The sequence below is a fragment of the Vidua chalybeata genome, chromosome 23 (assembly GCF_026979565.1).
Source record: "Vidua chalybeata isolate OUT-0048 chromosome 23, bVidCha1 merged haplotype, whole genome shotgun sequence".
NCBI lineage: Eukaryota > Metazoa > Chordata > Aves > Passeriformes > Viduidae > Vidua > Vidua chalybeata.
The window spans coordinates 5552563-5612728 of record NC_071552.1 but is presented as its reverse complement, the minus strand read 5'-3'; the positions used below and the strand labels follow the sequence as shown (position 1 = coordinate 5612728).

At 53.2% G+C, this 60166-nt stretch overlaps 4 protein-coding genes across 13 annotated transcripts in view; 2 read left to right on the top strand and 2 right to left on the bottom strand.

Moving 5' to 3' along the window:
• The first annotated feature begins 2110 nt into the window (after positions 1-2110).
• Positions 2111-7194, top strand: NRGN (neurogranin). Its single transcript, XM_053963316.1, has 3 exons — positions 2111-2297; positions 4609-4815; positions 6995-7194. Exons 1-2 carry the CDS (start codon positions 2283-2285, stop codon positions 4813-4815), a joined length of 222 nt encoding a protein of 73 aa, XP_053819291.1. The 5' UTR covers positions 2111-2282; the 3' UTR covers positions 6995-7194.
• A 1342-nt stretch (positions 7195-8536) lies between these two features.
• On the bottom strand, positions 8537-17503 carry LOC128799157 (endothelial cell-selective adhesion molecule-like). The gene is made up of 7 exons (XM_053963311.1): positions 17452-17503; positions 11927-12081; positions 10439-10652; positions 10207-10362; positions 9889-10011; positions 9653-9791; positions 8537-9274 (listed from the first exon to the last, which is right to left on the bottom strand). The coding sequence occupies exons 1-7, from the start codon at positions 17495-17497 to the stop codon at positions 8923-8925; spliced, it is 1185 nt and encodes a 394-aa protein (XP_053819286.1). The 5' UTR covers positions 17498-17503; the 3' UTR covers positions 8537-8922.
• A 1322-nt stretch (positions 17504-18825) lies between these two features.
• Positions 18826-41246, bottom strand: MSANTD2 (Myb/SANT DNA binding domain containing 2). Of its 10 annotated transcripts, none has more exons than XM_053963298.1 (7): positions 31421-31604; positions 31016-31051; positions 29997-30079; positions 29316-29361; positions 28477-28735; positions 26768-26828; positions 18826-20737 (listed from the first exon to the last, which is right to left on the bottom strand). In XM_053963298.1, the coding sequence occupies exons 4-7, from the start codon at positions 29325-29327 to the stop codon at positions 19885-19887; spliced, it is 1185 nt and encodes a 394-aa protein (XP_053819273.1). In that variant the 5' UTR covers positions 29328-29361; positions 29997-30079; positions 31016-31051; positions 31421-31604; the 3' UTR covers positions 18826-19884. The 10 variants fall into 10 exon arrangements, 9 of the variants coding, with proteins under 9 accessions (XP_053819273.1, XP_053819274.1, XP_053819271.1 ...); XM_053963299.1 differs by lacking the exon at positions 31016-31051 and having other exon boundaries at positions 31421-31467; positions 31540-31599; XM_053963296.1 differs by having other exon boundaries at positions 31016-31604.
• Positions 41247-48727: 7481 nt separating this feature from the next.
• ROBO3 (roundabout guidance receptor 3) overlaps positions 48728-60166 on the top strand; it is a 13502-nt gene continuing 2063 nt past the window's right edge. Inside the window, exons 1-22 of the mRNA XM_053963456.1 lie at positions 48728-49378; positions 52944-53270; positions 53972-54129; positions 54668-54788; positions 54863-55001; positions 55559-55686; positions 55767-55891; positions 56266-56437; positions 56528-56739; positions 56959-57040; positions 57125-57290; positions 57377-57543; positions 57784-57908; positions 57989-58208; positions 58289-58401; positions 58512-58683; positions 58807-58992; positions 59072-59198; positions 59279-59382; positions 59460-59669; positions 59759-59915; positions 59984-60151. Coding sequence (XP_053819431.1) covers positions 49231-49378; positions 52944-53270; positions 53972-54129; positions 54668-54788; positions 54863-55001; positions 55559-55686; positions 55767-55891; positions 56266-56437; positions 56528-56739; positions 56959-57040; positions 57125-57290; positions 57377-57543; positions 57784-57908; positions 57989-58208; positions 58289-58401; positions 58512-58683; positions 58807-58992; positions 59072-59198; positions 59279-59382; positions 59460-59669; positions 59759-59915; positions 59984-60151 — 3527 coding nt within the window. The 5' untranslated portion in view covers positions 48728-49230. The remainder of the gene's footprint in view (positions 49379-52943; positions 53271-53971; positions 54130-54667; positions 54789-54862; positions 55002-55558; positions 55687-55766; positions 55892-56265; positions 56438-56527; positions 56740-56958; positions 57041-57124; positions 57291-57376; positions 57544-57783; positions 57909-57988; positions 58209-58288; positions 58402-58511; positions 58684-58806; positions 58993-59071; positions 59199-59278; positions 59383-59459; positions 59670-59758; positions 59916-59983; positions 60152-60166) is intronic.

Sequence of the window (60166 nt, the reverse complement as noted above, 5' to 3'; positions counted from 1 at the left end):
TGCAGAGCCTGGAACAGGCTCAAAACCCACCATTAATGATTAGAAATGTTCTGGCATTTCGCATCCCTCCTCCGCAGCCACAGCCTGCGGGAGACGGCGGCGCTCGGCGGCTCTGCCAGGACCCGGCTGCCACGGATGGAGCAGATTTTGGGGGCTAATTGAGGGACTAATCCTAATTTTGGGGCTAACTTCTCAGACCCATGACAGATGAATCACCCCAAAAACCCTTCCCACTTAACTCGCCCAAAACACCTGGTCTCCTCTCATTGGAGCAGGCAGTGTTGGATCTGGAGGGTCTAAAATCCAGGGAAAAGGATCTCTTCCCATCAAAAATCTCAGCAGAGCTGCCAAGCTTCTCCTGGAAGCTGCAGCGGGGCTTTCTGGAGCAGAGCTATTCCCACCCCCCACCCCCCCACCCTGGTGTGCTGGTGGGAAGAAGTGACGATGGGAAAGTGGCTCCGGTTGGGAGAGCTGAATGCCAGTGGCTCACAGGGGAATTGGAGGGATGCTTGGGAGCATTTTCCAAGGGGGAATTTGGGTGCCTGGCATGTGCTGGGGCAGGGGTGACCCCCATCGACCTCCAAGTGTGGGTGAAGCAGTTGAGGGAGGTGGCAGTGGTGGGATGTGCCAGGGATGGGGTGGAGTGTGATGGGGAGCAGGGTGTCCTGGGGAGCTGGGGTGTCAGGGGACAAGAGGTGCCACCACCTGCACCCAGCAGGAGTGGCCTTGGAGAAAAGAGATGGAGATGGGATGGAATGGGAACAAGGATGGTGATACAGCAGGGGACAGGGCCAGGGATGAGGGTGATGATGGAGATGGGGATGGGGAGAGGGACAGAGATGATGGGGTTGAAGCTGGGAATGGGGGTGGGAATTGGCATTGTGAAGAGGATGGGGACAAGAAGGGATGGGGATCATGACAGGGATGGTGACAGAGATGGGAACAGGGACAATGGTAGGGATGGAGAAGGTGGTGGAGGTGATGGGGGTGAGGTATGGGATGGGGACAAGGCTGGTGGCAGTGCCTGTTCCAGCACCTGTTCCAGTAGCAGAAACAATGATGTCAGTGGGACAGGGATGCTAACAGAGATGATGATGATGATGATGATGGTGGCAAAGATGAAGGTCAGTGCCACCAGGCCCCCAAGCAGGATGATCCCTGTGAGCAAACTTGGCCAGGGAGCGCCAGCGGGGCCCGACTGTGCGGGTGGCTCGGGGGTGCTGGTGCCCGCCTTGGGGGGGCCAGGCTGTGTTTTGGGGGCTGGCTGGAGCAGCATCGGCGCGGAGCCCGCGGGCGACTTATGCAGTTGCTTAGCAACTCCCAAACCCGGATTAGAGGCGAGCGAGGCAGGCGATGGGGGGGCTGTGGGCTGCAGCCCCCCGCATTGCCCTGGGGGTGCCTCCTGTTTCCCGGGGTACCCCAGCTCACCCTGCCAGTCCCAGCCCCTCGACGTGGTCTCGGGTGGCAGCTGGGTCTGCAGGGAGCACCGAGGGCTGTGAAAATGGCTGGGACTGCAGGTCTGGTTGGAGAACACCCCAAATGTGGGGGGGTCAGATGCTCCTGTGAGCGGGAAAGGGACCCCCAGACCCCAGAAGTGGAGCCCACTCCTCTGCTTGGAGCCTGCAGCTGGGCACATCACCCCTGGGGTTCTGCGGGTGCTCGGTGGGATGCTGTGTCCCACCATGCCCACCCTTCCTCACCATCTTCATCCGTGCCATCCTCATCCTCACCCTCCTTCAGGACCAAGTCCTAAGTAGGTCAGGAAGGCTTTTTCACCCTGTGCAAACCAACCCGGGGGGCAAAACCTGCCTCCAGCATCACTGTGGGTCATGTACTCCCCAAAAAATGAACCCATTTCCCCCATTTGCTATAGTTTTGTCCCCCAAAAAACCCTCCACGCCAAAGGCAAGGCTCATCACATCTTGGCTCGCATCCTCTGCATGTGATGTTGTGTTCCACGAAACTCCAAGGCGAGCTGCTGGCTCCTTTAAGTGTTAGGAGGGAGTTGGAGGCTGCAAAATAAAATTGGAGGAGGGAAAATAGAAAAAAAAAATTAAAAAAAAAAAAAAAAGAGGAGAAAGGGAGGAAAAAAAATAAGGCACCCCTCCTTCCCCCCCAAAAGCCTGGCAGGGGTGTCGGGCTGATAGGCTCGCCCGGAGGAGAGCGCATTACGTAGGCAAGCGGCTCCGCTCAACTTGCCACCTGCGCCGGGAGAGCTGCCGGGGAAGCGAGATCCTGCCGGAGCCCCTCGCCCGCCGCTGGCCGCCCACCCGCCCTCCGCCATGGACTGCTGCAATGTAGGTCCCCTTCCCCCGGTCCCCCCTGCACCCGCTCCTAACTTTGGTCCGTTAGCACTGCTCTGGGCTGGGGGCGGCCGGGGGGTTTGGGGTGGTGGGGGCGGGGGGTGCGATGGGTGCTGCACCCGCCAAGAGTCATCCAACTCCGCGACCCCCAGCGCTGCTGCAGCCCCCCCAGCCCCTTCTTCCCCCCAGCCCTCCCCAAATCCCCACTCCTGCCTCACACCAGTTCGGAATCCATCCCACCGGAGCTACAGCACGGCCAGCATCCTGCACCCCACAGCCCACTGAGGAAACCCCCCCGTCCTCGAATCCAGCTTTTATTTAGCTTTTTCTTCCCCCCGCCCCACAATTGCTCTACAGGTGGGATCGGGGGCTCTGTATGGATAAAGGGCTTAATTGGGGTTGCACCCCTCTCTCCTCACCCGAGGGTGAGCTCTCCTCCCTCCTGGCCACCAGCCGGCTTGGGGAGAAAACCACATCGTTTTCCTCTTTCTCCCTGATCCCCTGACTTTTCCTGCCCCTTTCCCCCTTTTCCTGCCCTTTTCCTTTTTTCCCCCCCCCCCCCCCTTTTCCCACTTTCCCCCCCTGTTTTCCCCCCGCCTGCTAAGACAGCAGCACAGGGAAAAGCCCCCATCTCTCCTCCTGGGCACCTCCAGAGAGGCAAAGCCCACCCTGGATATAGGATTTATCCTGCCTGGATATAGGATTTCTCCCTTATGTATAGGACTTTTTCCCTCATATGTAGGATTTCTCCTTCTGAATATTGGATTTCTCCCCTAGATACAAGTTTTCATCAGCTGCATAGAGGTTTTCACCCCATGGATATGGTGTTTTTCCACTGGATATGAGGTTTTTCTTGTGAATATAGGATATAGGATATGGCCCCCTGTTTATGGGTTTTCTTCCTTGAATATAGGATATCTCCCCCGGATATAGGATTTTTTCTCTTGAATAGGTTTTTCGTAGTTATAGACAAGATTTCTCAACTTGGATACAGGTTTCTGCCACCTGTATGTATGATTTCTTCCCTGAATATAGGATTTCTCCCCTGGATATAGGAAATACCCCTGCATATATAGATTTCCTCCACCTGTATATGGTATTTCTCCCCTGGATATAGGATTTCCTCTCTCCTAATATAGGATTTCTCTCTTGGATATAGGATTTCTCTCCTGGATATAGGATATGCCCCTCCATGTATAGATTTTCTCCCTTGACTATACGATTCCCTTCTCCAGATATAATATTTCTCCCCTGGATATAGGTTTCTCTCACCTGTATATAGGATTTCTCCCCTGGATATAGGTTGTTCTCCTCCACCTCTGCATATATAGGATATCTTTCCTGACTATAGGCTTTCTTTCCTAGATATAGGATTTCCTTCCCCTGGCTATAGGATTTCTCCCCTGGCTATAGGATTTCTAGCCCTGGCTATAACATTTCCACCCTGGACATATCATTTCCACCTTGGACCTCTCCTCACCTTTCACAATGGTAAAACAACACGAGCAACTTTGTGGAGCCATGGCAGTCTCCAACGGGGTGATCTTCCTCCCCCTGGAATCTACAGCTTCCAAATAAGCCCCCCAAAACTCCTTTAAGTCCTTTCAAGTGCTCGTGGGGCAACACAAAGGCTTCACCCCCACTGGATCATCCAATGCCAGCTCATTTCCACCTCATTTCATTTTCCCATGTTTTTCTTTTTTTCCTGTTGAACTTGGTGCTGAGTCCAACTGCTCTGGTGGGATGTGGCAGGAGGGCAATGGGTTACAGTGATTTGTCCTTGGCAGGGCTTTTCCTCTCTTCTGGTGTCACTGCTTTCCCAAATTTCCTGGTGTTTTCAACCAAAGCCCTGAAGAGGGATGCGGGAGGATGCAACAGGCTATGAGGAAAGGGGAAACTGAGGCATGACCAGCTCATTTTGTGCAGGGTGGCCATCAGCCCCCTGCCAAAAATACCCGCCAGAACCCATCTTCTGCTCCCATGAATTCTCTTCTCACTGCATCATAACCCTGGCTGGAGTCTGGCTTCCTGCAGCTGTGTGGTCCAGGGTGGGATTTAGGGATGAGTGGGAGGTGAAGCATCTTCCCCCGCCTGCAGCTTTGGTTGCCATTTCCCCGAGAACCTGCAAGGGACCCTCATTTTTAGCAAAACCCCTCATTTTTAGCAAAGGAGCCTATTTTTTAATAAGTAAACCTAATTTTTAGAACAGGGGCTCATTTAAGACCTTCTTGAATGGATTCAATTGGGGAGGGGGCTGCGCTGTTTGAGGTCCCACCAGCTGTAACCCTGCCATTGCCACCATCAGGAGGGAGCCTGCACAAAGCTGGACGAGGACATCCTGGACATCCCTTTGGACGATCCTGATGCCAACGCGGCAGCTGCCAAGATCCAGGCTAGTTTCCGTGGCCATATGACCCGCAAGAAGATCAAAGGGGGTGAGATCGATCGGAAAACCAAGGACGCCGAGTGCGCCAACAGCACCCGCGGCGGCGACCTCCGCAACGGCGACTAGGTACACCCCAAATCCCGCTTCTTCCCCCCAAAACTGGGTCATTTCTACAAGGAAGCTCCTCTGAGTGTCCTTTGCTCTGTTGATTTGGGATGGAGCATCCTTCCCTGCAGAGATTTGGGATGGAGCATTCTGCTCTGCGCAGATATGGGATGGAGCGTTCTTCCCTGCGCAGATTTGGGATGGAGCAACCTTCCCCGCACTGGTTCAGGGTGGAGAAGGGGTTTTTCCTCCCAGGAGATGGAAACACAGCCCCTGCCTTGCCCTAAATTTGGGTGCACGCCGTAGTAGTTGGGAAGGATGGGAAGTAGGATGGGAAGGCGCAGCCCTAGATTTGGATTGAATCTCTCCCTTAGCAACACCACCCCGAGCGCCTCGCCTCAGCACATGCTATTTTTAAAAGCCTGTGTCACAGTCTCCTGGCAGGAAAAGGTAAATTTAAAAAGCGCCCACGGTGCCGAGGCCGCGTGGCATTGGAGCCCGGGTGGTGGCTGCGCCGTGCCCTGCGCCGTGCCCTGCGCCGTGCCGGTGCCGGTGCCGTGAGCGCGGGATGGCCCCGGATACCGGCGGGGCTGGTCCGGGGTTAGCGGCGCGGAGGGCGTGCTGCCGGCTCGGCCACGTGAGTGTGGCGGGGCTGGTGGAGATGCGGCTGGGATGAGACTGGGGTGCAGCTGGGATGGAGCTGGGATGCAGTGAGGATGGAGTAGGAATGCGGTGGGGATTTAGCGCAGATAGAGTGGGGAGGAAGTGAAGATGCAGCGGGAATGCAGCGGGGAGGAAGAGAAGGATGCAGTGAGGATGCAGTGAAGATTGAACAAGGCTGCAGTGGGAAGGAACTGAGGATGCAGTGGGGATGGAACTGGAGCTCAGCTGGGACACAGTGGGTATGAACAGAGGGTACAGTGGGAACAGAACTGAGACGTGGTGGGGAAGCAATGGGGATGCAGTGAGAATGCACTGGAGATTCAGTGAAAATGCAGTGAGCATGCACTGAGGATGGAGAGGGAATTGAGTGAGGCTGGGATGAGAATGAACTGAGGATGCCGTGGGGATTTTGTGAAGATCCAGTAGGCACAATGTGGAAACACAGTGGAGCTGCAAAGGGGATGCAGTAAGGATGTGTGGGGATGAACTGGGGATGCAGTGGGGAAGAAACAGAGATTCAGTGAGGATGCAGTTGGGAACGAATTGAAGATGCAGTGGGGATTCAATGGGGCTGCAGTGAGGATTGAGCAAGCATGCACTGGGGCTGCACTGGGGCTGCAGTGAGGATGTCACAGGACTGCAGTGGGGAGGCAACTGCCAAGTGCAGGTGCAGTGCAGCTTCTTAGGGCCCAGAGGTTCCTTTGGGATGCCTTGTTAGGGGGGCTGAGCAGGTTGGCAGCAGGGGAGCCAGGTTCCTCTCCTTCCGCCACCGTGCTCTGCCTAGGGGGGTGCAGGCAGAGGTCCCCCCAGGTTCCTGGGCTGGGTGAGGGCAGAGTGGGCAGCAGTGGAGGCAGGGCAAGGGTGCAGGCAGGGTGTGGGCGGGCTGCAAGTGGAGCACGGGCAGGGTGTGGGCAGGGGGAGGGCATGGAGAGGGTGCAGGCTGCAGGAGCAGCACGTGAGCAGGGTGCAGGCAGGGTGCGGGCAGGGCACAGGTACAGGCAGGGTGAAGGGTGCAGAGAGCACTAAAGGTGCAGAAAGGGCACGGGGTACAAATAAGGCTCAGGGTTTGGGGTACAGGCAGGGTGCAGGGTGCAGGCAGGGTGCAGGGTTCGGGGTGCAGGCAGGCACAGGGTGCAGAGAGCATTAAAGGTGCAGAAAGGGCACAGGGTACAAATAAGGCTCTGGGTTCGGGGTACAGGCAGGGTGCAGGGTGCAGGCAGGCACAGGGTGCAGGGTGCAGGCAGGGTGCAGGCAGGGTGCAGGGTGCAGGCAGGCACAGGGTGCAGAGAGCACTAAAGGTGCAGAAAGGGCACAGGGTACAAATAAGGCTCTGGGTTCGGGGTACAGGCAGGGTGCAGGGTGCAGGCAGACACAGGGTGCAGAGTGCAGGCAGGGTGCAGGGTGCAGGGTGCAGGCAGGCACAGGGTGCAAAGAGCACTAAGGGTGCAGGCAGGGCACAGGGTACAGGCAAGGCTCAGGGTGCAGGGTACAGGCAGGGCCAGCCCAGGCTGACCACTCGCTCTCTCCTTGCTTGCAGGGGCCACCAGCTGCTCATCGGAAACCCCTCGCCACCAACTCCCTCCCACCGCCGCCCGCCGAGGCCCAGGAGCCCCTGCTTCACCCCCTGCCCCCCGCATGCATCCCCCGGGGTCCCCCCACAGCCAGGCCCTGCCCCTGTCCCTGGCTGCCCGCCCCGACCCCAGACACCCCCCGGCCCAATAAACGCCCCTGCCAGAGCCCCGGCCTGTCCTCGGTGCCTTTTGATGTCACCGGCAGAGCGGTGAGGTCACAGCGGGCAGGGGTGGGAGGGGTGTGGGCCAGGTGGTGCCCAGCAGGGATCTCCCATGTGTACGTGCGGCATCGTACTGGCACCTGTGACATCACTGCCACGTGTGTGACAGCTGGCGTGACATCACACTGGTGCTCCGGGTGTGGTGTGACATCACTCATGGGTGGGACATGACTTGTGAGGTGCTGGCATGAGATGGATGGTGATGTCACTACTGGACAAGTGACAGCTGCTGTGACACCATGCAGGTGTGTATGACATCACTGCTGGATGTGTGACGCCATACAGGTGTGTGTGACATCACTGCTGGATGTGTGACACCAGGCAGGTGTGTGTGACATCACTGCTGGATGTGTGACACCAGGCAGGTGTGTGTGACATCACTGCTGGATGTGTGACACCAGGCAGGTGTGTGTGACATCACTGCTGGATGTGTGACACCAGGCAGGTGTGTGTGACATCACTGCTGGATGTGTGACATCATACAGGTGTGTGTGACATAACTGCTGGATGTGTGACATCATACAGGTGTGTGTGACATCACTGCTGGATGTGTGACATCATACAGGTGTGTGTGACATCACTGCTGGATGTGTGACACCAGGCAGGTGTGTGTGACATCACTGCTGGATGTGTGACATCATACAGGTGTGTGTGACATCACTGCTGGATGTGTGACACCATACAAGTGTGTGTGATGGCTGGAGTGACATCATTCCACTGTGTGTGACATCACTGCTGGATGTGTGACACCATACAGGTGTGTGTGACATCACTGCTGGATGTGTGACACCAGGCAGGTGTGTGTGATGGCTGGAGTGACATCATTCCACTGTGTGTGACATCACTGCTGGATGTGTGACACCAGGCAGGTGTGTGTGATGGCTGGAGTGACATCATTCCACTGTGTGTGACGTCACTACTAGGCATGACTGTGGGTGTGACATCATACAGGCACGTGTCACATCACCGCTGCTGCGTGATGGTAAGTGTGACATCATGCAGGCACACATGACATCCCTGACGGACATGTGACATGCCTGTATGGCATCACGCAGGCATCAGTCCGATGCTGTGATGTCACACACTCATTGCAGCATCACACCTCCTGACACAGGGAGTGACATCATGGTCACAGGGTATGACAACACATGCATCATGATGTCACCTCACCCTGAGGACCTTAGCTGGTGCACTGTGACATCACCCTGCCCTATGACATCACCCAGAAGGTCGTGGGACATCCCTCCCCACCTTGAAATCCACACAAACTCACCCAAAGCACCGGTGCTGGGCAGCGCTGCAGCTTTTAATCAGAAAACCCCTAAAAAAGTGTGTGTGTGTATGTCCCTGTCACCACCCCCCCCCCACTTAAAATGCTCTTTTATGAAAAATCCCTCATTTCACCCGGTATATAGATATAGAAAAAAAAAATAATAAGAAGGGGACCCCCCTGAGGCAGGGCTGGGGCTGGTTTGGGGGTGATATTCATGGGGAGACTCGGTCCCTCCAAACCCAGAGAGCCCCTGCACCCATTAAACACCCCCACGATGAGTCCAGCTGCTCGAGGCATCTGTTAAAAAGAAAAAGAAACCCAAAAAGGGACAAAAACCACCCCAGGAAACAGGGAGTGGGATGGGCTGGCTATGGGCACCCCTGTTTTGTTGGGGGGGTGCTCACACCAAGGAGCCAGCTCGGCTCTGCGCTGGCACCATGACTGGAACGGCACCTGCTCGTGCCAGGCTGGAGGGGGGCAACGGCCCCACGGGAGCGGCGGCTGGATCCTGGCGGCGCCGGGAGGTCCCGTTAACGGCGGGGGGTGAGAGGCTGGGGGGCCGCCCCCCTCCCCGGGGCGGGGGTCCCCGGTAGCTGCCGGTGGTGGTGAGGATGGAGGCGGTGTCGGAGGGGGCTCTGGCCCCGTAGGCTTGCCGGGTGCCGGCGATGGAGGACAGGGTGCTGGTTTTGGACATGGTGTCTGAAGCCGGCCTCCTTGCCCACGACGGGGTTTTGGGTGCCACGGCGTCTTCCCTGCCAGGAGGGGAGAGCGTCAGAGAGATCAGCTCTGGGAACCCTCCCATGCCCCTCCACAGCATACCCTCCCTGAGCAATGAGGTTGTGCAGACATCCTGGACCCCCAAACAGAGGGACAAAAGGGAAAGGGGAAAACAGAGATGGAAAATGCCCTCGTTAACTCTGAAAACCCATGACAACTGCCCAGAGGTGGAAACTTTCTTCCTGATTGTTACCTCTGGAGCATACTGATGACTGGCCAGAGATGAAGAACTCCTCCCCACTATTAACTCTGAACCTGAGAAATGACGGGCCAGAGGTGGAAACGCCCTCCTCACCCGTTAACCCTGAAACCCAATGATGATTTGAACCCCCTCCACAGGAAGAGAGACTCACTTGATCTCATTGGCTCCCTCCTCCTGGCTGTCACGTTTTTTCCTCCTGTAGCCAACAAGCTTCTGGGCAAAGAAGATGATGGTGGCAAGGGCACCCAGGGAGCCCAGCACGGCGCCGGCAATCACAGCTTTGGTGCTTGCTGCCAGAGAGAGACAGAGATTCCCTTATTGCCTTATTCCCACAGGGACCTCGTCGGGACTGTGTCCCCCTCCCTGACCCTGTGGACACATACTCACTTGAGTGTACCTCCAGGACAATGCTGCAGTTCTTAGAACCTGCTTGGTTTTCAGCCCTGCAGACGTAGACCCCCGACATTTCCAGGGAGAGGTTGGTCAGCTTGAGGGTGCCCTTGGCCCGGTCTGCAGGTGAGAAATTTGGGTGCTGCCTCACAGCCACTCCTACACTCTCCAACTCCTCATGCAGGAGGAGTTGAGTGGTTAAGTTGAGGAGTGGTTAAGGGGATGAAGCCAAAGAATCCCTCAGCTGAACCTTCCCAGGATATTCCAGCCCTACCACCCACCCCACTCCCCAGCCCCACACCAGTGCCACCTTACCCTGGGCAGGGGGAAAGAAGACCTGCAGGGTGGGCGGCTGGCGCTGCCACTGGTACATGGGCGAGGGTTTCCCCTTCTTGGAGGAGCAGCTCAAGGTCACGTTGGCCCCCACGACGGCGGTGCCGTGCAGTTGGCAGGTGGGGGCGGCCGGTGGCACTGTGGGCACAGATGTGAGTGCTGAGGGGCACCATGGGGAGGCCCAAGGGAGCCGGGGTGACTGGTGGAGCCTTACCCAGGACGGTGAGGTTGATGAGGCCGATGTTCTTGTGCAACTTGATGGAGTCATCCACCACGTTGACGGTGCACATGTACTGACCCGAGTCTTGCTCCCGGGTGGCATTGATGAACACCGAGATGTTGTGGGTGAAGATGGGGTGCAGGAACCCCACGCGGGACTTCAGATCTGTCTCTTCCACCTTCACCACCCCGCCTATGTATGACAGGATCTGCACAGGGAAAAAACACATGCTTTTGCTTCCAGATCGTGCTGCTGGAGAGAAAAACCCCCCAAATCTCAAATTTTGTAGAGCAGTGGTTGCTGCGTAAGCCCCCTCCTGCCTTACCACCCCTAAGCATCCTGGACATGGGAACTGCAGGCAGCTCCCCACCACAGCCACAAATACCCCTGTCATGGGCACTATGAGCAACTGTCCCATCATGAGCATCTCCCCATCAGCAGCAGCACAAGTGGTGCCCCCATTGTGGACATTTTCCCATTGTAGGCACCATGGGCATTTTCCAAGGACATCTCCTCACCGTGGGTATCTCCCCATCGTGAGCACAACAAGCACCTTCCTATTGCAGGCACGCTGGGCGTGACCCCAGTGTGGGCATCTCCCCTCATGGGCACAATGAGCATCTCCCCACTGTAGGCACCTCCTGACCATGAGGACCACACTCATTTCCCCACTGTAAGCATTTCCCACCGTGGACACCACAAACACTTCCCCATCTTGGGTCTCCCCATCTCGGCTCTCTCCCCATCTTGTGTCTTTGCCCTCCGTGGGCACCACAAGCACCTTCCTGCTGCAGGCACTGTGGACATGACCTCATCATGGGCATCTACACATCGCCATGAGCACCCCCATCAAGGACACCTCCCCATGGTGGGCACCATGAGATTCCCCATGGTGGACACCACCCCATCACGGGCACTACAAGCAGCTCCCCATGGGTATGGGGATGGCACCACGGGTATGTCCTCATCATGGGCACCATGATCATATCCCCCATGGTGGTCACCTGCCCATGGTGGGCGGCATGATCTTCACCCCATCATGGGCCAACTGTCCACCGTGGGCACCACAAGCCTGCCCCCACTGTGGGAACCACACGCATCTCCCCATGGGCACGTCCCCACCATGAGCATCTCCCCTTTGTGGGCATCTCCCCATCATGGGCACCACATCCTTACCATCGACACGCATTGCGGGCCACCATGAACTCCCCCCCATCATGGGCACTTACCCATTGTGGGCATCTTCCCTGCATGGGCACCATGAGCGTCATCCCATCATGAGCATCACATGGTGGGCACCATGAGCTTCCCTCCATCATGGCCACCTCATCATCATGGGCACCCTTCCACCACAGGCACTGTGGCCACTACCTCATGGTGGGCACCATAATCTTCCCCCCACCATGGGCACCACCCCCTCCATGGTCACCTCCCAGCTTGGCCCCTCCATCTCCAGTCCTGCAGCCCCTGCCCTCTGCTCACCTGGAAGGGACCAGGATTCTTGTTCAGCATCCAGGTGATGTAGGGCTCGTTCTGGGAGTGGCTGGTGTACCAGGCAGGCAGCACCGCCTGCTGCCCCTCCACGGACAGCACCAGGCTCGTCCCCACGTGCACCTCCAGCACAGCCAAGGAGACACCTGCCCGTGGGAGAGGGAAGAAACCAGGAAATGACTCAACCCCAGGTGCTACTACTCTCCACAAAACCTCACTGACTGTGGGAAAAAACCCCATTCCCAAGACAAAAACAACAATCCCAGGTTATCACCAGGAAGCTGAGCCAAGAGAACATTTTGCCTCCTTCCCTGCCACAGGAAGGGCTTTCCGCCTGCTCCGGAGGATGCAGGACATAGCTGCTCCCTCCCCTCCCAGCTTCCACCCCACACTCAGCTTGGGAATTCCTAAGGCCCAAGTCACCCTTCCCAGGAGACAGCCAACTCCAGCAGGCAGACACCCCCCTTAGCTCAGTATTGGGGTACACACAGCCTCCCAAGATCCCATGGGATTTATTTGTAGGGCTCCCCCCATATGCACCCCACAAGCCTTTCCCAGCATCCCAGTATCCCCCATTTTTGCTGCCAGCACTAAATTGGGATTATCCATGAGTGGCTTCCTCTGGTGCCCCATCTCATTTGACCCCAAATATCCCATCCCATGTCCCCTGCATCCCAGCATCCCCCCCAAGTCCCACTGGGAGGAGGCGATGGGGCAAGAGTGGTACCACGGACCGGAGAGGGATGCTCAGCTCCTGGGGGAAGATCATTCCCCAGCTTTGCCCATAAGGCTCAGCCAGAAAATTAATTGGCTCAGGCAAGGCTGGGTTTGTGCTGGGGCTGTTTTTCCCAGGGGAACATCACCGAGGCCCTGCATCCCAGCAGCTCCATCCCTGCATCCACCCATCGATCCGTGACCCCGGCTGGCCCTGCTCCTGCCAGCGCCCCAGGGATGCCTCACATCGGGATGCAGGGGGGAAAGGATGATGCTACCCCGTCATCCCAAATCCTCACTTTGCAGGGAAAAACCCCTGGGTTTGAAGGATTTCAGGAGCTTTCAATAACCTCGCACTTTTCCCTAAGAGCTCAGAGGTTTTAATTGGATTTTTTCAGGGTGGGAAGAGGAAAACAAGGCACTGGGGGGTATTTTTAGCCTCCTCCCTCATCCGTTCATTCCCCCTCCTGGCAAGGCATTGGTGCCATTTCCGGATGGAGCCTTCCAGCTCCAGGCAGGAAACTCTGCTCCGGCTGATAAGTCTTCTCAGGAATTAAAAAAAAAATAATTACATTTCCTTTCTCTGGTGAAAAACTGGGAGAAATAAGGCCCAGTCTGGTGAGGATGCGTAAAAATAGCTCACCCGGGCTAAGAACATAAACCTTTAAATCCTGGAGGGTTTGCCGGGGGGAGATGCTGGAGGCGCCTGCAGGTCCCAAATCATTGATAATATTATTTATTAATTATACACAGCTGTGGTATCACATCCAATAGAGAGTATGGAAAAATAATGGCAATTATAGTGTATTTATATGTAATTATACAGATAATTGTATTAAATTTAGAGAAAGTGGAAAGAAATATGGGATGACGACTCATTAAATTGGAATTTCCAGAACAAAATAGATAATTGAGAACATATAATTTATAATAGTTATAAATATAGGTATATATTTGTAAGAATAGGGATAATAGTGGGGATGTGAGAGTGATAATAGTGCTCAGAATAATGAGAGTAATGATCAAAGTGAGAACAATAATTATAAAAGTGGGAATAATAGTGATAAAAGTGATATTAATAATGATAATAATAATGGAAATCGTGATTATAATAATTATAACAATTATTCCAATAGAAGAATGATTACAGTCATAATAATTATAATACTGATAATAATAAAAATAGAAATAATAATAATAATAACAACAATAATAATAATAATATTCATTAGTTATGCAGATGGCACAGCCCCTAAACCTCCCTACATTCCCAAAAACTGGGAAAATCCAGGTGTTTTCAGCCCAGATCCTCCATCATTATAAAAGTGTGTTAAATTGGGATAATCTTGAAGAAAATAAATTCTATTCAATAATTGTATTGTAACTTATATTAGAAATATTAGAGATAACAGGTAATAGACCTTGTTGAAGAATTATAATTGTAACTTAATAAAAATAATTGTAACAGTTATAATAGTTATAATAACAAATAAAACAGTGATTATAATGATAATAGTAATAAAAGAGTGATAATAAGTATAATGATGATAACGATTATAATAATAAAATATTATTAATAATATAGTTCATTAATGATTCCGATGGCATCGATAAATGACTCCACAGCTTCTACACCCCTGTGCATTCCCAACAGCTGGGAAAATTCAGGTTTTTCATCCTGCCTCCTCCATCAGCATAATTTTTTTGGGCACAAAAAGGTGCTGGGCCAAAGGCTGCTGGGGATTCCTGGGGAAAGCCAGGCTCCAGAGAGGGAAAAGATGTTCTGGCACCAGCCAGAGGATTCCCATCACACCCCAAGGCATTAAAACAGCCCCGTGTGCCTCAAAGCTGCTCCAGGCGCTGCAAACTGGGGTGTGTTAACCCTGAAACCTAATGATGAGCACGTTAATTATGTTAATTGTGCTCTGGGGCTGCAGCTTTGCTCTGTCATCCTTAAAACGCCTGCGGCAACGGGAGATCCCAGCTCCATCATCTCCCCTCCAGTGTATCGGGGAGAGGGAGATGGATCCAGATCTGAAGGCTGCTCGCTCCCCAGAATCGCCTTCTTCTTGCAGAATTCACCCCAATTCCTCATCTCAGACAGATGTGACCCAAAAAAGGCCGGTGGGGCTGGGTTTGGAGCTGCAGGCACGGGACCGAACCCCCTGGCACAGCTCTGGCTTTGGCCACCTCGACGCTCCAAATCCTCTAATGCTTTAACCAGATCGAAAAAATTAAGCTGCTCGTGGTGCTCATACACATCCAGAGGGGCCTGGGGCCCTCAGCCCCTCCCGCCTGCTCTTTGGGCTCAAAACCTGGATTTTTATCCAGCTGCCCTGAGCTAAACACCTGCCCGGGTGTTTTCCCCCCGCCCCAGCCCATCTGCTGGGATTATTTTGAATATGGAAAAACAGAATAGACTTAAATTTACCTTTAAAAATAGCTATAATTTTCCCCCCTATGGAATAAATACCTTACAAAAGCATTCTAAAATACTTTAAATTTTCCCGTGACAAAAAATTTTAAAATGGCTTTAAATTTCCCTTTGAATTTATTCCCTATGGAAAAAAAAAAAAAAATCACCTTTAAATCCCTGCAATCTTAACATTAATCCCTGAGCTGATATCAATCACCCTATCCTCATCTAAAATTGCATCCTTTCACCCTCCAAAAAAAGCTGTGTCCTGGCTCTGGCACACCCTGAACCCCCAAAAAAGCAAAGGCCCCCTCCAGCCCCCTCCCCGAGTCTCTAAACCATTAATGTATGGGGAATTAAATCCCGGAGGCAGTTGGGGTTTGATGACCCCGGCTGATAGGATTAAGGCGCTGGAGTCATGTGAAACCCAGACCCAAATTAAATCCCAAAAGACCAAGCTTGGGATTTAAAATACACAGCGGGAATCTGGCCGGAAAAGGGACCCTTGAAAAAGCTTGGAAAAAGGTCAAGGAGCATCTCAGCACTGCAACGCAGGCAGTCGCCTTCCCTTTTTTAAAATTATTTTTGGGGAATTTTTTCCTTTTCTTCCCTTAACTTTGACTATTTATAAACGGGCAGATAGGAGATGCCGGGCTGCGGAGCAGTGTCCGTTGGGAAAATCCACAGCGGCATTTCTCACGACCCCGGGGGCGGGGGGGGCAGAAAGTGCCCTATCCTCCAGAGAGACCAAATTTGGGGAAAAAAAATTAAATAATGCAAGAATCATATGTGACTTTGCTATAGATGGAAACGAGCTTCACCCCTGGTGTGGGAGGGAGAGGCGGAGATGGGATGGGATGGGCAGGGGATGAGATTGGGATGGGATTGAGGAAGGGATTGGGGTTGGGATTGGGGATGGGACAGGATAGGGACTGGGAAGAAAACAAGGATGGCAAATATCCCTCATTTTGCTTTTCCTCATCACAATCCCATGAGGATCCCACGGGATGAGGAAGGATTGCTTGAAAGCAAAACTAAAGGAAAAAAACCACATATTTGGGGTTCAAAAGGGTCTTTTTGCTGCATTTTTGAGCTGTCAGTGCCTGTGATGTCACATCCCAGGGCTCAAGCTTTTGGGCTTTTGTCACATCCCAGGGCTCAAGCTGATTTTTTTTGTGGGAATCTATCATGATTCCATGCAAAAAACACCATCGGGATGCGACAAAGGAGCGCCCTGGTGGGATTTGAGGGCTGAGTGACCCCCATGCCTCATACAAACATGTTTTAATTAACTTTTATCAAGGAAGAAAACCTTCAAGGAGGAACAAATGGCGTCTCCAGGACCCCCACCCAGTGTTCTGATGGAAGGAAATGCTGCTGCCATTGTTTTTGGGGCCGTTTCCTTTCCCCAAAGGCCTCTCCTTCGCTGGGAACGCCAAAGGATGTTTCCTTTTGGAGCAATTGTGGCAGTTCCAAAAAAATTCAAGTAAGGTGGGAAATTAGGGGTGGAAGAAGGGAAAAACCCATGGACAGAGAAGCATTGAGATCCTTAACCTCAAAAGCAGCTGGGATGGCTGTGCAGCACCAGTAAACAAGGGAAAACAAGTGGATTTTTTCCTGCCCAGTGCCACACAGGGAGGTGAACTGTGCACCCTCACTTCGGAGTCCCTGGTGTGTCCCCATATGGGGGTACATCGGGTTTGGGGGTGCTGGAAGTGACTGCTTGGCAGCTCCAAGTTACAAATGGCTTTTCCTGGCAAGACTCAGATTTTCTCCACTCCGAGCACTCCTAAAGGGGGTGGGGGGTGAATCTCTTTCTCCCCCCCTTCCCCCGCCAACCTGCCTGCTGGGGTAGGGGACTGGGGGCACAGAGAGAGGTGGGTGCTGTAACCCCCGCCCCTGGTACCCCATGGTCCTTCCCGGTGCCACCCTAGAGCTTCCCAGGTCCTGCCTGGCGGTGCCGGGCTCCCGGGTGTCTTGCCCGGTGCCTCCAGCTGCTCCCACACCCTGCCCGGTGACCCCTCGGAATCTCCGGGTCCTGCCCGATGCCCTCCCAAAAAGCTCTCGCTCGTCCTACCCGGTTCATCCCGCTTTTCCCGAGTCCCGCCGGGCGCACCCCCGGTACCACCGCGTCCTGCCCCGTCCCCGCCGCGCTACCTCGCGTCCTGAGCGGTTCCCCCGATCCCCCCGCGCCTCCCCGGGTGCAGCCGCCAGCACCGCCGGACCTTGCCGGCTGCACCCCGAAAGCTCTCCCGCGTCCTGCCCGGCATCCCCCGGTCCCCCGCATCTCATCGGGTGCCCTCCCGGTACCCCCGGGTCCCGCTCGGTGCCCTCCCTCGGTCCCCCGCGCCGTCCCCCCGGAGCCCCCCGGGTGCCCGGGGCTCACCCAGCAGCGCCGCCAGCGCCAGCGCCGCCCGCCGCAGCGCGCCCATGGCCGGAGCCGCCGCCGCAGCAGGTGCCGGGGGGGCCGGGGCAGCGGGGGCGGGCCCGCGCAGGTGGGGGCGGGCCCCAGCCCACCACACCCCGCGGGGGTGTCCCGCCCCCGGCACCGAGCCCCCCCCAGGGGCCCAGCCCAGCCCTCCCCCCCGAGCGCGCGGTTATTAATTAGTTAGATGGGTATTATTACTTGTGTTAGGGTTACGGGTGGGTTCAGTGTGGCATCGCAATGTCAAATGTCACCCCCCCCCCCCCCCACGGGGAGCACAGGGACCCCAAATCCTCCCCATTTTCATCCTTCCCACGCCGGCAGGGTGGAACATCCTGTTCTGCATCCCTCACCCTCATCCAACACCCCCCACCCCGCTTCAGATAAATGCATCGATCCTGAAAAATAAACAATAGCCAAAAAAAGGGCAATTTTGACTACCTGGTTTTCAGGAGCCTCGGGTGGTTCCTCCCTGGCTCAGCCAGGGTTATCCCGGTCCTCGATCAGAGCAGGGTCAGACCTCGAAGCCCCAGCAGAGATTAGACACTGAAGGAGGGGGAGGAGGAGGCGGTGGGGGCAGAACTAATCCCTTCTCGCCCTCGCCACCCTCCCGTAAATCCAGCCTGGCCTCCAGGACTGCAGGATCCCGGGAGCAAGGAGGCTTTGGGGGATCGACCTGGCTTGATCCCACCAGGACCCCACCTCTCCCTGAGAGCATCCTCACCCTCTGCTACACCCGATGCTTCCAAGTCAGCAGCAGCTCTTTGGGGCAACTCACCTTGCTCTCCCTCTGCTCTGAAGGCTGGGAGCAGGGAGGGTGGGTTGGTGACGCATTGGTGACCTGCTCCCCTTCCTCACTCCACCATCTCAGCTGCATCCAAAGGCGATGCCAACTTCCAGATGGGCAGTGATCCTCACTTCTTTGGGATTCTGGAAACCTCTGCAGGGAAAGCAACCGGCTCCGGCAGTGCTCACCCCACATACAAAACATCAGCAACTCCTCCAACAACGACCCCGATGGGAATATCCACAGGGAAGAGCTCGGCACCTCCCCAAACTCCCCCAGAGAAGGAGAAGGATGTGTGGAAGCCTCTGTACGTGTTTGTTTGATTTTATTAGGACCGACACATTCATCGTATGTCACAACGTCACCGATGGATGAGCTCCAGGAAATAAAACCCACCGGCCCCGGCGGCTGCGCGCGGGGCTGGACCAGGAACACGCTGAAAAGGCATAAATGCGTCCTCCCCCACCCCCTCCCACTCCCTCCCCCTCCCCACCTTCCCCTTCTCACAGCTTTGATTGTATCCATAAGCAATGGGGTCGACAACAAAACAAATAAAAATAATCATTGTTTTTTCCCAGCTGCCAGGTTGTTCTCACAGAGTTTTGGAACTCCATAAAAAGAAAAAAAAAACAAAAACAAAAACAAAAACAAAAACAAAAAAACCAAAAAAAAAAAACCAAAAAAACCCAAAAAAAACCACCCGAAAAAAGGAAACCGAACAGAGAAGAAGAAAAGACAAAAAAAGGGTAAAAAGTGAAAATAGAAATAATAAAAAACCAAAATTAATAGAATCAAAAGAAAAAAAAAACAAAGGGAAATGATAAAGAAGTTTAAAAAAACAAACAAAAAAGACAAGATAGAAAGAAGATTAAAAAAAAAAGAAAAAACAGGAATAGAGAAAAAATAAAAAGAAGAGAAAAATTAGAGAAATAAGAGAAGAAAATGATTTTAAAAAGACAGTAAAGAGAAAAATAGGGAAAAATTAATGAGGAAAACAAATAAAGAAAAAATAAAAAAGCCAGGAATTACTTTAATGTTAAAAAATAAAATAAAATAAAATAAAAGCAGATATGGCAACACTACTAAGGATGTGGAATACATCACAGAACCCAAAGTCTTTGCAGGCAACACTGTTTGGAGAGAGGAGAACACTCGATGGTGAAAAAAGTGAAGTTCTAAATTATATACAAGATATCTAAGGGTGGCTTTGAAAAACAGTCCCCGGGCCGGGAGCTGGGGTTTCCCTCGCCGTTATCTATTGCTTATTGAGTCAGATCCCGAGTAACACTTAGAGACGGATGCATCCAAACGAGACACCGTGGAATAAAGGAAAGACCAAACCCTCAGTTCTGGTATGAAAACGCCGTGTGTACGAGCTTGTCCCATGTGGAATGTACCGACAGTCGTCTCGTGGGCCGGGCGCTCCTCCTGGCCACGCCGCTCCGGCCGGAGCCGGGCCCGGCGCGTGGGGAGCGCCCCGCCAGCCTCGGCGCGCCCCGAAACGCGCTTCCAGGCGGAAAAGTCCCGTGTGCCCGGATGTGAACGGACAGGATCCGAGTGAGATGGAAAATGGGGCGGAAAGCCCTGATCCTTATGAAGGATGAGACTCAGTTGTTAAATTTTAAGGGGTATCCGATGGCTTTTTCCAGGCACTCTACCAAAGAGCCAGCAGACAGAAAATCCCTCTCCACTTCCACAAATTTGATGTAGATGGATTTGGGTGAGACGCCGGGCTCTACGACGCAGTTCTGAGATAAAAAGGCGTTGATCCCGACCCAATCTTTGCTGAAGGTTTTGGTGTTTGCCTGGAAGTGTAAAAACAGGCACTGCTGGAGAGTCCGGACCTCGGCAATGCCGAGGTAACAGTAGATAATCCGGGCAGATTCCATATCCACCCGAAGGGAGGCCTGTGGCGAGGGGACCTCGAGCTCCCCTGGAGTCTCATTGCCGGGGTCGGGTGCCTGGTGCTCGGCCAGAGGGGAGGGGAGCTTCTCGTGGCACTCCTCATATCCAATGGCGTACAGGCCAGGGCTTTTTGGGATCCCTCCTGGTAATAAATACTGCACCACGTTCCCTCCAGTGGGTTTGGAGTGAGCGATGGGAATCCAGTCGATCTCCATGTGCAGCTCCAAGCATCTGGCTTCGCTGATGGTGATCTCCAGGAATTTGTAATAAACGTTTTTCCAGTTCATTTTCTGTACTCGGGTCATGATCACCCGACCCTCCGGTTTTTCCGAGTTGAAATATTCCCGGAGCCGCTTGCCCAGGGGCACCTGGGAGCTGATCTCTGCGTAGTGGTAACGGATATCCTCCTTCCAGCGGGTGTTGTACCCAATGCCGAAAATGGCCAGTTTGTTAGAAAGGTGGAGCCTGGAGAAGTCCGTCCAGCTCTGAAACAGCTCCCACTTCAACTGGACCGACTCCAAGATTTGCATAATGTTCTGCATGACATCACGCTTCCTGGAAATTAAGAAACAGGGAGAGAAGGATAAAGGCATCTGAGCTGAAAAACTTTCCCAGTGAATGCACCAACATTCAGAAAATTTGAATCCCCATCAGCTTTCTTGCCTGACTTTTCTTACTACTATATATATTTTTGGGGCAGTTTATGGGTTGCAACCACGCCCTGATGGAGAATTTTAAATTAATCTTGACAAAACAAAAACACACCCAACCCCAACTCCTCTCGATATCAAAGCATCTCCAAGGAAGCATGTATCTGGCACTGCTGAATAAATACACATTTAACTACTGGGTCATTCTTTACAATCCTGGGCTTTAGTCAGCATGTGGTCCATGAGCTGCATCCCAAACTCAGAACTGCCACTCAAAACGCTTCTGCCTTGTTGTTATCCCCAAATTAATGCCAGCAAATGGGACTGTAATTGTAAAAATCCCAATGGAAGCACAAAGCCACTCCCAAGAGCTCTGTCATGGTGCTGGGGTGGAAACACAGCTCAAGGGACCAAACCCCTGGAGCAGAAGATGCTCCCAAACACACCCCGGATGCTGTGGGATGGACAGCAGCAATCCCTCCAGATAGCCATGAAAGAAATCCCCACGCTCCCAAAAATGTGTTTTCACTCCCAGCAGCAAGGTTTCAGAGAGGGGTTTACATCAGGAGAGAGCATCTGCCTGCACCTGCAGCGAGCTGGAACAGCTTCCTCCAGGATAAATGAGACCATTAGGGTGTAATTAGCTGGTAGGGAGAACTCCTAATTTGGGAAGTTATTGTCCTATAATCAAACCTGTAGAATATATTGCAACTTGTTTGCTAATGGAGAAACCTCTCTTGGTCCAACAAATGGGATGTAAAAGATCTTTCCATGCAACTCTCCTTCCTTTATCTGTTGTGCCATATCTGGAAAGCTGAACTGTGGAGGCCACTGCACTCCCAGGAGGATTTTTTTTCCTTCCACATCCTACCAGGAGCACATGTACCAAGTGACACAGGTTTTCTTCTGCAGGGCACACTCAAATTTCCCTCCTCCTGCAGGCTCCTCAAGATTACTTGAACTCTCTAAAACCAGCTCTTCCCAACAGCTTCCCAATGGAATCCAGCACCAGACTGGTGAGGGACATGAAGGCCTCTAAGAGCAGACATGACACCCCACAACCACGGCTGACTCTGGCAGATGCATTCCTGCCCAATAAATCCCTATGGGGAGCAGGTATTTTTCCATCATAATGTATGTAAGGGTTCAAAGAAAACTGGACTGGGAGCTGCAGAGCCTTCTTTGGTGCTGGAGAGGCCCCACTTTAGAGCCTTTCACCCCAAAAAACCTTTTACAGGTCTAACTACAAGGCATGTGATTCTGGCAAGGTTCTCCAGCTGCTGCATGTCCTGCAGGTGATGGAGGCCTCTGTGCTCAGGACAGAGCTCTGGTCTGACATATGATGGTGGGTGCACACCTCTGCAAACCTCACCTGTGCTGTCCAAGCCCCCCCAGGTGTTTCTGAGCATCCAAGTTGGCACAGCTCCCTCCTCACAGTGACACGGGCACCACATCCATCACCACCTCATCAATCTCACCTGCCTTGTAGCACCAACCATGTCAGAAGTTCCCTGAAAAGACCTTCAAAGGCATTTTGGAAAGTACATTTCCTCCACAACTGGAGTGTTATCAAGTTTCTAGAACACTGAGGAGGGACAGGCTAGACAAGCAGAGCCCACGGGTTCTTAAAAACACTGATTCCATCAGCACTGAAGTTCTGTTTCTTACTGCAAGTTATTCCTGAGGCGTCAGTTCCACTACCTGGCAGCAACAGAGAGAAATCCCAGACAAGAAGAATGTGTGTTTACCCCAAATCCATTTCCATTTACTCAAACAGTGTGGAAAACTGATTTAAAGATTCCCTGATGCTTTGCCATGCTTGGAAAGTATCTTTTTGAGGCTTCTGGAAGTGCAAGTTTACCTTCCGGGCACAAGGGGGTAGGACAGCCAAGGGGACAGGGCAGCGCTGGAGCACAGCTCGGTGTCTCAGCACTGGCACACACGCTCGGCTCCTGCCAGCAGCTGAGCTCCAGTTATTCCCTTCCCAAGGCAAAGACAGGAGAGCACGACGTGGGCAGGTTTTCATTCAACAGCTGAGGAGCAGAGTGAGGAACTGAAAGCAAAGCCCCCACCTTTATTAAGTGCACTATAAATACTCTGCTCAGTTTAGCTCGGCACAACCCAGAGCCCGAGCTCGGCTGCATTAGTCACTGCAACTGCTCCTGCAGGGAATGGGAATCACTGCATGAGAGCAGAGCTTCATCAGCAGACTGAGAAGGGCTTTCCACAGGGAACTCACTGCTTCCAGCACAGAGGAAAACAGGGAAAGACAAATTTTAAGGAGTTTTGCTTTTCAGGTTTAGCATCTTCTTGCTTTTGCCAGGACCTGACTTGGCTGAGCTGTGCATTCCCAGGTTGTATCTAGGATCGATGACTTAGCCAAGCAAAGGTAAGTTTGCAGCAGTAAAAATTACTATTATTTAATTATTTATTCATTCCAAATGTGATTTTCATTCATTCAACAATTTAAAATTATTTATTAAACATGTACTTATGTATTTACTTTATGTGTATTGTTATATGATTCATTTTTCAGGAGGATGGTGGGAGCTGAGCAGAGTGTTTAACCTGTTGTGTGTCTCAGGACAATCTCACTTTTCAGCTGCAGAAGGTGCCCTAGAGCTGGATTTTCCCTCATCATCAAACCATCACCTCCCTGCTGAAGTCTGGGACCTGCATTTCTTCCTTCTTGGAAGCTTTTGCAATTCAAATGAGGAAAGACTTGAGACAAGAGTAGGCGCAAATTTGTTCTAAGGCGCTGTTTCCAAACCAGGCAGACTTCAAAGGGCCCAGAACAGCTGCTTGCAGTGAAGATCCAAAAGCTTTCTCTAGTTCATCTTCCCAAAACCGGCAGTGAACCAAACCACTTCTCAAAGTCTCTAAGTATTTCACTTTTCAAAACAGTTTACTTGGAGACAAGAGCCAAAGGCAGGCAACAGCAGAGCCGACATGGGGAAGGAGCATCCTGATGGAGGATGGGACATGGACACAGGTTACCTACTGCCCTTTGCTTCCCATACTGCCAGAAATAAAGTGAAAGGTGGGAAGTCCCTGTGTGTCACAGACTCAGAGCACTTTGGCCTGCAAGGGACCTGAAAAGCTCATCTCATTCCCATCCCTGCCATGGACAGGGACACCTTCCCCTAGGCCAGGTTGATCCAAGCCCCGTCCAGCCTGGCCTTGGACACTTCCAGGGATCCAGGACCTCCCCACCCTCACAGAGAGGAATTCTTTCCCAATATCCCATCTAACCCTCTGGCAGTGGGAAGCCATTCCCTGTGTCCTGTCCCTCCATCCCTTGTCCCAGGTCTCTCCCCAGCTCTCCTGGAGCCCCTTTAGGCACTGGCAGGGGCTCTAAGCTCTCCCTTAAGCCTTCTCTCCTCCAGGTAAACACTCCCAGCTTTCCCAGCCTAACTCCAGAGCAGAGGGGCTCTGGCCTCTGCAGCACCTTTACCATGTCCCCCTAGAGGAGCCCATGGCTCTCTCTGTGTCACTTGGAGAGACACTGCCTGAGTGGGGGCAGCTGTGCTGTCCCACATTGTTGGGAAGTCCAGAGGAGATGGGATATCTGCCCTCTGACAACCAGGCAGGTCATACACATGCTGAAACTAAAAGCTATCCAGAGGATGCCCACTAAATCCCTAAAGCTGCAATCGGCCTTTTTTCCTCCCAGATTTGTAACTTGCTTTTCCCCAGCCCTTTCAGTGTTTTGGGGCTCTGTTACACCTTATCCCTCAGCATGGGCAGCAGGGCAGGGGGGGATTCTGCCCCTCTGCCCCCCCAGGTGAGACCCCACCTGCAGACCTGCCTCCAGCTCAGGGCTCCCAGCACAGGGAGGAGCTGGAGCTGCTGGAGCCAGTCCAGAGGAGGCCACGGAGATGCTCCAGGGGCTGGAGCCCCTCAGCTCTGGAGCCAGGCTGGGAGGGCTGGGGGTGCTTACCTGGAGAGGAGAAGGCTCTGGGGAAAGCTGGGGAGGGACTTGGGACAGTGGATAGAGTGACAGGACACAGGGAATGCCATCCCACTTCCAGAGGGCAGGGACGGATGGGATATTGGGAAACAATTCTTCACTGTGAGGGTGGGCAGCCCTGGCACAGGGTGTCCGGAGTGGCTGTGGCTGCCCCTGGATCCCTGGAAGTGTCCAAGGTCAGGCTGGATGAGGCTTGGAGCAACCTGGGACAGTGGAAGGTGTCCCTGCCCATGGCAGAGGGTTGGAATGAGATGAGCTTTAAAGTTCCTTCCAACTCAAACCATTCTAGAATTCTGTTTCTCTATGTCCAAAAGCACACCACAAGTTTCATTCAAGGATTTGAATGATTTCTGGAGACAATTTCTGCTGAAAATCTGGCCTTCACCAAGAAGGCAGATGAACTCAACTTTGAACTAGGCTATCTGCATTTTTAAATGCTGCGCAAAGAGGTGAAAGAGCTTGACAACTATTTATCTACTGTGGCTTTTAGATGAAATTTTATTTTTTTAAGATAATAAATAAATACCCAGCTTATCTTTGTATCAGCCGTGCATCTTCTGACTGCTTTTAACCTACTGAGTCAGAGTTTACAAGTTCCTTCTCCTCACACACAAGGGGAAAAGCAGCTTTCAGCAAATCTTTGCGTTGGAAAACGCTCTGTGCTTCCACTCTGCACGTAGGATGAGTTTATCGCTGGCACGCTTCACAAAATGCCCCAGAGTTCAGAGACTCCACTGCATTTTAGAGGGAATTTGGGGGGGTGGAAATGAGCATAAAACTCTGAAAGGTCTCATCTACCAAAATCTAATTCAGCTGTTCGTGTACACATTAAAACTTGGAAGAGATTCACCTGGTCCAAGCCTTCACCTTAGAAAATTCAAGATTATTTGCTATGGAGCTCCTTAAAGGTAAAATTACTCCAGAACAGCACGAAGAAACTGTTCAAAGTGGCAGTAACGAAGTTTATACTGAAAAAAGCTGTTTTTCTCCAGGTTGTCCCTGAGTTGTTAAAATTAATTTGCTCCATGTGAAGAAAAAAAGTCACCTTTGGCTATGTGAATATCCACCTGAAGTGAGGAGTCTGCCAAAGGTACACCACTGCCACGGAAGCTTCTCGTTAATTATTTTTATTTTTAAAATATTTTTATTTTCTTAAGTTATTCTATTTTAAATCTATTTCTCTTTTTACTTATTTATATTTATGTTAAAGTCTTTAGAGAATTTTTTTTCACTGACTTACAGTACAAAGACTCTGTCTTACATGACTCATCAGGGATCTTCTGTTGCTGTTCCCAGTGCTGGTGACCTCCTACCCTACAGCAGCTGATTTTCTACCATGGAAAATCCCAGTAACACTAAAACCCACTGGTGTGGGAGCTCCTGTGTGGAACCCCAAAGGATCTGTGAGCCTGGGCTCACTCCCACTGCAGACAGACCCACAACCACCCCTGAGGGCTGGCAGAAAGCAGCCCTGGACAGAGTCAATACAGCACAATTCCTTTCATTTTTGGGAATGCTCTGTGTTATTGTTGGAGAGGCAAGGCAGAGTCGCATGCTCAAAGCATTCAAAAGGCTCCAGTGTTTGTTAGATTAAACCCAGCCAAAAGGTTACCAATAAGGTCTGGAAAGTTATAAAAATGAAATTCAGAGACTCCCAAGCTTTGGCATGCCTTCCCACCAAGGAAGGGAGCTGGTCTTGTGGATTCTATCTGTGGTTTAAGGCCTCACACCCATGTAGTAAGTCTTGCTTTGTCTGCTGAATGGCAAAGCCAAGGAGAAACAAGAGTTGTGAAGCTTTTCAGCTGCTCTGAGGTAATGGGAATAATGCATAAAGCAGATTCAACTGTATGAATAGTCTTGCACAATGTATTTATAATTATAAACAGAAGTTTCAAATATCCTCCCCTCCTGCACATTATCCCCAGGGAAATACATTCCAGGGTAAAACATTCATAAATTACTTACTGCGTGTCTTCTGAAGATTCCTGTTTTATCTTTAATGTTCTTTTTGTGGTAGGCATTTCATCTGAAAGGTAAAATTCCAACACATAATTACATTTTAAATAATGTTCTTAGGGTTTCTTTTTTGATAAAAGAGGTTGAAATTAAATAAAAAATGGCTTCCTAAGCCAGGCAGTGTGCTGGAGTTCTGAATGAGACAGCTCCAGCTCCTACACCCTCTGTAATTGATTGAGTTTTTCTTTAACTTGGAAGAGATATGGTCAGTTAAGATCTGTATTTCTCTCTGCAAGTGCAAAACCATTCATGGACAAGGCTCCAATCCCTCCTATTAAATCACACATTGACAGAATTGCAAACTACATTGTTTCAAGGAAAAAAAAAAAAAAAAGAAAAAGCAATTCTGCTTCTAATGGCACATTTCAAGAGGAAGCAGCAGCAGAACTACATCTGTGTTCAATTCAGATTTTGTGTGCCAAGTGCTTTGCTCACAACTTCTGAGCGTGAAGGGCACCGTCAGCCCAAGCGCACGCAAATGTCCCCGAAACTGGTGACAAACCAGGAGATCCCAGCTTGACTCACCATAACAAGCCATACCAGACAGAATTAGCCATCATTTACATACGTTTTGTAACGTTTTCTTCTCCCCACTGTTTCTCTCCCACATATTTCTGACTTTTAAATCCCCCAGGGAAGGAGTCTGAGGAACTGGAATGTGGTTAACAGCCAACTTGCAAATTTTAACATTAAACTGCGATCTAAGGCTCTTTCAAAGCATCCTGACTCACCAGTCCCCCAAACACAGATGTGTACAGATACCCAACTGCATATCCCCTCCCTATTTCATCCTATAAATGGGGAAAAAAAGCCTTTATAAAATTCACCCTCTTCACCTGCATCTCCATTGGATCTGATCAACTTAAAGCTTCTGCTGCTGCAAAAAAAAACCTTGCTCAGGCAAGGGAGGAACACACACCCATAAGAGGAGTAGCTTGAGAGAAATATGCCTCAAGAATCCCACTTCTTCCCAGAAGTGCTCAGATTGGAGTGCGTTTTCTATCAGGGATGTGGTACCCTGATCTGTTTAAAAAAGTTCCAAAAGCCATGAGCAAAAATTAAACCTCCAAATTAATTTAAAAATTGACTTTTAGGCAGAGACAGAAATAATTCAGGCAAGAAAAGCACATGGAAGAGTTTGGTTTAGGTCTCAAACATCAAGTGTGAGCTTGCTTGCTATTTTTTCATTTAGAAAAGGCCACACCTCTGGATATAAATATATTTAATATCAATATATCAAGGTAAATAAGAAAGAGCAACATTTTTTTACAGTTGTTGGTGTTGTCAGCAGCAGGCTGAAGTCCTGTTCACAATTTAAGCAAATGCTGTCTGAATGGCAACACCCAGGTACCACTGGAAGCAAAAATATCTCCTGAATCCCATGAGGGAAAGTAAAACTGGGAGTGAAAGGACAGACGGGGATGGTATCACCTCTGCTGTTTCTAGGCAAACAGCCCTTCTTTCCTCCAGTCCTGATCCATGGTTTGCTTTTGATTAATTGAGGAATTTCTGTCCCTTTTCTCCCCAAGGATGTGTTTAGCATCACGAGTACGTTCTGTCCGAGAGGTAAAAGCTGGTACAGAGATAAGTGTGTGCCAGGCAGCCAGGAGCACAGGTGAAACCCAAGGAGGGAGATGTGCCTAGATGGGATTTCTTACCCAATTCCTGCTCGCCAGTCTGGTAGCAGTGAAGATCCTGACTGTGGTTTCCCCAGTCCTCCTGAGAGTATTCCTCCATCGTGCTGCCGTCCGACTCCAGCTCCTGGTACAAACCACTGCTGTTGATGAGGACGGGCTGGCAGGGCTGGGAGTCCCATCCTCCCTGCCCAAACACCTGCTCCAGCTGTTCAAACGTGTAGCTGCTTTTCCTCTTGCCAACGCCGTGCTCCTTCACGCGGCTGTAGCACCTGCGGAGGGTCTGAGAGAGAGAAGCAGCTCAGCCAGGGTGTGGGGTTGGACGAGCACACAGGCACTCACACACAGCCACACAGAGTTTAGGGCTTTGGGGGTTATTTCTCTTGGTCATATTTGCCCCATGCTCATGAGCAATGCTCCCAAATTAATCTACACCCACCAGGAAGCATCATATATATCCGACATTCCCGCTTAGCGTTAACATCTATGACACAGGACAAGTTGTGTAGCAGCTACAGATTCCTCAGATTTAACTTGGGTAATTTATTCTTTTTCTCACTTAAAAAAAAAAAAATTCCCAGATCTCCTATGGATGCAGGGAAAAAATAAAATCAAAATACCAAGAGCCCCCCAGTCAGAGACACCAATCAGCCAGGAAATGCACACCTACTATGAGGAGGAGAAAGCAGAGCTGGTGTTGTGCCCACAGCTTGAAGAGGGGAAAGCAGGGAGGAGAGAGAAAGGAAAACAAAGATTTCCCCCAAAAGCAAAGACAGTCCAACCTTCCTTACTCTGGTAAGAAGACACAAGGTACAAAATGGATATGCCTAAGCTATTCAGCTAGGAAAATATTTATTACTTACATATTTTTGCATTCCTTACTAACTCACTCTGTCTCTTGTGAAGCTGCTGAAATTTAAAAGAGGTCAAATCAATAATGCTCCCAGTTCCCAGACTTTGATATCAAGCATCATGTAAGTAACAGCACTGAGGTGGCTTGGTATGAGCAGTCTCTCAAACAGAGCTGGGGCAGAACCTCCCACACAGATGTCAAAGCCTCACCCAGTTCTGGTGATCCCTTTGACATCCCACATCAAGGGCTAAGCCACTTCATTGCTGCTGGATAAGCCTATGGTTCCATCCATGTTTTCCCCCTATTCTGGAGCAAAAGACAACATCTGGGAGTAAAAAAACAAAAGCTTTCTACACAACCCTCAATGTGGTTTTAATTCTACCACTGCTCTGATTTTGAAAGACAGTGATATGCCCCAGGTTTTCTGGGTCTTGCCTATTTTTTCAGATTGGTGAACTGCTAGAAAACATTAACTTTTTTTAAAAAAATTAAATGTATCAGATTGCTGAGGTTCTAACTTGAGTGGCAAAGCTGTCTCCAGAAATCAAGAGAGGCATTAATTTTGGAAGGACTAATCCTGCTCCCTTGCTTTCTGCAGGAGAACTGTAATGGACACATCAGTACAAAAACTACTTGGTTTTTTTCCCCCCAAAGAAAGGAACTTTTAAAACTCCAGAAAGCTGGAACCTACCTAATGCTCCTCATACACTGGTTTAACAGCATCAGCAGCAAAGGGATACATTTCTAACCAGTTTCCTCCTGAGATTCAGAGCCCTGGGGGCAGAAGCAAAACGCTAAGCAGCAAGTCAGTATTACCCTGCTGTTTTAAACAAAAACACACGAAAACAACACAAAATAAAAAAATAACCCATATAAACACACAGGCAACAACAGGCATGAGTTATTCCACGGTTTAAGGTGGAACCCTTCCCACTTTTGCCATAACTACCTCAGGATAAACAGGTAGAACCTCTTTGGATGGACACCAGCACACTTTAACTTTCTGTCTGTGAGCAGGGTGGAAAACAACCTGCTATGGCAACCTAGAACCAAAACCCAGCCTAGAAACCTGTTGGTATTTGCTGGTGCACAGAGGGTTCCCTCAGGCTAAGGTATAGATACATTTGGTTGTTAGGATTCAGCTTTCTCACTCCAATTACTCTCCTTTCAGCTCAAATCTCACTGAACAATAAGGGCAAAGTCATTTCACTCCCAGACCCTAAAATCCACCCAAGTTAGATTTTTAAAAATGTATTTTCCATGCTCAGTTCTTGTACCTGGGCCAGCTTACCCATAGGAGTTACACATGAATTTAGAGCCTCCAGCTGGATTTATTAGCAGCCTTCAAGTGAAACAAACTGTTTCCAAAGCATCCCTACGCTTGGCCAAGCCCTCTGGGAATGCCCCACGCCCTCAGCCACTCTATTTTCACACCCTATTTTCAGCATGTGCTTCAAACATCTCTCCCCACCAATGGGGTTATGGAGGATCCCACACTAGGTTGTAGCCTAGTAGTAATTAATTATTTCAGTCAGGCTGCAACCTGGCTTATTTTACTATCAAAATAATTTAGCAGCAAGTCAATGCAGACAAGTAGAAAAACTAAAGGGAGCAACACAGGAAGGGGGATGAAAACAAATGAGCAATAGTGTGACTGCTCATCACTCTTAAAGATGAAGATACTTTTGGGGGTACTGCCCAGATGCTCACCTGGTTGTGTTACCTCAGCTTCTGCAAGAAGATAACCTAAAATTTGAAGGAGATAATCTCAAATATAGGGCTTTCCAAAGCACCAAAGGGCCTGTGGCTAAGCAGCTGGTGGCTCCTTGGTCTTGTGTGCTGGAGAATCAAGATTCCTGTTAGCTCTTTCTTCTTGGAGGCTCTCCTCAGTGTCTCCAGCAGGCAGTCCCTACAACTTCTCCTGATGTTCCCTCCAAATACCACGTGTCAGCCTTGTTTCATGTAAGCCCTCAGGCTCCTCTTCTTCAGAGAGCCTGGTAAGACCTAAATAATTGCTCAGACCTCAGGGAGCCTGGACATTTTATAATCCTTAACCTTTCTCTCACCATTTTATTCTGATCTCCAAGATCTAAGATCTGTTTTTTTCTTACGCACCTCCTCTACTCCTGCCGGTGTCCCGCTCAACTCCTGCTCCGTGGTTCCTGAAGTGCACATACACAGATTGATACAGATACAGAAAGCAGGAAATTTAGGACAAGTAACTGAAAACAGACCTGATCACTGCCCAGTGACTGCTCAGACTGGAAGAGACCGAGGCTTTTGCTTATTGTTCTGCAACACTGCCTGCAACACGAACACACATTATCCCCGCTTAATTTATAATTAGGAAAACCAAAGGAGGAGACAGTCACAAAGCTCATTGTGGATTTTCTCACCATTTCTAACTCACGAGTCCTCATCTCTACAAGTGAAGCCACCGAAGAACCTGGAGCTCTGCAGGAACTGCAGGATGAGGATGAGAAAAACCTTTAGGAAGGCTGCAGACATAGTTCTCCTCCCAGCAAAAAAATAAGATGAGGGAGAACCAGACCACAGCAAGCTTTTCATATATAACCTGAGGTCATCCAACACAGAATTCCAGATCCCTGATCTGAGACATGCTTTTACTCAGGGAGAAGCCATGGGCTCTACAGAGCAGTTTGGTGGCCTGTGCCTGTGTCCACATTCATCTGTTTAAGTTGGTTCATTTACAGCAGCCTAAAGGGGTCCAGATGTCCCAGAGCACCACCTAGCAAAACACTCAGCTTCAAAGAGGATCTTTTACTTAATGTAGAGGAACTCTCAGCTTTATATCCTGAATTAAGAAGAGCAGTGCCAAACAGCTCCCTCCTTCATCATGCCAGGATACTCACAGGAAACACAAGATGAAACTACACTGGGACAAAAGAAACAGCTTTTGAAGCCTGGAGTGGTTGTAGGAGACAGTGAAAGGTTTTGAAGCTTCCATTTTTAAGTTTCTGGGAGCAGAAGGTAACAAATCTGTGCAATAACTTCAGCTCATGACCTTTTAGGTTAAAAGCTATGTGCAAGGCAGGAGAACACAAAACTTACAAAGCCCCATTTCTGTGGTTTATCAAAAATAAAATGAGAAGAGCAGCACCTCAAACTCTTGGGAGAGCCACACACCACTGCAGGAAGGCAGCTGATGACACCAATGCACATCCAGCATGAGGACCCAAATAGGAATACCCCTCTGCAGAACATGAGAGCCCAGCACTCCAGCAGGCTCCCAAGGGCTCAGGGTCAGTCCCAGGAGCTGCCACAGCCCAATCTGCAAAGGCTCCAGCCCCACAGCTGGCTGCACATCTGCCCGAGCACAGCGCTGGGGACACAGCACTGGGGACACGATGGCTGTCACAGTGAATCACTCTCTACATCAAAGAGCAAGGTCTTGGTTGTATCCTGATTTACCCAAACACACAAGGACTTCCTGAAGGATTTGGCTCTAGTACAGAGGAAAAGTGATGGGAATGCGCAGAGGGGAGAAGGGTTGGGGGGAAATATAGACAAGCTGATTGTCTTGATTGAGGTAAGAACAAAGCTCTCTTTGGACCACGAAGAAGCAAAGTCATCCTGGCAGACACAGGGAAGGGGATATCAGTTGAGGCAGGGCAAACACGGGTTTTTGTTAGGGAGAGCTGGAACCGAACAAAAACTCACAGCCACCACTGCCAGTTTCTAAATCACAATTAAATGCAATACAAAAACAAAGCTATTGCCTGGATAGGGATTATTTACAGAAGCTCCACAGCCAATTGCAGAGGTCAGCCCCCATGAGACAGGACTTTGCAAAGAGTGAATGAAGCTGGGGTTTAACAGGCTGTGTCCCCTCGGGCTGAGGAAACCAGTGATGTGTGGTGCTGTGACAACAGACCCCACAGTGCTGCGGGCTCAAATCAGCAACCTGGCAAGATGCCCCACTGGCTGCTGCTATCAGAATGCTGAGGATACTCAGGCCCTCATCAGGGATTTGTTGCTAATTCAACCAGACCCCTAGAGAGAAGACTCCAGCCCTGCCTTTAGAAAGTCTGGCAGCTGGGCACCTCTGTCTCTTGATGCTCCTGGTTTTCCTAAACCAGCACTGGATGAGAAGAACAGGAATGAACTTGTTAGAGCTTGAGAAGGCAGAGAAGCACAACCTTCCTCCAGACCCACCAAGCCAATGACTTTGCAAAGAGTTTGGATGTAGTGGGTGGTCCCCCAGATAGAGCTCAGCTTGCAGAGATCACTGAATCACAGAATATCCTGAGTTGGAAGGGACCCACAAGGATCATCCAGTCCAACTCCTGCCCTGCCCAGACACCCCAATCCCACCATGTGTCTGAGGGTGTTGCCCAAATTTTCCTGGAGCTCTTGCAGGGTCAGTGCCATGACCATTCCCTGGGAAGCCTGTGTAGGTACCCAGCCACCCTCTGGGGAAAGAACCTCTTCCTGATATCCAGCCTAAATGGATGAGATGCCTGAGTAAGCTTCAACCTGCTCCTAGCATGACCTGTTCAAACATTACTTACTTTGGAGCAATGAAAGCCACATCTGAGTAGGTCACCTTGCCTTCAGAAATAAGCTCATTCCAAAAATCAAACTTGAAGTTGCATGCATCTACTTGTGATCATTGTGATCAGGACAAACATCATTACACCGCTCACAAAACCAGACCTTTAAGGAAAACCCAAACTGCAGCAGCCTGGATGAAAAGAGGTCTGAGATGTACTCAAGAAGCCACGTCTGTGCAAGCCTCGAGAGATCACAGACTCAAATCCCTGCTGGCCCTCACTCTCAAGAGAATGGAGGGAGACCACAAGCCCATCAAGCAGAGGAAGAGCAGCACAAATCATTCCACAGGTGGGAGGGAAAACACTCCTCTCCAAAATGAGCTTCACTGAAGTGGCAGAAAGCATCAGCATGGGCAGCACCACGAGGGAAATGGCTTGTGTCATTCAGAACCCTAAAACACTTGACATCCAACCGTGCCCCAGCCGTGTGTGATCCTGAGGTCTCTAGAGGAAGGTCCACACCACTTCCAACTGTGCTGTGAAAATGTTACCAGGGAGACCATCTCGAAATGCATGGGAAACCTGGAATTGGAATACCAAAAGTGACTTGAACCCAAATTTTCTCCACTAGTGAGGAAAGGGTTGGTAACAGGTGAGACCACAGCAGTCCAGAAAGCATTGTCTGCTTGGCCCCCAAATTTACACACTCAGCAAGGGGGAGGTAAGCAGGAATCTGCCCCTGTGACAGCGCTTGAAGCACAGTGCAAGAATCAGGAGGATTTTTAACATCTTCTCAAGTCCTCCATAGTCAGAGAGCACTACAGGAAAAAATTGTGTGTGCCCAATCTAGGATTTAATGTTCACAAATCTCCCTAAATGAGATTTAATGCTCAAGTTTTGCAAATCTGTCCTCCTGCAATGAGTTCCTGACCATCAACTGTTTCTGTCTCAACAAGACAACCTCCCAGCTCCCTCTGGGAATCATTCTGCACCCATGGAACGAGCAGTGGATGGCCCAGGTACACCAGAACGATCAGACCAGAGTATTATAGACACACAATATGGCTGCAGAAGCCACTGGGTCATAAAGACACTAGTCCTGCATGTGCAATTCAAGCCAGATTCTTACCAGCACAACAGCACTCTGCAAATACCCCATCTGAGAGCAAATCCAAGAGTGTTCATTCCACATGACACTCATATCCCAGAAATGCTCCTCTGCCACAGCCCCACAAAGGATTGAATCAATTAAATCTGCTCTTTGTCACTGAAGGGTTTATTTTTTTCCTGCTATAAATGTCAACAAAAAGTTGCTCCCACCTACCAGAGCACATGAGATCCTCCAGTGAGAAGCTGGGCTGCTGGGAAAGATTCAAGAAATGGCAAGAAACAGCCCAGCCTGGAAAACCCAGCACATCTGAATATATTTAAGCCAAGGGAAGAAAGGGAGGTAACCTGAACACCTACACACATCACAGCCCAGGGAGTTAATGGGATGGGGAGCTGGGAGTGAGATAAACTCAAGATAAAGACGCCACATTCAAAAGAAATAGAAACCCAGAATCATGGAACTGGGTTGGAAGTGACCTTAAAGCTCATCTTCCTCCACCCTCCTGTCATGGCAGGGACAACTTCCACTATCCCAGATTGCTCCAAGCCCATCCAGCCTGACTTTGGACACTTCCAGGGATGGGGCAGCCACAGCTGCTCTGGGCAACCCATGCCAGGACCTCAGCAGCCTCACAGGGAAGAACTGTTTCCTAATATCCAATCCCTGTCTCTGGGAAGACATTCCCACTTGCCCTGCCACTCCAGGCCCTCCTAGAAAGTCCCTCTCCATCCTTCCTGTCAGCTCAGATCAAAGACAAAGTTGCTTTGAAGGTGGATGGTTGGCTGGCTGGTATGAAATTCACCAAGGCACCATCATTTGACATCTTCAAATCAAAGACAGCCACTCCACTCATCAGACCCGAGGATGGAATTCTGGCTGAAATCCTCTAACGTCCACACTAGATCACAGCAATCATTGCTTCCGAGACAGCTTAGCTGGAGCAGCTTTTCCTGCCTTAAAAAACAACTCCATGCAAGGTTTACAGATTGTTTACAGAGCAGCTAAAACATCAGGCCCCTTACAAACAAGCCCTGCCATCATCATGTTTGAGTTGCCTAAAGCAAGAAATACCAACAGCCCATAGTCAGGTGTGATTTTCCATCCCTTCCCATTTCATGTGGGTTTGTGGCACTCCCATCTACGATTGTTCTTTCTGAAGCACTGAATCAGCATCTTCAAGGTATTTATTTTCCTTTTGAAAAACAAATTACTTTTGTGGACAGCCACAACCCAGCCAAAACCTCCAGTCACCCATCTGGGGAGAGGAGGAGGCTGCTACACACATAAAAACCCAACAAGAGCAGAACTGGATTGGCTGTGATACTTGGGAATTCCTGCAGTCAGGAGTTCAGATGTGGGAACTGCTTCTCTTCAAATCAATGGGTTAGCATTGACTCTGGGAAAGGCAAAATAAAAGCAGAACTCACATTTCTGCAGTAGCTGAAGAAATGACATTTAAAAATGCCCTGCAATTAGTTTTAACAGCAACTTCTAAGAAGGGATTTGTCTCTGCTGGGGAAAGGCTCTCCAGCTGCACCCTCAGCCAGAGGATTTCCAGCCCTGAAATGCTCTCTCAGCCCAACTGAGCAATGTGCCATCAGGAGGACCAGTCTTTGATTCCACCTTCCATACAGGTGCAAGCAAGAGAAGCAGAAAATCTCCCATGGGTTTAAAAAAAGGCCTAAAACCTGGTATTGAAGAAACAACTGCAGCTCATTGTTTCAAGAACATTCCTTTAAAACAAAACAAGCCTTTACTTCCTGAAAACACCCCTTGACTCAGAGAGCTCTGACTGCAGCACCCGAGCTCACCTGCACTTTCCCAGAGCATCCCATCCCTGCAGCCACCTGGGGTGGCTGGAAGAGGATGAATTGATAGAGTTCCAGCACACTGATGGAACATGTTCCATGTACCCCACGGACTGTGATCTCCAAGCTGTGTGGCCTTCACACAACAGCTTCACAGCACAAGGCAAGGGCTCATTTTCCCATGCTCAAATTCCCAGCAAACCTCCTGCTGCTTGGTTGAAACAGCATCACCCAGTGCAGGGCACAGGATCCCAGCAAGGCTGAAAAGGGTTTGGCCAAATACTCCATCACCTGCCTTAAAATCCCAGCTCTAAGGTCAAACCTGAAAACAAAAAGCTCTGCATGTGCTGCTGTGGGAAGGTGATGAGTTTCAGGATAGAAAACCAGGCTAAATCCTTGCTCAGGAACATAAGGAATAGGAAAGGGCTGGATGGAAAGAACAGAGAGTGTCACTGAACAGGCAAGGATTAAGGACAGAACACACTTTGAAGGGATGAGGGTGCTATGGCACACAAGACAGCTTTTCTGGGAATGCAACAGGCAGAAATCAAGATGTTCCATTCTTCCTGCAGCTCCCAACTGTGGTGCTACCCAAGCCACAAATCTCAGAGCCACCAAGTCAGACTCAAGGTCTCTTTCCAAAGGAAAAGCTGCTGGAACAGTCACATGTGAATCCCTACATTTGAAACAGAGCCTTCCAGAGCGGCTCCAACCTGACAGCAGCCTCGTTCCAGCTGCTGATGCTGAAAAGCACATGCAGATGGTGAGAGACAGGCAAAAATCTGCATCAGGACCTTTCTGCACACCCTGTTTCAATTAAGAGAGAATGCATCCATGCCATACAACTGGAAAACCCTCTGCTTACAAGCTGACTTGTTCCTTTCCAGCTCAACTGGCTGTTGAGAGTCAAGATTTGGCTGTGTCTAGGGAATGCAGATGTTCCCAAGAAAAGCAGTATGGCATCCTCATCTAAAATTCATTTTAAAACCACCAGAACCTGGAATGTTTGAAGCACCATTTATTATCCAGCAGCAAAGTCTCAAGTTTCTGCCGCCTGATGGGCATTAAGTATCCTACAAAATCATGGAAACATTTTGGGTAATAAATGGAACAGTGCAGCCATGTGCTCCTTCATCACCATCTCCCCAGTCCTGTTTTCAGTGTGGAGGATTCCAAAGTGCCTGTGCCTTCCTCTTGTTCCTGCAGCACATGACAGTCCTCCTGCTCCATCTCAGGAGAATCCATGCATGACCCCTCCCCATCCAGGAGTGACTTTTGTTTGTGGTGGACCATTGAAAAGTTGAGCAGCCAACCCTTCCTGGAATCTTACAAGAACTGGGACTTTAGGGTTGGCAACAGCTACCACAACTATCTTGATAATCCCCATAACAAGGTAAATTCTTGACACCCAGGAGAGCTCACAGCTCTCAACAAGGGCTCATTTCCCAGCAATTCCAGGCCAAAACCCACTGAGAGCCCAAAGGCTTTGGAAAAGCCACATTTCTGCTGCTCCAGGTGACTGTGCTGAGGAAGGCCTTCACTGTGGGAGTCAGGATATGCAGAGTTTGGGTGTATGGTGCCAGAGACAGCAGCATTCCAGCAGTTGTTCCTCTCCTGCACATGGCCTGATGAGAGGCCAGGCTGTGCACAGGAACACAGATAACTCCCTTCCAGCTGGGCATTACAGTGTTGAAGGAGAGCCCACTCCGATGTTCTGCAATCTAGAAACATCTAAGAGGTCTGTCAGGTGATAAATATCAGCCTTGAGCTCTTTTACTGCTGTTTGATTGGTGGTTTCTTCCAAGCTTGAACATTTCAGGGGCAAAGACGTGTTCAAGCCTCACGTCTGAAGGGAAAGTGGGAGAATCCTCAGCTGCAAGAAGCTCAAAATGCTGGGAGTCACCAAAATGCTCCCCAAATCAGCTCCATCCAAACCCAAACAGCCAGCTCTGGGCTGTTCTGACAGCGAGATGACACCTCACAACCTGCCAGCGTGCCCCAAAACTGGGGCTGGGGGCCTCAACAGCACTGACTCCCATCAGAGCCCAAAACCATTGGACAAAGCCAGACCACCTCAAGGAACTTTTCCATCATGCAACTGCCCCTGGCAAAGCTCACAGGTTTACATAAGAGCTGATTCAAGCAACAAGCACCTTGAGAGCCACCATGAAAATTCACAGAATCACCAGGCTGGAAGAGACCTTCAAGATCATCGAGTCCAACCCAGCCCCAACACCTCAACCAAACTCTGGCACCCAGTGCCACATCCAGGCTTGTGTTAAACACACCCAGGGATGGTGACTCCACCACCTCCCCAGGCAGCCATTCCAGAGCTTTATCACTCTTTCTGTAAAAAACTTCTTCCTAATATCCAACCTAAATTTCCCTTGGTGCAGCTTGAGACTGAGTCCTCTGGTTCTGTCAGTGCTGCCTGGTGAATGAGGGACTCCATGAGGGTTCACAGTGCAGCAACATTCCTATCCAAAAATATTTGGGTATGTTCAGTGGAAAAAGGTCCCCGAGCAGCAAATACACAGACATGAGGAAAATACACTGAGAACCCCAAACTCCTATAGAAAGTGGGTTTGAGTATCTATTTCCAGGACAGGCTGCTCTAATCATCAGGGATCCAAGTGGAAATCTCTCACTCTCAGACATCCCTGATGCTGCAGCATCCCTTATTCCATGCATTTTGCAAATTAAAGGCAGCCCAGGTGCACACACCTGAACAGCCCCTGCCCAGTTTGGCTAGCAGGTGTTTTTAAGGGATGGGAAGATGAAGGGACAAACAACTAGTCCACTGAGCCCAGCAATAACAACACATTTATTTTTCACTCCAACAGCATTTGAAGTGGCTGCAGGAGCCCAATGGATCAGGAAAGGAGAAATCAGAGCCAGAGGGAGATCAGAGCATGTAAATCATCCTCCCAAACATCATCCACATTTACAAACTCAAACCCCACAGCGATTTCCACATCATCCAAGTGTCTCCTCTCTGTAAAAGCAGGATGCACAATGTGACTGCTCCCAAACCAGGAACCAAACCCAGCCCTTTTCTCCCAGGGAATGATGGAACTGGAAAGGCCCCTCTGGAAAATAAAGTCCATGGGGCTATTTATCAATTACTGAAGAGGTCTGTGAAGACACAGCACGTTCCTGTTGAGGCATGGGAGCCATCAGACTCTAGAAAACAACTCCACAGCAAAGGACAGATCCAGGAATGCAAGAGCAACCAGAGCCACCCCTTGTTACTGGGGGAACTGGGAGCCCTGTTTTCCCAAGAGGGCTAAAGGGAGCAGCCAGCGCCAGCCCTCACGGACAGAGGACACTGGAGGACACAGGAGGGGACAGAGCCAACCACAGTGCCCACAACACTTGGGGCCAAAGGGGGACACCCAGGGGAAAGATCCTGCTGGGGCCGTCCCCACGAGGGGACACAAACAACGGGGATGCTGCGTCCCTCCCCACTCAGGACCAGGGGATGCTGCCACAGCCCACCCACACGAGAGGAACTGAGCCCACGGGATGCAGTGCCCGTGTCCCAGAGCTGCTGCTGGAGGCTACGGGAGCAAGGGAGGGACCCAGAGGACGTGGCAGCCAGGAGACACCGATGGAACCGCGGGGAGCCAGGCAGCCGAGCCCGGGAACGGGACACCCTGCACCCGGGGCAAGGGCTGGGCTCATGCTGGGGACAACCCCGCCAGAGCCAGAGAACGCTCCACGAACCTGCAGCACAGAGACCCCGAAAGGCCGAGCCCGGGGGACACAGTGCCCCCAAACCCAGGGCCAAAGCACAGGCTGGCACCCACGGCCAGTGCCAAAGGACGCTCAGGACGGATCCTGAAGGGACTGAACTCCCGGGAGACGGTGCCCCAGGAGCAAAGAACGCTCAGGAGAACAGCTCTCCGGGGAAGCGACCCCAGACCGTCCCGGGAGCTCACCCACCCGCGGGCGGGCGGCCGAGCACGGGGACCCCCGGCCCACCCTCCCGTCCCGTCCCGGACCGCGCCGCCGCCCCCCCCGGGTACCTTGATGCGCTCCCGGCACTGGGACGGGGTGCGCTCGTAGCCCAGCTCGGCCAGGGCGCGGGAGACGCGCTCGTACATGGCGGGCCCGGGCGCTTTGCTGCCGAACACGGTGCCCGCACCCTCCAGCTGCTGGTACCGCGCCTCCACCAGCCGCTCATTGCCCCACACCGCGATCAGCGCGTTGGTCTCCGCCGGCGTCCAGGACATCCCGCGGCAGGCGGCGGCCGCGGCGGCGGCGGCGGCGCCGCCGGGCGAGAAGGAGACGGAGGGCGAGGCCCCGCCGCGGGCGCCCAGCGCGGCCCCGCCGGCCGCCGGCCCCGCGCCCAGCGGGGAGGCGCCGCTGGGCGTGGAGGGGTCGGACAGGCTGGGGTTGCCGTCGCTGAGCGCGCCCGGTGAGCCCGGCGACAGCACCTCCATCTTGGGGACGCGGAGCGGTGGCTCGGCCGGTGGGAGCTGCGAGGAGCCGCAGGGCGCCGCCATGATGGGGGTGCGCACCGAGCGGGCGGAAGTGACGAGCCGACCGGGGGCGGAACTTCCGGCAGCGCTGGGGCGGGGCGCACCGGGGAGGGGCGGTGCCAGAGGAGGCGGGACTGTGACGCGAAGGGGGCGTTGCTGGGGGCGTGGCCATAGATAGAGGGGAGTGAGGCTGGCGGGGCGGGGTTCCACGGAAGGGGCGTGACCAAAGGTGGGGTGTGGGGCGGGGCATGGCGCGGTTATAAAATGGGCGGGCACACTGTTTGCGCGTGAGTGGGCGTGGTCTGTGAGTGGGCGTGGCTCACAGCCACAGCACCACCCGAAGTGGGCGTGGCCCCGCGATGGGCGGGCCCCCCACCGGGCAGGGTCCCCTCAGACCCCTCAGGGCGGGGACCCTTCAACCCCGCCCTCCCGTCGCCCGGGTGTGCCTTGGCCCGCGGGCCCCAGATGTGCGGCCGAACGTCCCACACGTGAGGTTTGGCACCCCCAGCCTCGGGGCAGAGCATTCCCATCGCATTGGAGCGCTTCGCCCCGGGCTGGGCACCCCCTGTCCCTGTGGGGAGCACCCCGGAGATCTGGGCTTCCAGAACTCCCAAACGCCGTTACTGAGCATCCCCCAAGGACTGAGCCTGAGTCCGGGAGGGCGGGGACCTCCCTTTTCCCACCGCTTGCTGCCCCCGGCCCTGGTGCCTCCGAAAGCCCGGGACCCCAATTAACGGTGACCGTGATTGATGAGCCAGGGCGCAGCTCGTGGGGGGTGGGGGGGACACCCCAGCTGAGCCCCAACTCTTCGTTAAGCCAAGACTAACGAGCATCGGGGAGATTCCACCTCTCCAGACCCCCTCAATAGCCCCCCCATCCAAGGGGGGTGGTTAGAGAGGTCCTATGGGACCCCCGCCCGGGTTAGTTAATTAAACGCTTTAATTAGGGCCGTGTTGGTTAAACAAATGGCGGGGGAGGGGGGGAAGGATGGAAGGGGACATCCCCCTGCCTCTGTCTGTCCCTGTCCCTGCCCGCAGCACGGCGCGAAGCGATCAGGACTGTAATTATACCCCTCTAATTAGCGGGATTAGGGGCTAGCAGCGGCGCGAGGCTGCGGATGTAGGGGGCGGACCCCACACTCCATCCCCCACCCCGACCGGGCTCTTTGTCACTGCTGTCCCCAGGGAGTGCCCACAAGGGACGTCCCCAATGCCTACATAGCCTCAAAGGGATGTCCCCACCGGCGGTGTGTCCCCAAAGGGATGTCCCTGCTGCCACCACGAACCCGAGGGTGTGATGAGGCAGCGTGCCCCCAGAGGGATGTCCCAATGGCAGTCCTGTGGCATGTCCCCAAAGGGATGCATCTGCCCCTGGCATGTCCTCGGTGCCACCACATCCCCAAGGGGTTGTCCCTGCTGCCAGCATGTCCGCCCACTGTCACCACTGTGACATAGCCCCCAGAGGGACACACGGTGCGTTCCCAGAGGGATCTTCCCACTGCCAGCATGTCCCCGAAGGGGTGTCCCCAGTGTCAGCCCCACATCACAAAATGATGTGCCTGCCACATCCCAAAACAGGATTCCCCACTGCCGGTGTGACCACAATGGGATGTCTCTGCTGCCACCATGTCCCCAGAGGTATGCACCCACTTCCCCGGAGTGTCCTCAAAGGGGTGCCCCCACTGATGTGTCCCCACTGCCCCTCCTAAGGCATGTCCCCAAAGGGATGTCTCCACAGCTGTGTGTCCCCAGAGGGCTGCACCCACCGCCAGCCATCCCATGGGGGGTCTCGGGAGGGTCTCCCCACTGCTGGTGTGCCCTCAGATGGCCATACCAGCTGCCAGTGTCCCCGCGGCTGTAGACCCCATCCCCAAGCCCCCCGGCGCTGGCCAGACCACAATTAGAGACCCGGGGAGGGGGGAGAGGGCCGGATGCAAATGAGGGTGGCGGTTAATTAGGGCCTGAACACTCATTACGGCCGAGAGCAGCTGATTGCGATGCAGCTCCGAGTCCCGGCAGCGCCATTTGACCGCGCGCTAATGACGTGGGGGTGGGGGGCGAGGGCTGAGCGGGGGGACAGGGGGTCCCCCCAGCCCGGCTCACCCACGGCACCTCCGCAGTCGCTCCTGGAAGGAGCAGGGCCACGGCTCAGCCCTGCAATGAGCTGTGGCAGTTCTCAGCCAAGGTCGCCCCATGTTCTGGATGTTCTCAGCTGGGCTCACCTGTGAAATGGGCTCTGGGGGACCTCAGCAGTGAGTTGTGGCCATTCTCAAATGAGACTCACCTGTGCAACATCTTGTGACGGTTCTCAGACAAGGCTTATCCGTGCAGCGAATTGTGTGTGTTTTCAGCCCAGACTGAGCTGTGCAAGGATTTTTGGGTGTTCTCAGCCAGGGGTCATCCGCGAAATGAGTTGTGGCCGTTCTCAGCTTCTGGGGATGTGCGGACGGTGGGACGAGCAGCTCGGGGGAGCAGTGGGGAAACACCTCCCTGGTCCCCAACACTCCCCCGCCGCCTCGTTCCAGTCAGCCTTCCAATTCAATAGGCGTATTTAAAAGTCCGCCAAAAAGCCGAGTGGACAAGTCATTAGACCCACAGCAGTGTGTTCTGCAATTTACTGACCTGCTTGCAATTAACCTCCTGCCGCCAAAATACGCTGCTGAAAAAAAGTATAAACTTATTAGTGGAGACGGTGGCTAATTAAAGCGAAAGCTGTAATTATCCCGAGATGTGGCCGCAGGCAGGAAACTGATGAAGGGTGAGAAAAGACGCTCGATGCAATATTCGGAAGGACGCGGGGATGCCTAGCGAGGCAGCGCCCTGCTGCTGCGCGCCGGTGCCCATCAGCATCCTGAGCGCCTGCATCCCGATCCAGCTGCCCTGCCCGCTGCACAAAGGGGACCCAGGCGGGCTAATTCGGCGCGGGGGCAACCGGCACGCCCCCCTCTTTGTCTCCCTTTCACAGCCAATATCCCGACCCCAGATGGGTTAATACATAATGCAGACAAGCAAGTAATTGCTTGCCTTTGTGAGGCCGTCAGCGCTGGGTCCCCGGCCCTCTGATCCCCCATTAGCGGCCATGCAAACAAGCCTTCCACCCAATTAAGCCCAGCTTTGATAAAGCCTTTCCCAATGATGTGGCGGTCCCAAACTAGCGATTCGCACATGAGCCACTACCTGTTAAACCCGGCTTCGGCTTCCTTCGGGGACGAGCATCCCTCGCCTCTCGCCATGACCCAGCTGCCGAGCTCTGCCCGGCTTCCCCCGGCCCTGAAGGGAGGCTCGGCTGATAAATGATCTCGACAAACTCTATATTAAAGAGGTGGAAATGGGATGTTAATATACCCCAAGCCGCTCGTCTCGAGAACACATGGGCTCCGGCTTTCCAAAGATGCTGGTAATGAGGCGGGCTGGGATGCCCGCGAGGAGATCTCAACACACCGGCCTCCTGCGCCTGCCAGGTGCAGAGGACAGACAGACTGACAGCCGTCCTCTGAGGCATCCCCACACCGTTCCACAGAGGCTCCATGGGTCATTCCCTAAAGCATCTCAATCTGCTCACTGAAAGCATCCCAGCAGCATCCCCTAAAGCATGCCAGCGCACTTCCCTGGAATATCCCAGCTTTATCCTTTGCACACCCTGGCATCATCCCCTAAATCTTCTCAGTCATCCCCTAAAGCATCTAGCTAATCTCTCCTAAAGCATCCCAGCATCATCCCCTAACAAATTCTGGCACCATCCCCTAAAATATCCTGGCATCAACCCCTACAGCATCCCAGTGTCATCCCCTAGATCATACCAGCATGTTCATCTGACACATCCCAACGTTATTCCTTCACATACCCTGGCATTGTCCCCTAAAGCCTCTCACTGTCATCCTCTAAATCATTCCAGTGTGCTTCCCTAAAGTTTCCCAGGGTCATTCTCCTAAAGCATCCCAGCTCCATCCCCTACAGCATTCCAGCATTATTCCTTGCAGCATTCCAGTGCACTACAACACAGTGTTTTAGTACCATCCCCTAACACATCCTGGCATCCCTCCGTGCATCCCAGACTCATGCCCTAAAGCATCCCAGTGACATTTTCTAAAGCATGATAGTTTTCTTCCCTACCACATCCCAGCATCACACTCTGAAGTCCCATAAGGTCCCTTAAAATATTCCAGCATCTCTCCTTAATTCATCCCACCACCATCCCCTAGAACAGTCCAGTCTGTTCTCTGAAAGAATCCCAGTATCATTCCTTAGAACATGTCAGCATCATCTTCTAAAACATCCCAGTGTGCTCCCCTTAGACAGTGTTATCCATGAGTGCATCCTGACACCATTCCTTACAGCATCCCAGCATTATCCCCTACAGCATCCCACTGTCATCCCTACAGCATCCCAGCGTCACCCCCCACACTATCCCAGTGTCATCCCCTAAACCATCCCACTGTCATCCCCTACACCATCCCAGCATCATTCCCTAAACCATCCCAGCGTCATCCCCTACAGCATCCCACTGTCATCCCCACGCCATCCCACTGTCATCCCCTACACCATCCCAGTATGCTCCCCAAAACACTCCAGCTCCACGCCCTAAAACATCCTGGCATTATTTGTTAAAGCATCATCCTCTAAGTCATCACAGTATCATCCCCTAAAGCATCCCAGTCATTTCCATATGCTCCACTAAAACATCTCAGTATTTTTCCTTAAAGCATAAAGTATTTTTCCTTAAAGTTATCCCTTATACAATCCCAGTCTTGTCACTCCCTAAAGTATCCATCATCACCCAAAGGATCCTACTTTCATCCTCTAGAACATCCACTACGTTCTCCTAAAACATCTCAGCATCATTCCTTAAAGCATCTCAGCACTGTCCTCTCAAGCATCATCCCCTACAGTATCCCAGAGTCATTCCTGACAGCATCCCAGTGCCATCCCTTAATGCATCCCAGTGTCATTCCCCACACCATGCCAGTGTCATTCCCTACACCGACCCAGTGTCATCCCTAAAGGATTCCAGCTCCATCCCTTCCATCCCCACTACCCCCAATCCTCAACGTTGCTTTTCCCCACCATCCCCTCCAGCAGCCCCCGTGGTCCCCTTTCCCTCCTCCCCACCCCAAGTGCTGCCACAACCTCTATAAATATTCAAAAAGCCGCATTTCCCGGCCAAGCGCCTGGCTTGGGGTGGGGGGCTCCCGGGGGGAATGTTAATAACGGGGCTGCCAGGGATTCCCCCCTGGCAGCGGGGAGGGGGGACCCAGCCGCTCATTTGCCCAGACAAATATCTTGTCGCTCCTCATTATGGCCAAACTTCATGCCTCAGTTTCCCCCCTCTCCTCCCCCCAGCTTCCCAACGAGGGTTGGGAAAAACAGGAGGAATAAGAAAGCAACAAAACCAATGTAAAATAATGAGGATAATAAAGTATGGAGGAAGCCTCCCCATCTAAAAACTTTGAGGAGGGTGATTTGGGCAAAGCCTGGGCAAACAATCGCTAATCGCCAAATCAAGCAGCAATTAAATGCCGTGGCAGTGAGAATAAATCTGCTAACAAGGAGACGATGCCCCTGCACTCCTGTTTGCCCAGCTGATTAACGGGATGAATCTGAGGGGGATTATCCATCGGGATGAGGCGGCTCCTTTGTCTCCATTCCCCATCACAAGCTCTCTCAGAGGAGGTACTGGATGTGCGTGTGTCACCCCTGGGAGCCCATCGCTGCAGCCTCAGGCCTCTTAGTGGGATTAGTACAGAGGTGCTTTAACCCCCGAGCCTCCCAAAACCTCCAGGATTCCCGTTAAAAATTCTCACATTTTCCAAGGACTCCATGAAAAGGGGCCCAAGGGTTTTCCACGGATTAACACCCTTTTCCAGCCTGTAGTTCCGTGTTGGAGATGTCCCATTCCTCCGGTCATCTTTTCAGAGGGACCCAAAAGGAGAAGGTGGGGAAACATAGCAGCTTTAGATATTCCAGCATTGCCATCAATTCCCATTCCAGAGAATTATTCAGGTAATAGTTGGATGAAGCTCTTATTTCATGGATACTTTTTTTTCTGATCCTACTGAGAAATCCCTGTGCTGCCACACTGCCAGCAGGAGAAGCAGAAAAGCTTTGTGCTCCTACTAAATTAATATTTATTTACTTTCTCTGTGCCTGGCTCCAAGGGACAGATGAATAATGCATTGCTCACCGGACACCTGGCAGATTCGGTGCAATATGGAGAGCCCAGAGGATGCTGCTGAGGCTGAGTGGGTCAGATGTGCACCCGTCTGCAGCCTCAGCACAGCTCTGGGTGTGGCAAAGCGGCCTGGGCAAGCTCTCCAGATGTGCACACTCCAGATGTGCACTCATCTTGTGCCTCCAGATGTGCACAAATGGAAACCACCTGGTTCTCCAGATGTGCTTGAGCATCTCTGTGCCTTCAGCTGTGTGCCCAGCTGTGACTTCAGGGATCTCTCCAGCTGTTGGTCTGAAGGCAGCTGCATCCCCCACACCACCCAACCCTCCCAGATGTGAACATCCTGGATATCCTTGGTGCCCCAGATGTGTGTGGAAAAGCCTTCCCACTCTCCAGCTGTGCCCCAAGTGTCCTCCAGATGTGAACACCCTTGGGGACCCAGATGTGCAAACACATGTGGGCACACTTCCACTGCTGCTGTGCATGCAGATGTGAGGCCCCTTCTCCCTCCCAATATCCCAGGTGTGCACACCCAGATTCATGTCCCCCCGATCCTCCCCCACTGCCCCTTTTCCCCACCTCTTCTTTTTCCCTGAGCCCCCTCCAGCTTCCCCACACTTCCAACTTCCCCTTTTCCCCACTTTTACCCTATTCCAAGTGCCACTGTAAAAATATCCCGTAACGGGCTGCCCCCAGGAGCCCCTCCCCCGTAATAATGAACCTTCCTAATGAATTCCCCCAGCACCCCCCCCGGGTGCTCGCTGAAGGAGGCTCATTGCTTTCCACATCAGCCCCAACACAATAATTAAATGGCCAATTGCTACTTACGGATTCAATGGCACCATGTGCTGATTCTTTCGTGTTTTCCCCCTGACCCCACAAATTGAAGGCCACTGGTGGTCCCAGCACCCCCAAAGTGTCCCTACCCCTACCAGCACACCCCGGTGTTGGGGTGCTTTACTCACTCCAACAGCCGCATTTCCCCGTGGGGTGCGGGGTGGTGCTGCCCTGAGAGGGGGTCCCGAGTGGAGGGTACCAGCAGCTCCATGTGGTGTCACGTAATTTGGGGTGAAGCCAAGGAGCTGCTGCGTCTCCTCCTTCTTCCTCCAGCTCTAGGACCCCCTCTTTTCCTCTGCCCCTTCAAAAATTTTTCCTGTTCCACTCCACCATGAAGCCCCCACCCCATACGGGACATCCCCCGCCTTCATCCCCATCCCGGTTCTTAGGGACGGAGGGAACACAGGGACACCCCCTTCACCCCGCCCCAGCACCGCCCTGGCCCGTCCCCTACCCGGGGGGCGGTGCCGCAGGCTGAGCCGAGCCGAGGTGAGCTGAGCCGGACTGAGTCGGGCTGTGCTGAGCCGCGCTGAACTGAGCCGAGTGGAGCCAGGCTGAGCCGGACTGGGCTGAACCGGGCCGGACTGGGCTGAACCGGGCCGGATTGGGCTGAACTGACCGAGCACAGCCGAGCAGAGCCGAACTGAGCTGAGCCGGACCGGGCTGAGCCGGACTAGGCTGAGCCGGATCGGGCTGAGCCGGATCGGGCTGAACTAAGCAGGACCGGGCTGAACTGAGCTGGATTGGGCTAAACTGAGCCGAGTCCAGCCGAGCAGAACCGAACTGAGCTGAGTCGGACCGGGCTGAGCCCGATCGGGCTGAACTGAGCCGGATTGGGCTGAACTGAGCCGAGCCCAGCCGAGCAGAGCCGAACTGAGCTGAGTCGGACCGGGCTCAGCCGGATCGGGCTGAGCTAATCCAGTCTTTGCCGTGCCGAGTAGTGTCGTGCAGAGCCGACCCGAGCCAAGCCGATCTCAGCCGAGCCGAGCAGAGCCGGGGCAGGATGCTGCGGTACCTGCTGAAGACGCTGCTGCAGATGAACCTGTTCGCCGACTCGCTGGGAGCCGAAGGCTCTAACTCCTCCTCGCTCCTGCTCGGCATCAACCGTTCCATCGCCGCGCTCCACCTGCCCGATCTCGCCCCCGGTAACGGTACGTGCTCCCGGTCTTTCTGTCCCCCTGTCCCGGACTTCCTGCTCCTGCTCCAGCTGGGATGCTGGAAGTAGCCCACAGACCCCAGCCCCAGCCGGGACCCCACCAGCACCGACACTGGATTCCCAACCTGTCCCCTTGTCCCCAAACCGGGACCTGTCCCATGTCTCAGCTCTGGAACTGACCCAGTGTCCCCACATCGGCCCTGTGTCCCCATTCTGGGACCAGCTCCCTGTTCCCAGACCAACTCCTGGGAGTGATGTGATGTCTTTAGATCGTGTCCACAACCCCAAACCGAGACCAGCCCGCTCTCCCCAAGTCAGGACTGTCCTGGTGTTCCCAAACTAGTCCTGTGTTCCCAAATCCTGAACTGCAAGCAGTTCCCTGTTCCCAAACGGTCTCGTGCTCCTACATCAACTGCCAGACCCTGAGCTGGGACAGACATGGCATCCCCAAATTGTCCCCATGTCCCCAGACCAGTCCCCAAACCCCAAACCAGGGGCAACTCAGTATCCTCAAACAGTCTTCATGTCCCCACATCCATCCCCAGTTTCCAAACCAGGACCAGCTCCGTGTCCCAAAACCATCCCTGTGTGCCCACACCAACTCCCAGACAAAACTAGGGGAGACTCCATGTCTCCAAACCAGTCCTGTGTCCCCAAGCAAATCCCCACACTACTAACTGGAACTGGCTCCGTGTTCCCAAACTATCTTTACATTTCTAAACCATCCCAGTGTCCTCCAACCAGCTCTGCGTGCCCTAATCCTCCCCATGTCCCCAAACCAGCCCCATGACCCCTAGCTGGGACAGAGTGGGGCTGAAGGAGGGGTGAGGGAGAGGGTGTCTGCCTGAATTTTGACTCCATTTTGAACTTCTCTCCTCTTTTTTAGTCTGTTCCCCTCCAGCTGGCCCTGGGTGGCTGGTGAGGGGGCAGGGGGTGTTCCCAAACCTCATGGGAACCCCTGCCACTGCATAGCCAGCCGGGCACAGGAAGGGGCCTGCCCTGACCCCCTGCTTGTCCCAATTAGTCACCGGGCCCAGCTGCGGCCCCCTCAGTCCCTGCTGTGCCCCCCGGGGGCACCCAGTGCCCTGCAGCAGTGCTTCCGTCCCCATGGCAGCCACATCCCGTCCCCATGGCAACCCCGTGGGCACCCCAGATTGCAGCCCCTTATGCCCGCATCCTGCCCCAGGGTGTGGGGCAGCAGGGGAAGGGCGTATGCGAGTGGGGGACACGTGGGGGGGTGTGCACGTGCATGCACGTGTGTGCATGTGTGCATGTGTGTGCAGTGTGCATGTGTGTGCATGTCTGTACAGTGTGCATGTCTGTACAGTGTGCATGTGTGTGCAGTGTGCATGTGTGTGCATGTCTGTACAGTGTGCATGTGTGTGCAGTGTGCATGTGTGTGCATGTCTGTACAGTGTGCACGTGTGTGCATGTGTCTGCATGCATGTGCATGTCTGTACAGTGTGCATGTGTGTGCAGTGTGCATGTGTGTGCATGTCTGTACAGTGTGCATGTGTGTGCAGTGTGCATGTGTGTGCATGTCTGTACAGTGTGCACGTGTGTGCATGTGTCTGCATGCATGTGCATGTCTGTACAGTGTGCATGTGTGTGTACGTGTGTGCACGTGTGTGCATGTGTGTGCATGTGTGTGCATGTCTCTACAGTGTGCATGTGTGTGCATGTGTGTGCATGTGTGTGCTGTGTGCATATTCACAGAATTCACAGAATTCTGGGTTGGAAGAGACCTTAAAGATCATCGAGTCCAACCATGCCCTGACGCCACATCTAAACCATGGCAATGTGTGCATGTGTGTGCATGTGTGCATGTGTGTGCAGTGTGCATGTGTATGCATGTCTGTACATTGTGCAGGTGTTTACATGTCTACACAGTGTGCAGGTGTGTGCATGTGTGTGCAGTGTGCATGCGTGTTCATGTCTGTACAGTGTGCATGTGTGTGCATGCAGCAATGTGGGTAAGCATAGGCTCATGGCCCCATCTGAGCGGTGTGGATGTGCATGGATGTGCATGGATGTGCATGGATGTGCATGCCCCTGTGTGTGCCCCTGTGCATGTGCACCTGCGTGTGCAGCCTGTCTGTGCATGCGCACCCCTGTGTGAGTGTGCATGTGTGCATGCACCTCTGCATGCCTGAACACACGTGTGTGTGTGTGTGTGTGTAAGGACACCCCCCACCTGAATACATGCATGTGTGCATGCATGTACACCCTGTATGAATGCACACGCATGTGCATGCATCTGTGCATGTCAGGGCATGCACGCCCCTGCCTGAATGCACACATGTGCATGTGTGTGTGCAAGCACACGTGTGCAGCTGCATGTGTGTGTGTGCATACCCCTGCGTGACTGCCTACATGTGTACATGCACCTACATGTGCAGTGCACGTGTGCACACGCGCAGCTGCACTTGTAATGCACGTGTGCACACATACATGTTTGTGTAATGCACATGTGCACACATGCACGTTTGTGTAATGCACAGGTGCACACATGCACGTGTGTAATGCACATGTGCACCTATGTGTGCACAGATACCTGTGAGTGCCTGTGTGTGTGTGTGTGCACACCCGCATGGCTGCCCACGTGTGCACGCATGCACCTGTGTGTAAATGCATGCAGTGCACGGCTGCACGTGTCTGTGCACGGCTGCACGTGTGCCTGTGCATGTGTGGGTGCATGCAGACCCACACCTGTGTGCACACGTGTGCCCGGGCATGCAGTGGTGAGTGCCTGTGCCACTGGGCCAGCAGTGACACTTGGGGACCGAACTACCAAGACACCCCAGGTGGGGTTGGGGACACACGTGGTTCAGCCCAGCTGGCCCCAGCATTAATGAGCGTTAATTATGCTGGCATTAATGACCATCTATTAATTCCTGTGTCCTAGCAGGGTTGGGTTTTTTTTTTTCCTGTAACAGCCCCACAAACCCAATATGGGGCTTTTTAAAACTTAAAATTAAGCATTTTCTGCAGCCCAGAATGACAGCTCTGCTACAGAAAGTCAGAACTTGCAGCTGATGGGAAAATCCCTGTTTGGGGAGAATTTAGGGTGGAAACTGGGTGGAAAAGGCCATTACTGCGAGGCTGCTTTGTCCCACTGGCTGTGCCTGACACCCTTCCCATCTGATCTTAAGCTGTGCCAAGGGAAATTTAGGTTGGATGTTTATGGAGAGAGTGATGAAGTTCTGGAATGGCTGCCCAGGGAGGTGGTGGAGTCACCATCCCTGGGTGTGTTTAGAACAAGCCTGGATGTGGCACTGGGTACCAGGGTTTAGTTGAGGTGTTGGGGCTGGGTTGGACTCGATGATCCTGAAGGTCTCTTCCAATCTGGTGATTCTGTGATCCTGTGATCCTGTGATTCTGTGATCCTGCTCCCTTCCCACAGCACCCACCCTGGGATATGCTGGGCTGGGACCTGGCCACACGTCATCTCTCACCTCGTGCTTCCAAGCAAAGCAGGGTCTGGAGCCAGGAAAGCACCACACAAGCCAAGGGTGCTCAGCCCCCCAAACCCATCCCCACCCTTCTTGATTCTCCTGCAGGATCCCACATCCAGCTGGAGGACACGGCTCCCCGCATCGTGGAGCACCCCACGGATGTCCTGGTCTCCAAGGGGGAGCCGGCCACGCTGAGCTGCAAGGCCGAGGGGCGCCCGGCCCCGGTGGTGGAGTGGTACAAGGACGGCGAGCGGGTGGAGACGGACCGGGAGGATCCCCGCTCCCACCGCACCCTCCTCCCGGGAGGGTCCCTCTTCTTCCTCCGGATCCTGCACGGGAGGCGGGGAAAGCCCGACGAGGGGGTTTATGTCTGCGTGGCCAGGAATTACCTGGGGGAGGCCACCAGCCGGAATGCGTCCTTGCAGGTGGCCGGTGAGTCCTGAGCGGGTTGGGAGGATTTGAGTGGAGGAAATTTGGAGTTTTGGCGTCACCCCTAAGCACATCCTGCTCCTCTAGCTGTGGGCCGAGAGGCTTTCACATTCCCAGGCCTCTGTTGCCAAATGAAGAAGGGAAAAGAAATTAAAATAAGAGGAAAATAATTAGAAATAAATAAAGTGAATAGAAATGAAAATAAATTCAAAGAAGCGAGAAATATTGGAAATAAATGAAACTTAGTGAAAAGAAATGAAAAAAGAAAATAAGTGAAAATTAATGAAAATTAAGGAAGTAAGTGAAAATTAATGTAAATAACATAATGTAAAACATGGAAAAAAGAGAAATTAAAGGAAGTGAAAATAACTGAAAGTAAGTGAAAATAAATGAAAAAAAGTGCAAATTAGTGAAGAGAAATAATGAAAAAACTGAAAATAATTGGAAATAAATGAAAATAAATTAAAATTACTGCAAAAGGGGTGAAAATAAATGAAAACATGGTAAAAGAACTTAAAAGAGGTTAATATAATTGGAAATACATGAAAATAAAAGATAACAAATGAAGATATTTGAAAACATTTGAAAATCAAGTAAAATCAATGAAGATAAATTACAATCTGTTAAAGCCAATTCAGACTCCTGGAGCTGCCCCCAGCCCGGGGGCGCAGGGCTGGGGAGCTGAGGCCGCTGTGTCCCCGCAGTGCTGCGGGACGATTTCCGACAGCCCCCAGGGGACGTGGTGGTGGCGGCGGGAGAACCGGCCGTGCTGGAGTGTGTCCCGCCCCGCGGCCACCCCGAGCCCAGCGTCTCTTGGAAGAAAAACGGAGTCCGGGTCAGCGACAAGGACGAGCGCCTGACGGTGAGAGGGGCCAGAAGTAGGCTGAAGGTGATGCAAGGGAGATGGGGAATGTTATAGGGATAGAGGATGTGACAGGGATGTGGGGTGTGACATGGATGCGGGATGCACTGGGATCTGGAATGTGGTGGTGATGTGGGATGCAGCAGAGAGTTGTGTGATGTGGTGGATATGGGATGAGATGGGGATGTAGGATGGGATAGGGATATGGGATGCATCAGAGATTTGGGATGGAATGGAAATGGGATGTGATGACAGTGTGGGTGCAATTGTGAGATGCAATGAGGATACAGGATGTGATGGGCATGCGGAATGCAGTCAGAATGGGAGATGCAATGAGGATTTGGGATGTGGTGGGGATATGATATGCAATGAGGATGCAGAATTTGATGAGAATGGGAGATGTGATGTGTTTATGCAATGTGGATGTGGGATGTCACAGAGATATGGGATGCAATGGGGGTAGGATGCAGAGGGGATGTGGGATGCGATGAGGATGTGGGATGTGATAGGGACGTGGGATGGGCTGTTCTTCCTGCAGATCCGTGGTGGGAAGCTGATGGTGGCCAGTACTCACAAGAGCGATGCTGGCGTCTATGTCTGCGTGGCCACCAACGTGGTGGGGGAGAGGGACAGCGAGCCGGCCGAGCTGGTTGTCTTTGGTGCGTGGGGATATAATTTTTGGGGTGTCAGGGAGGTGGGTGCTATCCTGGTGGGACTGACGGCCACCCCGCAGAGCGCCCGGCATTTGGCAAGAGGCCCCACAACCAGGTGGTGCTGGTGGAGGGGACGGCGGAGTTTGCCTGCGAGGTGGTGGGGGATCCGCAGCCAGCGGCGCGCTGGCGCAAGGAGGAGGGTGAAATGCCACTGGGAAGGTGAGTAGGGGGTGAGGGGGGTGGCTCAGGGACACCAAGGCCAGCCAGGATTCTGTGGTGCAGCTGGGCGGCATCAGTGCATGCCAGCCTGGTGTGCTTGGAGCACCTGGCATCCTCATGGCATCAAGTAATTTTATCCCATAACCCTGGCGCACCCTCCATCCTCAGCACATCCTGTGTTCCCTACTGCATTCCACATTCCCAGTGTGTCACATCTCCATCACATTCCACATCCCCCTTTGCATCTCAAATCCTCATCGCATCCCACATCTTTGCATCCCACACTCTTATCGCATCCCAAATCCCAATCACATCCCATATCCTCACCACAACCCACATCCCCGTTGCATCTCACATCCCCATCTCCACATCTCTACCACATTTCACATCCCTGTTGCATCTCCCATTTTCCTGCATCCCAGATTTCCACTGTACCCATCACATCCCACATTCCCATCACATCCTGCATCCTCACTGCCTCCCCGCCCCATGGCACCTTACGCCCTCCTGGTGCCCCAGCGCGCCGCTGGTGCCACAGCCTGATGGGGTTCCCCCAGGTGGGAGGTGCTGCCAGACAACACCCTGCGGATCAGCCGGCTGCAGGTGGAGGATGAGGGCACCTACACCTGCGTGGCTGACAACAGCGTGGGCAGGTCGGAGGCATCGGGCACCCTCACTGTGCACGGTAAGGGGGGCCCTGGGGAGCACCCTTGGGTGCTGGTGGAGTGCTCAGACAAGCCCTTGTCTCTCCCCACACTGCTGCAGTGCCCCCCCAGCTTGTCACCGGGCCCCACGACCAAGCTGTCACCCCTGGCCAGAGCGTGACTTTCCAGTGCCAGAGCAAGGGCAACCCACCACCCGCTGTCTTCTGGCAGAAGGAGGGGAGCCAGGTCTGTCTTCTTCCCTCCTCTTTGACCTCACACCCAATCATAGCCCCATCCTCATCCCAATCCCATCACCATTTCCATTCCATCATAATCCCTATCTCAAGTCCCACTTCATTCTCATCTCATCTCCATCCTAATCTCAATTTCACACCAGTAACAATCCTCATCCCTTCCTGTCCTCATCACCATCCCATCACAGTCCCTATTACATCTCTGTCACCATTCCCATCCCATCCCATCCCATCCCATCCCATCCCATCCCATCCCATCCCAATTTCCCCAATCTCATTCCCATTCCCACCCCTAACCCTGACCTCATCTTGTCTGATCCCCTGCTTCTCATTCCTCATCCCCCCACTAATCCCACTCCCCCTTAGACGCTGGTGTTCCCGGGCCAGCCCCCAGTCCCTCCTGGCCGTGTTTGGGTGAGCCCCAGCGGTGCTTTGACCATCATCAATGTCCAGCCCAGCGATGCCGGCCACTACCTGTGCCAGGCCATCAGCGTGGCTGGCAGTGTCCTGGCCAGGGCAGGCCTGGAGGTGACGGGGGGTAAGTCCAGTGCCATTGGAGAACTGGCACGTCCAGCATATGAGTGACACCCACCCCACCACCCAGCAATTCCCAATTTTCTTCCTGTAGCATCCACTGAACTCCAGCCACCGGTGCTCAGCCTGCTTCCCGCTAACCGGACAGTGCTGCCAGTGGGGGCCACAGTGCGGCTGCCTTGTGGAGCGGGGGCCCATGAGCCCCCAGGCAGTGTGGGGTGGCTGAAGGATGGCAGTGCCCTGGTAGGTGTCCAGCCCCGTGCCAGCCTGCTGGAGAACGGCACCCTGCAGATCACCGGCCTCCGGGTGAGCCGGCCCCGGCAGGGGCACCCATGGGGTACTGCAGGGAGGGAGGGGACAGTGGCTACCAGGGGTGGAGCAAAGGGAGATGGATGCTCATGGTGGTGGGTGCAAGCAGTGCTGGGGCTCAGGGTGGTGGGTACAAAGTGTGGTGGGTGCTCAGGGTGGTGGGTGCTGAGGTGATGGGTGCTCAGGGTGATGGGGCAGGAGCTCTTCCCCCTGCAGGTGAGAGACTCCGGGCTCTACAAGTGCGTGGCCACCAGCCCAGCGGGCGAGACACGCTGGGGCATCTCCTTGGAGGTACAAGGTGGGTCATGGAGATCTCACCACAGCGGGGACACTGTGGCACTGGGAACAAAGCCACCCCAGACCTCCATGCATCTCCCTGCAGGTGATGAATCCGACCTCTCCTTGCCTTCCCCTGCACCCGATCTCCCTGGGCCACCCTCCACCCCTGTGGTTACCAACGTTACCAAAAGCAGTGTCACCTTGAGCTGGAAAGGGAATGAGGACAGTGGTGCCACCGATGTCACCTCTTACATAGTGGAGGCTTTCAGGTATCACACAAGCCTCTTCTCTGGCTGCAGGGATGATGTGGTGGCCTGACACCACCCTGTCACGAGTCGCCCCTGTCCCCCGGCAGCCAGGCGGTGGGTGGCCCGTGGCAGACAGTGGCAGCCGATGTGGAGAGTGAGACCCACACAGTGACTGGCCTTGTCCCTGACACTGTCTACCTGTTCCTGGTGCGGGCGGTCAATGCCCACGGGCTCAGTGACCCCAGTGGCATCTCGGAGCCTGTGCGCACCCAAGGTGAGACCCAGCAGTGACATCAGTGGAGGTGTCCACAAACCCCCCACCCTTGGGTCCATCTCCACTTGGTGACGCCAATGGAGGTGCCCATGCACCCAAAATCTTTGGGCCCATCCTTGCCCAGTGATGCCAGTGGAGTTTCCCATGAACCTGCCATGGTTATGTGCTGTCACCATGGCTCCTTCACTTGGTGACACCAGTGGAGATACGCATGGACCCTCCACCCTCTCATGTTTCCAGCTGACACCAACCCCACACAGCAAGGGCTGGATCCTGAGCAGGTGCAGCAGGAGCTGGCACAAGTGGCTGTGCACCTGCAGGAACCTGTGGTGCTGCCACTGGGCACTGTCCACCTCTCCTGGACCGTGAGTGCTGAGCCTCCCGACGGGTACAGGGCTCCCAGTGTCGATCATGACCCCATCCCACCCTTCCCTCGGGTCCTCAGGTGGAGCACCAGGCACCCTTCCTTCAGGGCTACCGGGTGCTGTACCGGCAGCGTGGCGGGCGCTGGGAGGAGGCACGGATGGTGTGGGCGCCAGGGGAGCGGGGGGCCCTGCTCACAGAGCTGCGCCGGGGCCAGGACTACGAGGTCAAGGTCCGACCCTATTTTCATCACCTCCATGGTCCCGACAGCGCTGTGCGAACTCTGCGCACCCCTGAAGCGGGTGAGTGCGGGGATGGAGGGCATGGTGTGGGTCCCTGGAGACAACCTGGAGGTGATACCCCATGTGTCCTCCACTGGCAGCCCCCAGTGCCCCACCACAAGCTGTCAGTGTGGCTGGGAATGGTACCAGTGTCCGCATCTCATGGCAGCCACCACCTCTGGCAGAGCAGAATGGAGTTATCCGTGATTACCGGGTAAGCCTGGACAGCTGCTGGGATGTGGCAGCTCCACTCTGTCCACTCATGGCACCATGTCATGGCATCCTTATGGGTGTTCCCCATCTTTTCCTCCTGGTTCCCACCAGATTTGGTGCTTGGGCAATGAGAGCCGCTTCCACATCAACCAGAGCGTGGAGGGGACGGTGCTGGCGACAGTGTTGCGGGGACTGGTCCCCGGGGTCCCTTACCGTGCTGAAGTTGCCGCTGCCACCAGTGCTGGTGTGGGTGCCCGCAGTGCCCCTGTCCCCATCCACATCGGTGAGTCCCTCATTGTCACAACTGGCACCCATGGGTGGGGCATGACGGGGTCACCCACTGCCGTGCTGGGGATGGCTCCTTGGCACCTCGCCGGTGTGTCTCTCTTTCCCATGTCACTTGCAGCCCCCCTGGTGGACCAAGGTGTGGGGCCAGCAGGTGGGAGCAGCTTGACTGAGCATTTAGCAGAGGTAGCCAGGCAGCCAGCCTTCATTGCCGGCGTCGGTGGCGCTTGCTGGGTCATCCTCGCTGCCTTTGCTGCTTGGCTCTACAGCCGCCGCCGGAGGAAGAAGGAGCTCAGCCACTTCACTGGTACAGGGGGGTGCTACTCCTGGGACCCCTCGCCCTTCACCCCTCACCCATCAGCCACCCACCGTCTCTCTCTTTACAGCATCCTTTGCCTACACACCCACCGGTAAGCCCGTAAGTGCTGCGGGGTCCCAGTACGGCCTCTCGCTGCCCTCACCCCCATCTCTTTCCACAGTCAGCTTCCCAGCTCCAGTGCGCAGCAACCCCAGGTAACCCCCCCGGCACCCCCTGCCCTCCCCAGGAGCCCCAGGGCTGACCACCAGCATTCCTTCATCCCATCCCCTTGCAGGGCAGCTGCCGGCGGTGGTTACCCGTGGCTGGTGGATGCGTGGCGTGGTGGCAGCACAGCCAGTTCTGCCGGTTGTTTGGGGAGCACTGAGAGATACTACAATGGTGAGGGGTCAGCATGGGGCTGGGTGGCTCTTGAGGGGGTCGCGATCAGCCCTGATGATGCTGGTCACCCTCTGCAGATGCCGGCATCACCCGTTACATTGCCCAGACGGAACAGTTTGGAGCGGGGGCTGGCGAGGGGCCGGTTTACAGCACCATCGCGGTTGACAGTGAGGAGATCTGCACATTCCCCCGTCCCTTCTCACAGTATGGGACCTCCTACCCTGGGGGTGGTTCCCAGCCAATGGATGCTGCAGCCTCCCAGGTGCCCCGTGGCCGGGCTGAGCACGGTAGGGTGGTCGGAGGGCTGGGGGCACACGTGGGTGCTTGTGGTGTGGTGTCCTCCCCACAGCCCCCCCAGCATCCCTCCTTGGCACAGGGGCCAGAGCAAAGCTGGGGCAAGCAGTGAAACCGCCGGCGGTGAGCTGGACAGAGCTGCTGCCCCCGCCGCCCTCAGCCAGTGAGCTCAGCCAGTGTGCCCAGGAGGAGGAGAAGGAGGAGGAAGAGGAGGATGAAGAGGAAGAGGCAGCCGGAGGGTGAGTGTGGGGGCTTGGGGGCTGGGCATGCTGCCCCCAGCAGCTACCCTGTGGTCTCCACCCTGCAGGCTGGGGATGGAGGTGTGGTACCCTGGTGAGGACATCCCCTGTGCCACTGCTGCATCCTCACCCACCACCTCCTCCGGCTGCCGTTCCACCGCCACGCTGACACCATCACCTCGCACCACGGAGGACATCCCTCGCCTCCGTGACTTCGATAGCTCCCTCCTGCCCCGGTAGGAGATGGGCCT

Coding starts and splice junctions, on each gene's coding strand:
- MSANTD2 (XM_053963294.1), bottom strand. CDS start 41,246: ATGGCGGCGCCCTGCGGCTCCTCGCAGCTCCCACCGGCCGAGCCACCG. Junction 26,829..28,476: donor GACTGGCGAGCAGGAATTGG/GTAAGAAATCCC, acceptor TTTACCTTTCAG/ATGAAATGCCTACCACAAAA. Junction 20,738..26,767: donor GAATCTTCAGAAGACACGCA/GTAAGTAATTTA, acceptor CTTAATTTCCAG/GAAGCGTGATGTCATGCAGA.
- LOC128799157 (XM_053963311.1), bottom strand. CDS start 17,497: ATGGGCGCGCTGCGGCGGGCGGCGCTGGCGCTGGCGGCGCTGCTGG. Junction 10,363..10,438: donor CATCAACCTCACCGTCCTGG/GTAAGGCTCCAC, acceptor CTGTGCCCACAG/TGCCACCGGCCGCCCCCACC. Junction 9,275..9,652: donor GAGGGAGCCAATGAGATCAA/GTGAGTCTCTCT, acceptor CCCTCCTGGCAG/GGAAGACGCCGTGGCACCCA.